Consider the following 72,089-nt stretch of genomic DNA (forward strand, 5'->3'; position numbering starts at 1 on the left):
AATGAAATTTGCTGAATTTTATTGTGAAATATATAATAAACACAAATATATACATATTTATACACAATCTATGTGTGTGTGTGTGTGTGTGTGTACAAATCAAAAATTTTAAAATATTTTTAGAAGGATGAGATAGATAAAGAGTGTTAACTTAGCAGAGGCATATGTAACAAAACCAAAATAGCTTTTGCTGAATCTTTATCATTATTATCAAGAATGTCTAGGTGCTTAGAATTGCGCTATACAAAACAACTAAAATGATTTCACATCATCTGAAAATTAAAAAAACATATTTTTAAGAATTAAGTGCATTTGAGAAAATGTGAGAATGAAGAAACTAAAAAATGAAAGAAGTAAGGCACAATTCTAGAAACAGTGATGCTTACCAAATCCAGAAGTAAATTTATTATAATATTTTAAAGTATGCAAGTACAAGGAGAACTCATAGAACTCCAAGTCCAATCTAAGTAATATTCGTCAAACAACAATTTTATGGTGTGGTCTAGAGGGCAGTCAGGTATGCACGCCTACATCAATGTTTTAGAAAATAAGAGTTAAGGCCCTTACTGAGTCATGAAATCAATAACATATTAGAAACATTTTAAGTGGAATAGAACAAAACAAAACAGGAAAGAATAGAAACATGAAATAGAAAAGATAACGTCTGTATTTTCCAAGGCAAGGGTGCTATTTCAAGAAACTTTGTTTCAGATATATATATACCTACAGGAAGACAGATATAAGATTTTGTTTTGTTTTGTTTTTTTACTGTGGCTACCTACCATATGTTTTGACAGCTCCTACCTTTTACAGTATGAGTGAAAAATAATTTGCATGACACCAATAAGGCGATGTTCTACTTTGAAAGTATTGCAAATGGTGACCTTTCTGCTAGTACAAATGGCAAAGCACTTCACAAATAAAACCCTGTAGTCGAAATAATCAACATGAAGTGATGATGTAGGAAAAGAAAAGGAGGGGAGGCCAGAGCAGTGGGGAGTGGTTGGCAGTGATAAAGAGCCACTTCAATCTATCAAAGAAAAAAATGCAGCTATTAGATTAGCTACTGTCCACAACTAGTGGTTTCTTCTCCACTTCCACATCCCCTACACTGTTTTTCTTTTCAAACATGTGAGCTCTCGAACAATACAGATTTTGACATTTCCCATAATATAGAATGGCTCAAAAATCATTACAATCAACAATCATTATAATCAACTGGGTGAAATGGCTGGAAGATGCTTAAATGCCTTTAGTGCCAGCTTCTCACTCACTGAAGCAGACCTCAGACCATCTCTCACCGCTGATTAGGCCACGGCTTAATGCATTGTAGCTGGGACTCTGATTTACTAGGAAAAAGGGAGAAAGGGAAAAAAGGGAAAAGTTGAATGTTTTAATATGGACTGAAAGGCTTTCCTCCTTCTTTCTATATTCTGTAACTTCCCACCACCCATATTTTCCTTCTGATTATGCCGACAAGATATTTTTTGGATTCTACCTTAGGGCAAGGTTCTGTATGAATCCCGTGTGATTTCTCAATCTCGAGAGAACTAAGTTTGAGAAGGTTTTCCGCACATGCGTGTGATTTAAGCATTTATTATGAAAATGAGATGTATACTCATCTCAAAGATCTGGAGAGACCACATCTCATAATGGAGGGAATCTTAGGCTGTGAGTCAGTTCACCCGGGATTCTCACCCAATCATGAGATAGCTGTTTATATAAAATGGACACATTCCTGCGTCTCTCTGGGTTTAGTTTCTGTAACACATCTGCTCCTCATCTGTAAAACAAGTGAGGAACTTGGCTAAATGTTATTAGAGTTTCCTTTCATTCTAAAACTCCTGGAATTTCTCCCTAAAACTATGGGATAAATACAAAAATTCTCACCATGTGTTTGTTTGTTTAAGCACTGAGCCATGATAATACCAACTAAATAAAGTATACCTATAGACTGCTAGTTAGTTGCAACCTCCTGTTAGTTACTAGTTGTTCAAAACTAGAACAATTCTAAGGAAACGATGTGACCCGAAAGAGGAAAAAAGTAAAAAATAAAACCCATTTAAGATACTACCAAGAAAAGGATCCATACAGATGTGCCTTTATGGAGAAGGAATAATAGTAGAGCACTCTATTCTGTTTATCCTCTGACTGGAGATAACCAACAATGCCTTAGTTGAACAGAGTCTACCCACCATAATTCTACTTGAAAGAATGATTGAGGAAGCTTGGGAAGAAAAAGTGATCCTCATGGAAGAAAAAAATTACTCAGGCTTGACCTATAACATCTCCATATAAGCCCAACAGGAGGGAGGGTGGGTGAACTGACTCACAGCCTAAGATCTGAGTTCTGGAAGAGCTCTTATTTTAACTTGTTTTCCAACTGAGGCTGTGGTGTGGGGTGAGGGACTAGGGAGGAGGAGGAAGCTGGCAATTATTTTGTTGGCAGCTTTAGCCCACACACTCCCCAGTGAGTACATTAAAACTGCAATGCAAGGACATGGAAGCAACCTAAGTGTCCATCATCGGATGAATGGATAAAGAAGATGTGGCACATATATACAATGGAATATTACTCAGCCATAAAAAGAAATGAAATGGAGGTATTTGTAATGAGGTGGATGGAGTTAGAGTCTGTCATACAGAGTGAAGTAAGTCAGAAAGAGAAAAAGAAATACAGTATGCTAACACATATATATGGAATCTAAGGGGAAAAAAAAAAAAAAAGCCATGAAGAACCTAGTGGGAAGACGGGAATAAAGACACAGACCTACTAGAGAATGGACTTGAGGATATGGGGATGGGGAAGTGTGAGATGTGACAGGGTGAGAGAGTGTCATGGACATATATACACTACCAAATGTACAATAGATAGCTAGTGGGAAGCAGCCGCATAGCACAGGGAGATCAGCTCGGTGCTTTGTGAGCACCTAGAGGGGTGGAATGGGGAGGGTGGGAGGGAGGGAGATGCAAGAGGGAAGAGATATGGGAACATATGTATATGTATAACTGATTCACTTTGTTATAAAGCAGAAACTAACACACCATTGTAAAGCAATTATACTTCAATAAAGATGTTTTAAAAAAAAAAAACTGCAATGCAAATGACATTAAGTGGTACAATGTTGAATACTGTTTTACTTTAATAGAAATATATTTAACATCTATAACTTGTATATAAAAACCTATGAATTTTAAAGATATTGTTGTCTAGGATGTTGAGAGAAACTAGGTAATTGATTTGAAGAAAATAGGCAGTCAACAGCAATCCTTGTGGTGTGCAGATATAGGAAACATCTTAAAGGTGACCCATGAATGGCCAAAGTGCAGCCATTGACTTTCTAACTTGTCAACTTCCTTGACTTTCTAACTTCCTGTCTCTGCGCATATGTTTGGATTTCACGTATGCTTTCATTTCTGCTTCTTTTGAGGGCATTTGAGAAGACACATTTTAAAAGTTAAAGAATCAATTTAAAATGCAAACTGCAGCTTCCTAGTTGTTTAAAGGGGGATTACCCCGCTTAGAACGAGGAAAAGTAAGGCTACGCACAGTTCTTTAAGACCAGGGATTTTGGCAGAAATGGTTTGCTGCAGGCACTGTTGAGACAGATTGGTTATAGCACCATGTCTAATAATACCAAGGAAAGCAAAGCTATGACAGGTGTCCAACTTGGCAGTCCTTCCCCCAGTAAGACCATTTAGTTTTTGGCAACCAAAAAATAAAGCTTCATCAGATATACATAAGAGATGATTCACAGCATCTAATCTCTAGACCTTACTTTCCTTCCTCCCATGGAGACAGGAAAGCCACAGCTCTTACCTGTAGAGACAGCATCACAGGACGATGTTTTCAAAGTACTCTTCCTGGTCACTAACTCCTATAGATTGGAGAATTGTCCTGTTTCTTCAGTGGTAAGGAATAACAATGTTAATACAGATATTCTACATCAGGTGGAGATCAAGCCTTTTGACCCTTAGGTGATTTTAGGTGGAAAAATGTAAATTCTTAAGTACATCACTGTTACAGAGATTTATCAGTTTGAGCTATGGAAATTACGACAGATACTAAAATGTCTTTTTTTTTCACTGAAAAATGGTCAGTCTTGAAAGGACATTCTGTTGCTTCAGAGCTGTAGTACAGAGCACTGGTTTTGGGGTCATACTTAACCTCCAGCTAGTTAGCTGTTTGGCCCTAGGAATGATATTAAACTTCTCTAGGCTTCAGGTTGCCTCTGTAAAATAAAATAATAAGAGACTAAAATTTAACAGGTATGTGTAAATATTAAATGATATGATATATTAAGTGCTTAAAAAAGCAACCCACACATTTAAGATTAAAGGCATTATTTTTGCATTGATCTCATACATACAAGTTTCAAGGTCAATTTGGTACTGTAGCTAAAATCCGGAAATGGCAGATTTTCTCACCTAGCCATACTTTTATTAATGTCGTTCATTAAATTTCTACCTTATTTTTCTGTTTTGCTCTGTTTCATTCTGTATTATCTTCTCTTAAGACCCTGTAGTCGCTTGCATCATTTCCCTGCCCAGTGGAGGATGTTGGCAGCCCAGGTTTTTGTTGTATTTCACTTTCAGAGATGTGTCCTCAGACCCTTAAATGTGGCACTGCACCTCTTTTTTGTATTGTCACCTTTTTAAAAAGGTTGATTCATTTAGCTGTGCACCGGCATGTTGTTAGAAAGAGGCTCTCATAATCCACTTGGGAGAACAAATAAAATCTTCCAGCCTCTGCTGATGCATAATCAATAAGGACCTGGGTGTTTCAGATTTTACTTATCTTATAGCTACCTCTGCAGCATAAAGGGAGATTAGAACACTCAAGGATTCTGGGGATATTCATAAACTTGGCTGAGGGATTTTGGTTTCTGACTTAATAGGCCCACGGTGAATATTTTTATTGTTTTTCATCTACTGGTGATAAATGATCAATTTCCCTCAAGACATCCAATGTTAGCACCTGATTTACTCCTCAATTAGCAGGTTCACATCCTTATCTCACTCCTGTTTCTAGCAGTGCTTCTGAGAGGATACAGAAACAGACGTTTCCTGATTTGACAGTTGTTGAAAGGTACTGCAAACTTTTCACTATATTATTTTGTCTTTATCATTTAACAAAATAGGTAACTCAAATACTAACTGTATGAGTTTCCTAGGGCTGCCATAACAAAGTACCACAAAGTAAATGGCTTAAAGAACAACAATGTATTGTAATCCTGGAGATGGAAGTCCAAGATCACTGTGTTCACAGGGCCATGCTCCCTCAGAAAGCTCTAGGCAGGATTTGCTCCAGGCTTCTCTTCTAACTTCTGACGGTTCCCTATCTTGTGGCAGCATGACTCCAGTCTTCATTTGGCTTTCTCTCCATTTGAGGGTCTGTCCCTGTGTCCAAATTTCCCCTTTGAATAAGAATACCAGTCCTATTGGATTAAAGGCCACCCGTACACCAGTATGACCTCATGTTCACTAATTACATCTACAAAGGCTCTATTTCCAAATAAAGTCACAATTCAACCCATAACACAATTGAACACGTAAATTCATTTATGAATTAATTACTTTATTCTAAGACCTAGTGTATAATAAGAGCTTATTTTTTCAGATTGGTCTCTGGTAGATGAGTTTATAGCATAGGACTCCCAGGGATTTCATTCAGGATGCCGAGTGATAGAAACACCTGGAAGAACACAGGGACGATATTTCTTGACCGTGAGCTGACTGTACAAGGAGAAATAGCATCTATCTTTTCAATGCTGTGGCTGAGGCTCACAGTGTACAACGTCCAAGCATTCCCAGCAAACGAGCAAAGCATGTAAGGTTTTCATATGCAACACTGAGTCACAACACAATAGCACATCTGCACTGTATAGAAAGTCTAGATAGACCACTTCATGAATTACACCTAAACTGAGGTGTAAAATTGTGAATATGTTAACTGCAATTCAGATAAATTAATCATCAATTCTTAAATCCTCTGATTCCTATTTCATAAAAGAGTGAACTTGATATAGATGTCCATCTCTTCATCCAGCCACTCTAAATTCTTTAAACTTACAGAGGTGGGTCCTCACCATTTACATCGGCATACGGAATTTAGTGAAAAGTGTGGGCGATGGATTTTTGGTGTGCCTTTTACCCACAGTAGCAGAGCTTCATCTGGGAGACAGTTGCTTAAATAGTTCCTTTAAAGGACTATGGTTTACTGAAAATTATGTTTATGCCTAACAATGCTTAGCACACAGCTGGGGCTGAACAAAGTATTTGTTGAAGAAATAAAAATGATTTACCAAGAAATCAGTACTTATCCTACTTTAAATTTTTTCCATAAGCATTTATTCACCATGAACAAAGTTTGAACTGGAGACTAAAAGACAATAAAGGAGAGAAAAGGCAGAAGACAGAAGGGTGGGGAAAAATGACAAAGAAAAAGAGGGAGAAAGAGAAAGGACATCATAGAGATTAAAGACTGCAGTTCCTCTGTTCTGTGCGCTACACCACTGGGCTCTTTCAGAACTCATTCTTATTAAAGTACACTGGTGGGGCTTCCCTGGTGGCGCAGTGGTTGAGAATCCGCCTGCCGATGCAGGGGACACGGGTTCGAGCCCTGGTCTGGGAAGATCCCATATGCCGCGGAGCAGCTAGCCCCGTGTGCCACAGTTGCTGAGCCTGCGCGTCTGGAGCCTGTGCTCCGCAACAAGAGAGGCCGCGATAGTGAGAGGCCCGCGCACCGCAATGAAGAGTGGCCCCCGCTCGCCGCAACTAGAGAAAGCCCTCGCACAGAAACGAAGACCCAGCACAGCCTAAATTAATTAATTAATTAATTAATTTTAAAAAAAAATAATAAAGTACACTGGTACTTCCAAACAGAACTTGGAATTTGAAATGGCTTTTAAAAATGCAACATATTCATTCAGTATAAAATAAATGGTTTGTTAAAAGATTTTTTAAACAAAGTTTAAGAGGCTGAGTCATAGCAAGAAGTCTTAAATCCTATTGGCTTATTTTGATTGCATTTGCAAGTACCTCATGAAGATGTGCAAATCAGCCCATCTCAGCATTTCAGGCTTCCTGTTGATTGTGTGACAGAGTTGCCAGGCACATAACACATTTATTTTACAGCACTGCATGATGAACTCACAGTGTTTTACCTCCAGGACTGAAAGTCCTTAATTTGTTCTTTGAGGAACAGTCTGTTTTCATCAGGAGACACGCTTTGGTTGATCAAGCAATTCTACAGAGAGTGACATTAAAGAAAAAGGATCTGGGGATAAGGGTTAGCAAGGAAGTATCTGCCCAGCGCCTGTGAAAACATAACAGTTCTTATTTTCCAATTAAACACATTTATTCATTTTTAAATGAAGTTTCCAGAATATGCCTACATCCAGCACAATAGCAATCTCCAGGGCAAAGAAAAAAATGAAACAAAGCACAGAAAACATTGATCATTGAATCTGTACTGAATGCTCTGTTTAAGGGAAGTCATGTAAATGTCAAGAAGTATATAACACATTTAAAATATGGTTTGGGTAAAACATTACTCTCTGCTTAAGTATCTATTATCATTTTTCTAAATCCACTTTAAATATGTTGTGGGGTAAGAAAAAGATATGTACAATAGATATTGTTTTTCTGGTTGGTATTAGAATTAGGGACTATCTTGATGTATTCATTTGATATATACATATATATTTATTATTTATCTCCTCCATGTCAGCCACTCACCCCCCAACTACCTCTTCAGACATTGAAGATTCAGGGGTGAAACGACAGACACTCTCCCTCCCCATGTGGCGCCTACGCTCTAGTCTGAGCTCATCTTAACAAGCCACTGGGGGCAAAGGTGAGGTTTGGGGGGCTGGGGTGAGGAAAAGACAAAAGAGCCTCATAGTGTGCTCAGGATAGGAGAGGAGCATTAATTTATGGACGGGGCAAGCACAAAATCAAGTAAAGGGTTTAGCGGAAAGAGAGGAACAAGAATAAGGTAAAAAGCTGAAACCTGAGGTAGTGAAAATGCCTGAGAAACACTGAAAAAGCAGACTGGTTAATATCCAATTTTAAAATATCTGTTGAACAAGTATTTTGTCATTACCTGTGAATAACCAGAATAATCCACTACACACCTGGAACTACCACCAGACATAGAGAACTGGCATTCAGAAGAAGCTAGAAACTGGAGCAGAGATGTCTAGTAAACATTGCACACAGGGTAGCTCAAGGGACTCGGGTGGGTCTGAGTGTGAGATGAAATCTGATCTTAAAGGGCACAGTGGGGCCCCCAATGAAAGCCATTATAGAAATCTCTCTCACTCTGTGTATGTGTGTGTGTGTGTGTACATACCTGTGTGTAGTTATTTATCATATATAAATAATTACCTTTAAATGAGAATTTAAACTTGAATCCCAAATTCAGCAGCCAACCATTCCTGTTCGGTTTCTTAAGTTGTAAAATTGAGCATGCCTGGTGCTTCCTGACTTCACAGAGCCTCGGTATTCACATCTGTGCAATAGAGGGTATCTCTTTCTGTTCCACAGGACATTTCTGAAAGCCAAATTCAACAATACACATTAAAACAATTTGTAGATTGCCACCTGCTGAACAAGTAATGATAGTAATAACTTTTATTGGTACACCTCTGAACTCTTTTAAAGCTCTTTACCATATGTTATCTTCTTTTCTGTTCACAACCACTCTGCAAGACAGACCTTACCGATCCTATAGAAAGGCAGCAAGACAAAGCTCCAAGAGGCTAATTGAGTATCTCAAAGTCACACAGCAAACGTGAGAGGTCACTTCATATTTCAAGAGCTGCACTTTTCCACAACATGCATTTTTTTTAGCCATTTAATGAGATGTTAGATAATCTGCCTCAGCTTCACGTAGCCCATTTTGCCTCTGACAGTGAACCAGCTCTGTACAAATGACCCACTGTCAGAGACCTTGAACTATACAATCTTTCTATTTAGTTAAAAACAAATATTCAGAGATATGGAGAAGGTAGACTAAAACGTAGGAAAGTGGAGAAGATGTTGAAGTTTAAAACAGAGCTCTTATCATGCTGGGTAATTGCTTTCCATAGGGTTTTTTTTTTTAAGCAGAAATTATAGATCCATAATATGCTAATGAACATTCACACTCACAGCGTGCGCTGTAATGACTCTGGTGGAGAAGTACGCAGCTTCCATTCACTTCTGAACGGGCTGCCAGATGAAATCATACCTAGTTTCAAGCAACCATAGATTCAATGATATCGGTACCTTACTTTAAAATACGCACACACACCCACCACCACCATAAAATAATATCCTAAATTACAATAAACTAGAAATCTAATCAGAAAGGAAAAGGAATCTTTAGAGCAAATTGTGAAATGACCCCCAAATTAAGCATCTTATAAGGTTAAAGAAAGCAGAATAAGTTGGGGATCTGAGGGCAACCTCATTCTCATTCAAGTTTGCTGTCAATCGCAATTCTTAAAATGCCAGAACCTGAGAGACATAACATCAATAATAAAAAGTTGTAGTGATATTAAGCACAGGACAATCCTCTTAACACTTTCTCTAGACCAGTACAACTTCTCACCTCTCAATATGGATCAGTTGGAATGTGGGTGTGTTTTACGTATATGTGAATAGACTACCCAGTCTAGCCCCTGCCACCCGTTCCCTCACAATAACATAGTTGCCAGCATCTCAGATCTGAGCACACTGGACTTAAATAATTTACTAATTGTCTCGCCACATCGTTTTGCCAACTGATAGGAAAAAACCCCGTCAGTAAGCAGCTGATTATTTTTGTTATTCCTCTGTCTGTGCTGTGTGACTGCAGTATGGTACAGCCATGAATTCATGAGATGCTGTCACCTCTTTCTTCCTCCGTTTTCTCTACTTAGGACTAAAATGGATTTGGCTATTTGTCCTAATTTGAGTCTATATTGCTAGTGCCCTTCCTGAAGATAAAGTTCATTCTGCTTTCTTTTCCCTCCTTCTGAAGAATTCCATGCAAGGCTGAGACAATACTTTCTCAGTCCCAGAAATATACATCTCATCTAGTTCCCCAATTTAAGGCAGTTTTATAATTACGTATGCATGGATGTACAAGTGAATGTACAGATATATGTCTCAGTTTGGGTTCCTCCAGAACCTTGAAATAAGAATTGAGCACAAATAGTTGGTTTGGAACATTATCCCAGGAAATATTAGTGAAGGAGGGCAGTCATAGGTTGTGTTAATTCTCCTTTCGCTTTGCAAGAGGGCAGACCTGGCTCCAACTATCAAAAAAGCTGCTGGGCAAAGACAAGCAGAGTGTGTTATGTAGAAGCCAGAACTCTATGCATTACATGGTAAGGCCCTGAGGAATATAACCGGGCACCAGCAGCATTTGCTTCAGGATAGATATAACCCCCAAATGGGATAATAATATAGAGCACACATGTCAGGGTGCTGTTAGGATAAAATCAACACATATGTATAGACCACTAGGGTCTGTGTGTGATAAGTATTCAATAGGCATGTTATGCCTATGATTATTATGATTATGATATTATTTTATCCATTTGTCATGTCTTCATTTTTATTCCATTAGTTATATTTCATCTCTGTGCTTTTTTATATATTTCTTGCCTATTTCAGAAGTTATTTTAATGACTTACAATTATAAATAAATTGTAAAAAATTTTAAATGTGACAAATAGATACAGTTGGAAATATAGACTGGAGCAATGAATGGGACTAAAAACACATATCACAGTGACCTACACATTTGTCATGACAGATATATTACGTATATAGGTATATAGATATTTCTTTATAAGCCGTTTAAAAGACAAAATCAGCAAGATTGCAAGCCAGACATCATCAAAAAATCTAGAAACAATAAATGCTGGAGAGGGTGTGGAGAAAAGGGAACACTCTTGCACTGTTGGTGGGAATGTAAATTGATACAGCCACTATGGAGAACAGTATGGAGGTTCCTTAAAAAACTAAAAATAGAACTACCATATGACCCAGCAATCCCACTACTGGGCATATACCCTGAGAAAACCATAATTCAGAAAGAGTCATGTACCAAAATGTTCATTGCAGCTCTGTTTACAATAGCCAGGACATGGAAGCAACCTAGGTGTCCATCATCAGATGAATGGATAAAGAAGATGTGGCACATATATACAATGGAATATTACTCAGCCATAAAAAGAAATGAAATGGAGGTATTTGTAATGAGGTGGATGGAGTTAGAGTCTGTCATACAGAGTGAAGTAAGTCAGAAAGAGAAAAACAAATACCATATGCTAACACATATACATGGAATCTAAGGGGAAAAAAAATGGTCATGAAGAACCTAGTGGCAAGATGGGAATAAAGACACAGACCTACTAGAGAATGGACTTGAGGATATGGGGAGGGGGAGGGGTGAGATGTGACAGGGTGAGAGAGTGTCATTGACATACATACACTACCAAATGTAAAATAGATAGCTAGTGGGAAGCAGCCGCATAGCACAGGGAGATCAGCTCGGTGCTTTGTGACCACCTAGAGGGGTGGGATAGGGAGGGTGGGAGGGAGGGAGATGCAAGAGGGAAGAGATATGGGAACATATGTATATGTATAACTGATTCACTTTGTTATAAAGTAGAAACTAACACACCATTGTAAAGCAATTATACTTCAATAAAGATGTTTAAAAAAAAAAAAAGATTGCAAGCCAGAGCTAGTTTCTTATTAAATCTGAGCAAAGAGGCCAAGAAAGGATTGAGAATCTCTTCTGAAGTCAAGGGGCCTGGGTGTTTCAAAGTCCAAAGATAACATAAGGAAAATATTGGCCCCATATTCCATAAAAATTGTATTCTTTTACCAGAGACATAGAACACATCAACATTTGATATGTTTGCCACTTATACAGAAATGCAGTGTGAGATGTGTCCTGCTTCTGAAATTCCAAATAACTTTAGCCTGCCGAAGGTAGGTCTGTTCTAATAGACTCATACAGCCCATAGATGTTACCCATGGAAAAACTGCTCTCATCAGGTCACACACAAATATTAAAAGAAGAGGTAGATTAGTGGTTCTCAAACTTTCTTGGTTCATGACACTGTTAATGTTTCGTAATACTTCTTTGGCACCGAGACCAGAATTAATACTGCACAGTTCCATGTATTAAGTAGTTAGCTCCAAGCAATTGAAAAAGTATTTATGGTTCTAACAATGTAGCAATCATTAAAAAATACACATAAATTTAAATAAAAAATAATATTTTTATTCATCTCTTACCTAATACTTATAATGGAATCTGCTTTCTGTTGGACACTGCATGCTAACCCTATTTGCAAATTCCAACTCTTGCATTCCTTCAACTAAGAATAATCTCTGGCTTCAGAGCCCGTGTTTCTTACCTGTGATGGCAAGTGAGAAGTCCCAGGGAATCAACGTCCCACAAGGGCATTCCCAACCACTCAGTGGTAAGAGTTGGTGTATAAATACTCCAGTTCCCTTAGCTATGAAGGGGCGTAACTCTGAGGTGTTTGTTCTAGTCTGTCTCCCTGAGTTCCCTTATGGCATTAAGCTTCAGTTACCTACAGTGGGAGTTTGCGTGATAATGTACCCTTTTAATGGCTGCCTTCCCTTCTGTTTTTCTAGTGTTTCCTGGAATCACCTCCTAATCAATACCCTTCTATACTCAAACCCTCTCTCGGGGTCTTTTCCTGGAGGAAATCAAACTAACATGAATTAATGACTCATCAGCCTTACACCATGTGCTAACAATTCTTTCCTTATAAAGTTTCTCACTTCTTTCCTTTGCTTTTTATCACAGATGCTACCCTGAAGTGTTATGTATATGACAGGCACAGTTAATCATTATATTCTCACAGTGCCTAATCACACTAATATTCACTCAACTGAAATACATCAAGCACCCATGTTTTATATACTGTGCTCAGTGCTGGAAATACCAATATAAATAAATATAAATAGGACATACAATTCCTGCCTTCAAAAGTTTATAGTCTCCGGAGAAGAAAAACTTATGAACTGATGACTACTAATATTAAGTAAATGCTTGAAAACCCTTAATAAATAGTTCCTGAATACTTGAATAGACATCCTTCATGTCCCCATAATTTTCTTTCTTTTTTTTTTTATCTTTTCATTTTTTTGTTCTTCTTGTCTTTTTTTTTATAATTTATTTATTTATTTTTGGGTGTGTTGGGTCTTCGTTTCTGTGCGAGGGCTCTCTCCAGTTCCGGCGAGCGGGGGCCACTCTTCATCGCGGTGCGCGGGCCTCTCACTATCGCGGCCTCTCTTGTTGCGGAGCACAGGCTCCAGACGCGCAGGCTCAGTAGTTGTGGCTCACGGGCCCAGTTGCTCCGCGGCATGTGGGATCTTCCCAGACCAGGGCTCGAACCCGTGTCCCCTGCGTTGGCAGGCGGATTCTCAACCACTGCACCACCAGGGAAGCCCAATTTTCTTTTTTTTAACTGTTGTTGTCTTCTTCTTTATCCCTTCATACAGCAGTATCAGAAAAGAGCAAAAGCAGTTGGTATAGGTCATAAGTCACATGTTAGGAAAATCCCCCTTTTTTGTCTCTGCAGTCAATGTAGGGTCTGTTTGGTCCATTTGTTTAGAAAAATGCACTGTGAGACCAAGATTATAAATCTCACTTTGGGCAGACATATGGAAAAGAAATCATGAAAGAATTAACACCAATCCATCACCACTGCTAAAGAAACAGCTTAAAAATCACTCATGGTGGGATAATAGCATCATGCTTATTAGTAAAGGAGATTGAGTCATGAAAAAAATCACGTGGAAATCTTCCCCCTTTCCCTAATTATCTCCACTCATTAGTAATAAAGGTCCCTTGGGAAAGTCCTCTTCAGTGATCAGAGATCAGTAAAGTGCTACCTAGGTCCATATACATTAAGTTGAGCAGTCCTTTGCCAGATTACCCATGATTCCTCATATGGAATTAAGCTAAACAGCTAGCTAGCTAGATAGACATAAAGATATATATTGAAGGATATAATGAATTCTTAATTCCTTGCTCCCCATCAACAACAAAGATAAAATAAAATGACTTTAAAATAATTAGGAGTTATTTTCAATTTAGCTATATTTTCACCAAAGGTCTAGATAGGTCTTGTTAGGGGAGTAGAAGGAAAATAAATATACTATTACATACAATATCATAAGGCAAGTTATATAGTGACCATGATCTCAACTAGTGATCACAATCTGAAGCCATTGAATATCAGGAGTTGGTAAAAGAGAGCAAAGAGGCTGCCACAATGAGGGCTTGAAAGGAAGGCCATACTTCCCTTGAACAATTTAATACTCTGTTGGTCTGATACAGCCTGCAATTTATGCCCTGGAATTAAACGTTGAAGGAAGGGAGACTTGAAACTCAATTCAGAGGTTTCTCGAATGAATCATTGATAAGGAGATACTGTGTTTATATGGTTATGCTTGCCATGTTGCTATGGCTGCCCTGTCTAAACAAGGGACAAGGTAAACAGGAAGCTTTTCATCGCCCTCCCATCTCCTTCAGCTTCAGACAGCAAGAAAATTGAGTTATCTACACCCATGAATGCTTTCACATACACAACACATACACAACACACACACACAGAGGCAAGAACATTTTAAACCCCTATAGTACCTATGTCCCTGACAATTTTCAAAGGCTGTCACTGGTTAAATACCAGGAATTAACAAGTGGAGATGAAATTTGTATTACATCATATCCGATAACTATGCATCATTGCCAAGGACAAAAGGACAGCAATCATTTTAGAAAAATACACTTTAATTTTTTTCTTAATTATTTGTAATGACCTTTTAGAAAATAGTAGTAAATTAACTGTCCCTTTCACCTCTTTGTTAGAATCAATATCCCAAACTCAGAAACACTGCACATCTTACATTTTGTAGTATCTTCTGGTAGTACTTCTAAAAGGAAAGAGGTTTCGGGTTTTATGTGTTTGTATAATTTGGGGGATTTTAAATGGGTGCATTGAAGCAGGGAGAATAAATAACAGGTTTAGCAAAACCCCCCTATTTTGAACTAACTAAAAGGGAACGTTCTGAATTAATGACTATGTTGAAGTCAATGCTCTTTTTCCCTCCTGAGTATGTTCAGTACCTCACACTAGGCTAATAAAATGTTGCCTAGAAGCAGTCATTAGAGAAACTACTTTACTAAATAAGAATGTAAATAAGAATAAGCCACAATCTGTAGTGTATCGATTGTTTTAAGGGAATATTCCGAAGTACAATTTACATAAACCAATTAAAGGCAACCCTAACAAACTAGTTTACATGATAAAATCAAGCCATGGGCTCTTATAACTAGAGAACTAATAGTCCAAGTGTTGTTAGACATTTACATAGCAAGCCTAATACAAATGTTTCATTTCAATAAACACTATGCATCTACAATCTTGATATTACACCCATTTTACTTATATTGGACAAAGAAAAGGAGCATTGAGAATTCTCCATATACAGATATATACATACACCCATCCTTTGTTGCTATTTAGCACAGAAGAAATAAAAACCTCATGCATATTTTGCTCTTGTTATCTAGGGCCTATAAGAATACCATAAAGGGTGAAAAGTAGAACATCTAGGAAAAAAAAACTAACATACTGATCACAAATAAATGGCCCCTCTGGAAAGAAAACAAAGATAAATAACAAAAATAGTCTTTTTATCTCCCAGGGAATAATAATTTAAAATACATTTTTAAGATGTAAAATTCATGATATCAAAGACCAAACCAAAAAAATAAATAAATAAAAACTGTTGCAATTGATAGTTATGGTCAAATGCTGATGAATCAATTCGAGGTAAAGTAGCAATGAGAAGACAATTAAGACAGCATCTTTAAAAACACGATTCTACTAATCATACTAGGAGACCAGACAACAGGCAAATGCCAAGAAATATGGGTCTGATGTCTGCTCTTTCCCGGACATTTGCGTTCAAGGGTAATGTAATTTTTTAAATGTGAGAGATAACAGTGCCTAGTCAAAGAAAACAATACATTTTAGGTGTGTAAGGAAGACTTTTCCTTGACAGACAAGGATAGCAAACACTGTTACTGGACTGATTCAGGATAACTTACCACCAATTCTATAAAAAAGATAATTTTTAAAATCATACAAAAATATATAGTTCTTTATTTTAGTTTCAGCCAATCTCTATTCATCAGTTATCAATAAGGAAAACACATGAATTATTTTTGTCATTAACAAAACACTTAAATTTCCTCCACTGCTCCTTTTACTGTTTTAATTGGAATTTCAGAGGATCGTATGCAGCCTCCAAGCCAACATCAAAGATGCAAGAGGTGAAATGATTTGCTCGTCCCATAAATATTTGGAAACTGGGCTTCAACTAGAATGAGCTATCTTGATTGTATCTCTAAGAGAACTTAGTGGAGTGAATGTTTCTTCGGTGCAGAGGTAGAACAATAGCTGACAGAGACAATAGCAGCTCATGTTTCCTTTTTTTTCCTCATCAATGTCACAGAATCATCAAGAGTTAAGTACCCTGGCACAAACCACATTACAATAATCAGCTGCCCAACAGGATGGGTCTTTTACTAAAATGGAGAGAGTCTGAAGAGAGTACATCTTGAGCCTTTCAGAGTAGTTAGTCCTTGGCTTCTCTGCTAGGATGGTAAAGGAGAGTCAGGCTTCATTAATGTCAACTCTGATAAAATTGCTGGGGACATGGGGACTTCAATTGTAGAGAAGTGGAGTAAGTCTACCAATTCTTTTAAAACCAACATCTAACAAAACTTTCTGAAAATATCACATATGGCATGTATCAACCTATGACATGTGGCCAATAACAACAGATATAAATTTAACTTGGGAAATTAGATATGAAAGGCATACTAACTCATTAATAATGTGCATTATTCAACTCTAGAGACAATACATGAGTAATTAGGCATGACACAATCAGTGGACAGTTTCGACCACCAGTGCTGTCATGATCAGGGGTGCAATGCAGGAATTTACCGTGGGGGAGATGGAGGTGTACCTTTTGAGTTGTTGGGGATGTGTTTGGCAAAGGTCTTCCAAGAGACTTGATAGTGAAAAGAGCCGCCTTGCCCACATGTCAAGATTACACAGGAATGAGGAGGCTGGTAGCAGGGAAGAAATAGAGCTTTATTACTGTTGAGAGATATATTTTCATTGGAAGGGAAGTCAACGGTGGATAAATAATATTGTTTAAGGAGTAATAATGTTGTCATCTACTAGAACTGGTTATCATCCGTGGGCAATGCGCAGCACTGGGTAACATAGAAAGAATGATAGAAATGACAATTACAGTCCTTCCATCAGGAAACTTACATTAGACTCTATTATATTAGAGATATCCGCAAACTAAAAGAGACTATAAGAATGCATAGCAGTATGCATAAGATATAGTCACCAAAAAATGTGCTGAAGATAATTATCATTATTGTTTACAAAGGAAGTTTAGCATTAATAAGAGACAAGTCAAGAAAAGCTATAAGGAATTAAAATAAGAGCGGGCCAATTGAATTTCAAAGTGAAAAAAGGAAAGACATGCATGCAAGGAGTGAGGTAAAAGTAGGTGTAGGTAGTAATGATCACACTCTTTCAGGAGAATGTTGAATAAATAGATTGGACTGAAGCATTGGTTTCTAGATTGTGGACTTCTTGATTGTCATGCTGAAAATGATATTATGTTCTAGAACAGTGGTATCCAATAGAACTTTCTGTGATGAGAGACATGCTTTATATTGGTGCCGTCTGATGTTGTAGGAGTATGTGGCTATGGAGCACTTGAAATGTGGCTAGTGTAACTGAGAGATGGAATCTTAATTTTATTTAATTTTAATTAATTAAAATTTAAATTTAAGTGGCCACATGAGGCTAGTGGTGTCAGTGTTAAACAGCACAGCTCTAGAGAGTAGGGAATCACTGCAGGTTTTAATGTAGGTTTTAAGCAGGGAATGACAAGATAAATATATTTTAGGCAGATTAATTTGGCAGCAGTGTTTAGGAAAGTCAGGGGAAGAATGAGTAGTTCTTCTGAGATTGCACTAAATTCATAAATCGATCTGGGAGAATTGACATCTTTAAAATATGTCTTCCAATCATGAACATGATGTATTCTTCCATTTATTTAGGTTTTTCAATTTCTAAATGTCTCTTAACAGGTTTTATAAACTTATGGGAACACAGTGCAACAGTGCATAATAACAGAAGTGTGGAAACGACCCAAATGTTCATCAAAATATAATGTGCGAGTAAAATATAAGGTAATAGTCTATTGCAATAAAAATTAAAGAGCTATAGCTATATGCCACATTATGAATAATATTAGATAAATGAAGAGACAAAACGATATATATAGTATTACTCCATTCAAAAAGGGCACAATAACAGGCAAAACAAAATATTATTATTTATATGCATAATAAAATCATAGAGAAAAACAAAGAAATGATCTACTATAAAAGTCAGAATAATGATTTCTTTGACATGGAAGGGATGCAGTTGCAACATAGGGAATTTCTAGGGTTATTATTAAACCGGTTATTTCTCAATCAAGGTGGTTTGTGTAATAGGGCAGTTGCATTGTATACATTTAGAGATAAGTAAAGACATAGTAGCCATATAGATAAAGTTATTATTTACAACAAAAACAAACGTTGCTCAAATGCTTTGCTCTTACTGTCCACAAAATTTCTAGTTTTTTTTAATTCTATTACTTATACTGACATCAAAGCTATAAATACCTTGTTTATGCATTAAAAATCAGAGTTTAAAAAATTTTGCTACATATTGATTATAATTTGTCCCACTTGACAGTCTTTCATTGTCCTATTTCACACTTGTATAATTTCATATTGATGATGAATCTACTCTTATTGACTGGTATTAAAACTTCCAATATCGATAAGATTCTGAAATCTGGTGAGCTGGCTAAGGCAAAAATAATGACAATCACAGAATACTTGACTATTAATTTTTTAAAAAATTCACTTCTCCCCTTCAAAACAAAACAAAAAAAAATTAAGACTTCAAAATAAGTATACATATTAAAAAAATAAAAAGAATGTTGATTTGAGTCAGTGTCCAGAGTTCCCTGTATTTTATAAATTTCTAAAGGATATAATCCACGTGAAACTAACATTGGCATATGTCACCTGGATGGTTTAGGAAATAGTATAGCAGATGAAAAGAGAGATTAAGATTTTTAAGGGTTATAGAATTTGAATACAATAATCTCAGGGGCAGATAGAGGATTTAGAAGAGAAATCTTGCTTGCACACGCTGAAATTTTCCTCTATTTGTTATTTAGTCACTCGCTGATTCCTTTAATAGCTTTTCAGTGGAAGAATTAAAAGAGAAGACTAGAGGATTGTTAGGGGAGTGACCAGAATGAGGGGGTGGGGTAGCTGCAGCCTCTTGGGAGAGAGGAGAGGATTCTGAAAAGGTGGGAAGAGAGTTATTAGACCCAACTATGGAAAGAAAATAAAAACATTCTGAATCCCGGAGGCCCGAGCAAAGGAAACCTTGGGGAGATTTTCTGGACCTGAAAAGGAATAGCGGCTGAGAAGCAAAGGCCGGGTGCAATTTCCTGACGTGGAGGAAAACTGCAATAAGAGCCCACAAAACAATTAATCCTGAATGCTGAGAAATAGGTACACCAGAGGACTTGTCTTTACTTTATTCTAGATTCTGGATGTGAGTTCATGGTCAGCAAAAGCATCTTTCTCCCCAGCCAGTAACAGCTCACAGCTAACGTATTAACTCCTTTCTGTTTATATAGCTATAAATAGTTACACATATCTTTATATAGTTTCAAAAAAAACAAAAAAACCTTACCTTTATTTCAAATGAAGTTTTCACAAGAATCCACATTGTCTCCTGATTAAATCCTCTGCCACCATTAAGAAAGAAAAGTTATACCTATAAAGACTTCATGGTGTAAAATTTAAGTGGTGTGAAAAGAAAGTGGTGTAGATCGGCCCTTTTTGAAAGCTTCTCTTTTTTTTTTTTTTTTTTTTTGCCTTCATTAATGGATTTAACATCATTAAATTGCAAAAGGCAGGACAGAAAGGTGATGTTTTGACAAAATGAGCTCGGTTGTTTGGAAGCAGCCCCTGAAGCAGTAGCTCTGAACTGGGGGCCTTGTGGATTTCTTCATAATGCAGATGAAACTTCATGATATATTTAAATCCTTTTCCGCAAACATTTCCCTGATTTGTTGCCAAGCTGTCACTGAATTTAGTAATCCAGACAGATTACCATAGAGGTTCTATTTTTAGGGTCCTTCTGTTAACTGCGGCAGTTGCAGCTGATCGGATTACAGCTACATCCTACCCATGTAAAATGCATTGATGCTTCAAGAGAAACCTGCGCTCCACTCGCGTAATTACAATGTCAGGCTCATTGCTGGATATTTCTCTCTGAGTTTATTTTGTAGCTGCATTGTGGCCAATCCATTATCAACTCATGAGATGGTGTGTTTTCTTTTAGTTTTGTTCTGTGCCTTTCAATACTAGCTTACTATTGTGTGTATGTGTGTTTTGGGGGGGGGAGGGTGGGTGATGGAAAATGCATGCTGTGGGTCACAGAGGACATGTGTAATTTCTCTGATTCTGAGGACCGGAAAATGTGTAACGCAGACATTACTCACTCCTATAGATGACAATATCTCCATCTAGTGGTGAAAATGAGCTTAACCATCATATTATCTTCATTGTCAGAGGAGGAAAGAGGCAAATTTGCCTCAGAACGTAATTTGTATTTTACCTTTACCTAGAATATAAAATTTTTCTTAAGAAGAATAGATGTTCACTAAGCCAAATTGGACCCATTCCTGCAGTCTTTGCAAGGGAAAAATAATTCCATTTACTTCAGGGAAAGTTTGACCTCCAGAAACGACTCTCGATATCCAAGTATACAAAGTTGTCAATAATCTCTTTCATAATTTTTTACAAGGCTTTGGAAGGGAGACGGTTACAAAGTGTAATGAAATAACAAGTTGAATTAATGTCACATGGATTCTTGTATTTGGTCTAATAAGTAAGTTATCCAACAAATTTCTCATCTCCCCATAAAACTATCTTTTATTAATTTCATAGTATTTACACTCTAGTGAATTAGTATATATTATAAACATATAAGCAAGTAAATTACATTATTTTCTTGGAGGCATAAATGCTAAAGAAGAATGTTAAGATTTTCCCATTCTGTAAGTTATTGCAACCTCAATTAAAAAGCTCTTGTAATATAAAGTCAATAATTTAAGGCTGTCTTTTACAAATGTTCTTGATTATGTTATTGTTATTTACTTTTGCAATCTCAGGATTGCTTTTAATTAATCTTCCAACTCCTATCAAGTTACACAGCTTTTAGTAACAAATTCATTTACTTAAGTATAGATAGCCCTCAGAGAACCAAGATGGGGAAGACGGCCGCTGAGCTTGCAGCAGAGCTCCACCAGGTGGCAGCACTCGTGTGGGCATGTTTCAAATCCTGGTCTTTGTACTCAGATTCCCCTTTTTTCGTGTGCCACAGGAATTTGATCTCTCTAGAAGGACTGAGTAGGGTAACTCAATGCAAAACAGTCAGATCTTTCAAGTCAGAATGCCAATTGATTTGTGTAAAATTGAGGATATTCCTTTCCTGAGTCTGTAATGTCAGAATACACAGAGATCAGAGACAGTTATGAAAATAAATACAAATACATGGGCATGTACACATGTCTATTTTCTAGTTCTATGTGCTGAGCAGCCATAAAAACAATCACACTCCAGTAGCTATGCACATCTAGTGACCAGATCTTGGTTCCTAAAATCATTCTCCTTAAAAAGAAATGAGAAATGGAGAAATGAGTGATTCCAGAGCTCTTTTAGGAAAGTGCAAGATGAGCCGAGAGCATATTTTTTAACCAGAAAATATGGAAGTTCTCAGATAATGATGAGGACATGTCAAAATGACAGAGTCCAGACTGAAGGGGCTCCCATGGTCCAACATCAGACAATATGTACATCAAAATAAATTATAATATTAATAGATTATAAGAAATCAAAGTTATGATTGTCAAAGATAAACTGAGGAACTCTTCCAGAGCAAAGAAAACTAAAGAGACAGGACAACTAAACACAACGTGTGATTCTGGATTGCACCTTGGACCAGATATTGGGTGTTGGGGGGAGGATGGCTATAAAAGACATTACTGGGACAATTGCAAAATATAAAATAGGTCTGAAGATTAGATAGGAATATTGAATAATGTTAATTTCCTGATTTTGATACTTATGGTTTTGTGAGAAAATATTCTTGTTTTCAGGAAACATACGCTGAGATATTTAGTGGTAAAGCCTAAAAGTTGCTTTCAAATGAATCAGAAAAAAGTGTGTGTGTGTGTGTGTGTGTGTAAAGAGAGGGAGAGGACAGAAATGAGGTAAAATGTTACAACTATGGGGTCTGAGTAAAGTGTATATGAAAATTATTTGTACTATCCTTACAGCTTTTCTATAAGTTTGACATTTTTCAAAATAAAGCAATTTAGAAATTTAGTGTCTAGAAAAATAATATTAACACAGTTCTTGGCACATACAATCTTCATAAGTGTCAAGCTTAGAATTCATGATTTCCATAGAACATTGTGAATTAATCATGTAGTATGATGAAATAAAGTAATATGTCTCTGCCATTCAACATTTAATAATTCACAAGGTGAAAAATAAAGTATCCGTATGTTATGGTTAAGTTAGAGGAGACACTTTAAAATGATGCTTACAAACTGTTAATTTAAAAAACTGAAATGAGGACAGTATTTTTCCTTCCTTCCTTCTTATAATCTCCCTGAAATAATAGTAAATATACACAAGAAGCATAAATCACAGTGGTAAAAGAAAGAAAAGATGTCATCAACCAGCCACATAAATGTTGCATTTCTGTATTATAGAAAACTGGTAAAATCCTATTGATGGATATATTAGAATAGAGAAAATGACTCAAAACATGTGCAGGGGAAGCCTGAAAAAAGAAAGGAACAATTTCTTTCTAATGAATCCCAAAGTGGTCAAGCTCAAGATTATCAAAAATGGGGAATGTAGGGGTGCAGAAGTTGTCAGAGGAATTAGTAAAAGGCTGAGTATAGAATGGCTGAGCCTCCGTATGGTCATGCTATAAACCCACAAACAATGGCACAAAAGGAGAAGGTAATCTTGTGGATACACCCTTCACTAGCTCCCTCTTGGGTGCAAATGAGTGAGAATGTCAACCATAGGGGAGAAGACCAAGAGATTGCAGAGTTGTTGCCAGTTAACCTCTTGGCCAACCCTGGGGCCATATACCTCTAGGCTTTTTGTTATGAGCAGAAAATAAATTCTTAATTGTTTAAGCCATAATTCATCAGGCTTTCTTTTATCTGGAGCCAAAAACATTCCAAAATTTATCCAACATTTAAATGTGCCAATGCAATCATTAGAAAAACTCACAATAATAATATATGTAATTGACAAGCATTTGTAGGAGTAGGTGGGGCTGGGGAGACGGAGTAAGAAAGATATCTTCATGTTTCGCAGGAGAGATGTTAACAGATACTTTCTAAAGTTTATAAATTAAGAAATAGTTGTATAGGTTTGTAATACAAATTATTGAGTTAAAACATATTAAAATATAAATATTCAAATGGATTTACCCATAGAAAGTGGTGCATTCTCAAACAATAGAAGAACAAATTAGGAGAAAAGACTTGACTCAAATGCCATCGTTTCAAATAAAAGCAAACAAAATTTTATATGTTAAGAATATGAGATGAGAGAAGATACCATATAAGGTGATACATCATTTTCTTGATTTAATAACATGTGAATATTTATTTGTATAAGTTAAAAAATATGTAAGTATGTACAGTGATTATTTCCCATGTGTCTGTTTTGCAATTTTTTCCTCAAGAATGGACAAAAGAAAGCCAAAATATTTTTCTTTTTTTTTTTTCCCTCTGCACAGTTGAGAAAGAATAAAATGTTCACAGTGTAAGGAAAATAATTTACTCAGTCTTTGAGAATAGATTTTAAAGATCCCTGGAAAGAAGTAATTGAATGATTATCTGATTTCATATGCTGTCAATGGGTGCTTTTTTTCCTCCCTCACATTTTCATTTTCAGTACTCTCTTTTCATTACTTCTCATTGTGTCAGGTACATACCCTCCATTTGGTGCTGATGGTCTTAAACATCTTAAAATCTTCCTTTAGAGTTGACCTGACTTTAGGCAATCTACAGTAAATCCAAGAGTCCATTGGCACAGCACCGAGGACAAGAAGTAAAGAGTATTTAAAAGCAAGATCATTTATGCAAGGAACAGGAATACTTTCTGCCAGCCTTCCGTTTTCAGATTACGAAATTCTAAATGGAGTTATTCATTCTTATGTGACAGTTTATGATGTTAATAGCCAGCAAAGTGCTTCTGTGAGTAAACATTACTGTTTTCTCTTGTGTGTTTGTTTCCTCCCCAGTGATAAGCATTGGCAGCAATCAGTGCCTTCACTATGTTTCTATTTGTTACCAGCACTGATGATTCTGGCAAAAGGTTGCTGTACCTTATCCCTTCTCTTGCAGACCCATTCACTTCTTTATCAGGACTAAACTTCACTTTCAGGTTGAAAGTGTGGAGCTTTAGTTCCCCAGGGAACATCCAAGTGTTCAACAGGTCACTAGATGTGCAAGACTAGAGCTCTGGAGAATCAATCCCTAACACGTTAGATTTAAAGTTCATCAAAATACGGGTGAAGGATAAAAACATACATGTAGATGACATCATGTGACCATTAGTGAGCCAAGTATACCACCTTGGGTAATACCAATGCTGCAGACTGAATGTTTGTGTCCCCCTCCCCCCGCCAAATTCCTACATCGAAACGTAATCCCCACGGTGATGATATTAAGAGGTGGGGCCTTTGGGATGTGCTTAGGTTGTAAGGGCAGAGCCTTCATGAATGTGATTTAGTGTTCTTATAAAAGAGGCCCCAGAGAGACCCTTTGCGCCTTCTGCCATGTGAGGTTACAGCAAAAAAGAGGACCTTATATGAACTAAGAAGAAGGTTCTCACCAGACACTAAATCTAGACTTCCCACTTCCAGAACTGTGAAAGATAAATTACTGTTGTGTATATAACCCTCTTAGTCTATGGTGTTTTGTTATAGTGGCCCAAGGGACTAGGTCAACCAATAGCACTTAAAGAGTAGGCAGAGGAGGAGGAACCCATGGAAGAGGAGGGATGGACAGAGGACCAGAAGGGACCAGAGAATTGAAGTCGTGGGAGAAGGGGAAAGCAGACAAGAGCATGTCAAATGCAGCAAAGGAACCCAGGAAAATAAGGACTAAAAATGGTTATTGTATTTATTGACAAAGTCACTGCTGATGGGCCAGGGTCATTTCAGCAGAGTACTGAAGAATAAATGAGCAGGAAACAGCAGTACCAGCCGCCGAGGTGAACTCTTGTATGTAGTCTGGAAAAGAAGGATTTATGTGATTTTTTAAAATTTCCACTCCATTAATCAAGTGCCATGTACAACTGACTTCGGGAAAATGGATACGTTAGCTTTCTAACACTTCACTTCAAATAAAAATATCAAACGTAATATATACCATCACTACTGCTTCCCTAGTACACATATAGCTTTTTCCCACTGTTGATAATTCTTTTACATTCTTTGAAAAGTGATTTTCCATATTTTCCATGCCTGCAGCTTATGCCTCCTGGGCTAGACTGTAAATCCTGTGAAGAAATAGAACATGCTTTTTAGTTCTTTTACTTTTTTTTTTTAACAGCTCTTTGTATATACAATCGGACGGAAGTTTATAAAGTTGATCACTAGATGGCGGTAAAGATCAAAAGTTGAATGAAACCGGGGCAGAAAACTTCCAAGAGTAATAATTTTGAAATAAATTACGAATTTGCACATTTGAAATCAATTTAAAAGTCATATTGCCAAATACAATAGCTAATACATATCTGAAAAAGTATGCTGACGTACTCTCTGTGCTTAAAAAGAGGGTTATCTTGGGGAAAACAATAGAAATAGTGAAGCCAAATGATTAAAAAACAGAACCTAGTAATGACATGCCTGTTTGTATGACAACTACACTTTCTACAACTCCCCAGAGACAAACTTACAAGCTTCTTACATTATATGAGAATCATGTCTAAAATATTAAAGCACAATTCTGTGCCCTCTGTCAGAAAACATGCATTCCCCAATGAGTAGAGAAATTTCTTCATTTAGTATTTTAGCATTCTTCATTCCAGTATTTTCTTCATTTTTCAGGAAAAAATGGAAAATACAAAAAATATAAAATAATATTAGGATGAAGCATAATAATTCTCACTATATTTAATGGCACTTTTGAAAAAAATTTAAAATAATTTCACAGTTCCTAATTTTTATGCCAGCGTTTTATTTTAGAAAAGGTATAGGGATTTCCCTGGTGGTCCAGTGCTTAAGACTCCTCGCTTCCACTGCAGGGGGCACGCGTTCAATTCCTGGTTGGGGAAACAAGATCCTGCATGTTGCGTGGCGTGGCCACAAAAAAAAATAAATAAAAAAGGTATAGTATTTGTTGCTATCTTTAAGCATAATTATCATTTTGTTTCTTTGCGTAATGTGAAGAGTTATGATAAAAACATTTTAGTTATATAGCCTTTGCACTCGAAACAGCACCATTTTTGTCCTTTGATCAGAGATCAAGGGAGCCTTGACAACTACATGGACAGATTCACCTCCAAGGAAGATCACACAAGTAGGATGGTTTAGTGAATTGCCCAGTGGATCAGAAAGGTCTCCTCTCAGCTCTGTTTTGATGTCATTTTCCACTAAACAGTCCCTGCAATGAGTCACCTATGACTTAATTAGAGTGGGTAGCTTATGCTTATGGTGGCACCAGGTGCCAGGGACATATACTGGACCAGACACTATTTTTGTTTTTATTTTGTTTTAAGATAAAAGAGTCTTGACTCTTTTAAGTGAAGATAGGAAAGAATCAATAAAGGGAAAGATTTAAAATACAAATAAACAAAAATCAGCTTCATGAAGTATAAATGCTTACCCATTGGATACATTTATATGTTTTCTATACAATCCATCCAAACGCAGAGAAGCAAGAGGAAACAATGGGTTAACTGTATCTATTGAAAAAAAAAAAAAAAAACTTTAACAAATGATTTTACTGCAGGGTTCTTTTAAATAGGAAGTCGAATTTGTGATTTTATATAAAAGTGGGGGTTTTTTGGTTCGATTTTTTTATTTTTTTAGAAAGAGATACGAAACTCACTCCAAACATAAATTAATATTTACTTGTACATTTTAAAAGAAAATCTTAGAAAAACTATCATACATGACTAGGTCATAAATTTCATGTGTCCTAGCTTACATGTAGAGCAAATGTACAAACCTCTTATTTTGTCTTCGGTTAATCCGGTCTTTCTCCCATGCTCCCAAACAGTGGAAGAAAAAATTAATTTTGAGCCCTATCGTGTTTAAAATCCAATAATGACAGTTCCTCTAGGAACATATGGCTAGTATCTCACATCCTAAGTTAACCTCCAATGTCAAGTTCCCCCCAGGTAGGCAAGAGATATGAACCAGCAAACAGAAGGGCCAGGAGACACTGAGCCAGAGACCTCAATCCTTCCCCGGACAATGACACCCTTCCCCATGGTACACTCCAAAAATTCTTAGAGAGTAGCCAAGGGAAGAAGAAGTGGAGGAGGAACTAAGAAACTGTGCTCTTTTTTCTAGACAGAGGAAGATCTAAAAATAGATTATTAAATCAGAACAAAATTCACACCAGATGGCACTAAAAGTTCATTTTTTTTCTTCCTTGAACTGAGTATGAAGGTTTCTGAAGAAGAAGAGATTATTTTTAGACAACATAAAGGAGTTACATTCAGGGTTGGCTTCACGGATACACAACCTGTGCAGTCACATAGGGCCCTGCTCAGAAGACCCTACATTTGGTTCAATGGTCTGCTCTCACTGTCTTGAAACTCTTAATAATTTTTGACAAGGACTCTTACATTTTCATTTTGCCATGTAGCCATGCTTGGTTATATTTTCTCTGCTCCTTCATGTTATGATGCAACTTTAATTTTTTTATCCCACTAGAGACAAACCAATAAGGATTTTTTCTTTCTTTTCATTTTGAAAATTAATAGAAAACTTGGTTTTTCTAGGACTATATAGAGAAGTCTTACGTGTGCTTTTCTGATGTTTTTCTTCTATGGTGATACATTTAGAAAGACTAACGTAGAGATCCGAATATGGAGAATTTAAAAGAAAAGGTATACATGAGAGATAAACCAGGATAAACATATTTAAAGTATAAGAGTTGAGGCATTTGAAATTAATAGTTGGTTTGCATGCTGACAACACAAAATTTCCAGTGGTCACTATCTTCATGAAAATGGAACAGCAATAATTGCTTCCAGTCAGAAGCAAGAGACTTGAAGTTTATTTCCATTAGATTAGCCAAAACGAAACAGACTTCTTTCCAGATGGGTTGTTTGGTAGATGACTCAACTTGGGACTAAGCCTGAATTTCTACGGACTCCTGTGGTGGACCCAAAAAAAAGAAGAAAAGAAAAACTCCACCCACACAGTGAAATTCTTGATGTACAGATATGTTCAAGCCGTTTTCCCTTCTTTTCCTTTCCTTTCTCTCATACTAAGTCTTTACCTTCTACTCCTGCTCCTTTTTCACAGGTATTTTTCCTACTTTTACCTTGGACCCATTTGTAGTTCCATATTCACAGAAAAAGAGAAGCAATAAATAAGCTTTCCATTGCTTGAAAGGCTGACACTATTGAACTTAATAATCTACAGTGAGGCGAGAATATAACGAAAATAATCCATAACTTAGTTTACTACATGCAAGAAATCTCATTTCATTTTGCAATAGCTAGCTAGAAATGATCTGATATTTCTGATATGATAGAGCATTTTATAATGCATTCTCATATTAAAGGAAGCTTTCTTTGGCAGAAATGCATGGTAAGCTCCTCATAGTAACAGCAGCTACTGTGTATTAATATTTATTGGGTTCTTTATGTGGGCGTGATGCTGATTATCTCATTTAGTTTTTATCGCAACCATCAATATTTTCATTTTACAGATGAGCAAACTGAGACACGGGGAAGGTAGGAAACTTAGCCAGGCCTCACAGTCAGTGAGTGGTAGGGCTAGATTTGAATCAAGCAGCCTGATTAATTCTGAATTATGATTGTGAAGACACTGACCTCCTGTGAATCAGTCTTCAGAGCCAAAAAAGCAAACAGTGATTATAATTGCAAGAGGATGCATTGTTTATACATCAAAGCTAAAGAAAGGATTTGGAAGGTGGGTCACTTTGGCTATTGAGTCAATATCCCAAGTTTCTACCACTGAAACTAAAGAACGGGTCATTTTCACATGACTGCATTTTAGGTTTCCAGACACTGAAAAGACGTTTCTTTTCGTGTATTTCTGGCTCAGCCTGAAGCAGGTACACAACCTCAGTACAAGGATATCTTTTCAGGCCGTTCAATTTTTAAAAGTCATTTCAGTTTGGAGATAAGAATTAGCTTAATCCTACTTTAATCACAACAAGATCTGTATCATCCATAGCAAAAGAAATGGATGAGAAATAAACACCAATCATACTGACTCTTTGGCCTATCATTACCGATTACCTTAGTATTTGAAAGCATTGATTTTTTTTTCACTTTCTCTTAGGTGGTTTAATGGTAGCTGTCCCTCCAATTTCTTATGTACCTATTAAGTGTCAGTCACTTTAACTCCATTACGTCTAATCCATATAGCAATTCTGTGAGGCAGGTAGTAGCAGCAGCAGTATTAGTAGTAGCAGTACTTTTTTTTTACTGATGAAAAACTAGAGCTTAGAAAAAGTAATTACTATCCTCAGGGTCACTTAATAAGTGGTAGAGAGTTGATTAGAATTCGGATCTCTCTGGCTCCAAAGTCATTACCCTCTGTACCACTCTGCTGTCATATTATAATAAACCCTTAGCAAATATCCACAAATATCTTTTCTTGTCTCTCTTCTTTGCTAGTACTATTCCATGACTTTCACAAAGAAAAAAAAATCATTATGAATCTCAACCCTCATTTACTATGATCTTTTGAACTATGAGGTAGTATGCCAATAAATCGAACATGCCTTGTAAGCACCCCACAAAAATGTTTCCCAAAGTGGTTATCTATTTCTTGTATTAAAATAATCAGAACAGGAGAATCATGACTTTCTTTTTTAAAGCAATGACAACTTGTGAATCTGCATAGCCACTCCGTGGAGGATATTGCAAATGATGTTACATAGAATGCAATGACATGCTATTGTCCTACACGTGGCATATTTTCTTTCCCCAAAATGGCTGTCACAATATCTCTATTCTTCCCCAAAATCATCTGGGACCTTGCCACTTCCCCTTTTAAGAGGTGAAGTGTAATTACTCTTCACTTGAATCTGAGTAGGCTTGTGACTGCTTGTAACCAAAATAATGTGGCAGGAGTAACGTGTGACTTCTGAGGCTAGGTTGTAGAAGATGTTGTAGCTTCTGCCTTGGTAGCTGGAACACTTTTGTTGGAGCCCTGAGCTGTCGTGTCAGTCAGCTTACTTTTCTAAGGATACCATGCTGTAAGGAAACTCAATCTAGTCTACTTGGAGAAGCCCTGAGATAAAGAGAGAGATGCCTGGCTAGCCCTCAGTTTTCCAGTTCCAGCTGACTACAACTGCAAGAGTTTCCTCTAGCCAGAACTGCCTAGCTAGGAAGAGAGAGGTTTGAAGGTAATTCCCTGCAGAGGTCTTGGTGAGAGCAGAGTGGTGGTCTCCTGATTAGGGTGTGGGAATATTAAGAAGGTTGCTGTACATTTTCCCTCCTGCTTTTCATCCCATCGTGGCTCCCAATTTTCTTGCCTATTTCTAAACCTGGACTCCCAGCTTGCTACCCATTCTCAGTCCCTTACTCTAACACACTCATCCTTTTATAAATTCCTCTTTCATAGGTTAGCCAATTAGTTTATCTTGCTTTCAGCCAAAGACCTAACTGATACTCCTATCATTCAAGCTCATTGGAGGCCTATTGCTTTATATTATCACATATACACATAATCATCCAGTTTTGTTTCTAAGCAAAAGAATTAGTTTAGGGAACCTATGTGGTTCCCAAACATGATGAGCCTAGACATGATGTCTGGATCTCTAGCAGCCATTTCGAGACCATGAGATAACCAGCATAAGGAACATGCCAAATGATCACAGGATTTCCTGGTATCATTCAGTCTCTGGCCCAATGCCAGCAGCAGTCATCTCCTGGATTTCTTGTGAAAAAAATTTCTATTTATTTAGCCATTATTAGTCATCTTCTCTGTTAATTACAGAGGACCACAAAATTAATTGATACATACGTAGAAACTATCCCTGTACATTCCATATGAGGCATATAGGAACAAAAAGAAGAGAGAAAGAAAAAACTCAAAAAGAGTTCAAGGACTTAACCTAGACACTCTGGTGACAGGTGTTACTGAGGTGTGATACAGGAAATAAAGAGCAGAGGTGGGTCACTGTGATGGGTATTTTCTTTATTATTTAATGATAAGAAGAAAAACAAACAAATGAGGATAGATAAAACTAATAGAGAAGCAAGACTCAAGAAGCTTATGAGACATTTTAGCCATAGATGAAGTATGTAGAGCATATGTGTGCTGAGCTTAGATAGAAAGGGCTGAAAGACCAATTATTAATACATGGGAGATGGATAATTTTGCAGTGTTAAATATTTTCTCTTTTGTACTGTTCCTAGATTTATACAGATTGTTGAAAATATTATTACTATTTTGTTTGAGAAAATTTTCATTGACAGTATGTAGTTTCTACTCCACCACACAGAATTTACAAGTATTCTGTGTGTGTGTGTGTTTTAACAAAATCACTGTAAGTTTACAAAAACTCATGTATCAAGCAAGGAAGGGTGACTGAAAAGTTTTTTCTGCAAATGCAAAATACTAGCTACCTTCTATGTGTGTTTGTTCATTTATTTGTATTTACAAATTTAAGTATGTATTATCTAATAGGGTCTGGGTTAGGCATTAGAGAAACAGAAGTGAATAAAACTGTCTCTACCCTTCTGAAACCTAGGGAAGACTAAGGGCAAGTGAACAGGCAATTATAATGCAGTATTATGGGAGTACAGGGCAGATTTTAGGTGTCAAAAGAAGACTTTTCAGAACTAATGTCTTATCATGTAGCTGAAACTATGTTAGAAAGGTAAATATAGGGAATGGGGAGTTTTCCTAGAGTTTAACCCTTTTAAGCACAATATTGTCAGAGGTTTAACTTACACCACAATTTATCTGTTTATCTACAGGGAAGAACTTTCTTATTAGCATTATGCTTAATTTCAATATCTTGTCATGGAACCTGAGACGATAGTTTTTTTCCTTCTTCTTTTTCTCCTGGATTTGGACAATGAACACATTTATCTTTAATATATGATATTTACATCTCTTATTTTTCCTTTAAACCTGGCCATTAAAGGGAAATATGCCATCAAAAAAGAAAATAAAATTACCTTTCATGTCGTTGTTTATTAGAATCACAAAAAAAAAAATCACTGTACTTATTTATACGCAACAGAGGACATTTTGATTTTTACTCATTAATTAAAATAACATCTTTGTCAAAAGACCTGGTGTCTGAAGCAGGTTCTCATTCAGTCTCATTTCTTTCTTGGTCTTTCTTCCTATAGGTAGCTTTGGGGGTCGGAAGACCTGTGTTCAAATTTATGTTCATTCATTCACCTTGGGCAAGTCATGTGACCTTGGGAACTTCAGATTCCTCCTACGTAAAAAGCACATGACACTTTCCTCACAGGCTTGTTTGAAGACTAAATTTTTAAAAAAATTCTTAAACATCTAAGAATAGTTCGTAAGAATGAGAAATTCTCAATAAATTTATTCATTCAATAATTCAACAGGATGAAGTACCACTAATCCTTCAAGTATTTTCCATTTTGTAGCTTTTCCCGATTTTGTTACTCTCTTATTTTACTAAAGTATTTCATATATGTTTGTATGTAACCATTATTACTTTATACTATCATCTTTTGCATGATTCTTTCTTTCTGGATATATTATAAGCTTCAAAAGTTGAGAACTGTTTTTTTAATAGACTTTATTTTTTAGGAGAGTTTTAGGTTTACAGCAAAATTTTGCTGAGTTCCCATATACCGTTTCTCTCCCTATCTCACAGTTTTCCCTGTTGTTAACAGATTAGCGGGTACATTTGTTAAAATTGATGAACCAATATTGACACCTTATTATTATCTAAAATCTATACTTAGGGTTCACTCTTTGTATGATAGAGCTCTATAGGTTTGACAAATGCATAACGCATGTGTCCACCATTACAGTATTATACTCAATAGTTTAATTAACCTGAAAACGTCCTGTGCTTCACCTATTCATCTCGCCCTCCTTCTCCCTAAACTTTGACAACCACTCATCTTTTTACTATCTTCACAGTTTTGCCTTTTCCAGAACATCATGTAGTTGGAATCATACAGCCAATTTTCAGATTGTCTTCTTTCATTCAGCAATATATGCTTAAGATTAATACATACTTTTTCCTCCATGTCTTGATAGCTCATTTCTTTTTATGGCTGAATAATATTCCACTGTGTATATGCTAGTTATCCATTAATCTTTTGAAAGACATCTTAGTTGCATCCAAATTTTGGAAAGTATGAATAAAGCTGCTATAAGCATTTGTGTGCAAGTTTTTGTGCAGATATAACTTTTCAACTCATTTGGGTAAATACCTAGCAGTGTGATTGCTAAATTGTATGACTATCTTTAACTTGTAAGAAACTGCCAAACTGTCTTCCAAAATGGCTGTACTATTTTGCATTCTTATGAGCAATGAATGAGATTTTTCTGTTACTCCACTTGGAATGGATTTTGGCCATTCAAATAAGTGTGTAGTGGTATTTCATTATTTTAATTTTCCATTCACTAATGACGTATGATGTTGAGTGTCTTTTCATATGCTTATTTACCATCTGTGTATCTTCTCCGGTGAAGTGCCTGTTGAGATCTTTTGCTCATTTTTAAATTAGGCTGTTTTCTTATGTTGAGTTTTAAGAATTCTTTTGTATGTTTTGGATACCAGTCTTTTATCAGATATTGTTTTTCAAAGATTTTCTCCCAGTCTGTGGCTTGTTTTCTCATTTTAACAGTATCTTTTACAGAGCAGAAGTTTTTAATTCTAATGAAGTCTAATCAATTTTTTCTTTCATGGATCATAGAGAGCTATATATTTTTATCTTCTAAAATGTTTTTTTATATCTCTACTTACTACATACTCTCCTATTCAAGTGTGTATCCACTTACCTATTCTAGAGTCTAGAATTTAGTCAGGAGCCTCTCAAGTAGTTTTTGATAAAATAATTAGGCTAGCACCTTTGGAAAGTATCATCATACAGAGTCCTAGCTGGAAATGGCTGGCACACCAAGCTGGGAGTTTTGTGATAGTTTTAAATAAGGGACTATTTACAGAGGTGGGAGCAGGTTAAAGGAACCAGCATGGAATGTTGCAGCACCCAAGGACCAGCACCAGCAGGAATTCCAGGACCCAAGTGACAAGAAAGCAAAGTGTTGAGAGCTTGGCCAACCAAAAGATGTTATAATTGTAGAAGAACACACGTAATAAATCTGTGTAGAATCAGGGAGGAGAGCAGGGGGCTATCTCCTCCTGATCTCCCATCTTCTACCAGCTCCCCCAAAGGGCTGAATTCAGCCAGAAGTCAGAAGGTAAGAGAGCCTGCAGGGTAAAGTGTTTAGAAGTCATCTCCCAGAGGAGAGCAGAAAAGAGCAGATAATGGACAGGGATGGTTAAGACAGGCAAAGAAGAATAACTAGGTTAGGCAGTTTCTTTAAAATTAATTTGGAAGAGGAAGAGTGTGGATGCAATCTTAACTGGCAGAAATATTTGTACCACCTTGACCTTGTTTAGAACGGTGATAACAAACATATCTGGATAAATCCATCCGGTCTCAACGAACCAGCCCCAGGTTCCCTCTGATTTCCCACTCAGGTACTTCTTCTCAATCCAGCACACAAGGAAGGTGTCATGTATAATAACAAAAGAACTAAAAAAATCAGTGCTATAATAAGCAGCATATCTGCCAGCCTCAGTTTGGCTAATACGTTATGGGCCAAGTCATCATGGTTGTTCCGTAAGATGCGTGGGACAGGTGTCCATGGAGGAAAGTGAAGGACAGTAATTAAGGAAAATAAAGCTACAGTCAGGTGAACGAAGGCGAGAATAGTCAGAAATTCAAATACCCAACTCAATTCTTTTGGGAATGGATAAATTAAATTACTACCTATGTGGTAAGAATACTCTGAGAGGAAAATAACTGATTTTTTTTTTTTTTTAACGAATGTGCAAAAGCAATTCAATGGAAGAAAAACTACCTTTTCAGCAAATGGTATGAGAGCAACTGAATAGTCATAAGCAAAAAAAAAAAAAAAGAATTTTGACAAAGGTATGATCTCACACTTTACACAAAAATTAATTCAAAATGGATCACAAACTGAAATGTAAAATGGAAAACTATAAAACCTTTAGGAAAAACAGGAGAAAATCTTCAGGACCAAAGGTTAGGTAAAGAGTCTGTAGATGAGACACCAAAAGCAAAATCAATGAAAGGAAAAATTGAAAAATTGAATCTCATTAAAACTTGAAATGTTTCCTCTGAGAAAGTCTTTCTCTATTAAGAAGATAAGAATACAAGCTATAGACTGAGAAAATATTTGCAAACCACATATTTGACAAAGGACTAATATGTAGAATATATAAGGAATTCTCAAAAGTCAACAATAAAAAATAAACGATGCCAAAATACAAAATAGTGACAATATCAAATGCTAGTGAGGTTGTGGAGAAACTAGATTACTCATACATTTATGATGGGAAAGTAAAATGGTACAGCCACTCTGGAAAGCAGTTTGATAAGTCTCAGAAAATATGCAACTACCATTTTTTTTAAAGTGGGGAATTTTTATTGCTGTTGCTATTTCATCTTTATACTGGTTCATGAAATATAGCAGAATATCCAATTGTTACAATGCTGATGCAATAAATCCATTATTATACAAAGATACTCTCTCAATAATCTGTACCCAGATGGTAAAATGTATGAAGTTCATTTTCTAACTCTGTGAATATTTTATTTTGTTTAATATGTAAAATCTATTTCATTAGAGGATTATAATTTAGAATTCAGGCTTCTGTCTCTTGATATCAAATTAAACAACTGCATTACACACAAAAGAAAATCAGAATAGAAGAACCAATGACACACCAATTGTCCTGTAAAATCATTTTATTTTCTGTGACATAAACATCTTTCTCAAGCAATGTTACTAGAACAACCTCTTTATGGGGTTTTATAATTTGGAGTAAATATATTTTTAAAAAACTTATCTCTATTATATAGAGTTGAATAAAAAATGATTTATAGGCTATACTTTTCAGGAAGGAGTTACTAGACTATACTCCTGTTGAAGAAACTTTCCTATTTAAATCTATGATATGGAATGGAAAGATATGGTTAATAAGTCTTCTGATCAAAAAGCTTGAGATCATCAAAGGAATGTTTAGTCTCCTGCACAGAGAGACACCAGGATTTTTTCATAATCTCCCTTGGTTTCATCCTGTTGATAAAAAAAAAAGTATTCTTAATGCTACCTGAAACCATAATCAATAGAGGTATTTTTAAATTGTAGAATAATTACTGTATTAGACTTAACAGTTGTAGAACATACATCACAGTACATCTATTTTCTAGGATCTTGGATAAGAATATCACTTATTTAATTAAATAATATAATTAATATAGCAGATAACTGATATTTTAATTATTATATGAAAAGCAATAGCTTTCAAAATTCAGATTGCAAACTTCTCTGAATTGATCATGTTATACATTAGAGCCATTATTTTCCAAGAATGAAATACCACAGAGAATTAAGTATAACACAATATAATTTCGTATCACCTCTGACTTGCTCAACCAGAGTGAAAGTTACAAGCCCATGATATTCTCACTTTTTCTTGGTAGATTTTAGTTATCCAATATAAATGCCAAATTGAGTTTAAACAGTCACTTATCTTTCATTAAGTTCAAAACCCCTTGACTTGTCTTTTTTTACTTCTTAACTTGAGCATGTATTTTATATATTTCACATATGACAAAATTAAGGAAAAAGTTAGAATAAAAAGTTTCAAATCCTCTGATCAATATTCATTGATCATAAATCATTATATAAATCATTCTATCTCTCTACTAAAATATTTTGATTGCTAAATGTATGTATGGGAAACTGTTTCCATGACCACTGAAAAATTTGCAGAGTCTTTCATTATAGAACTCACTAGTAGATTTTACCAGTGAAAGTTCAGTTTACTTTAAATTATGTATCTTTTTTTAAAATTTTTATATTTTGGCTGTACCACATCGTATGCAGGATCTTAGTTCCCTGACCAGGGATCGAACCCACACCCCCTGCAGTAGAAGTGCGGAGTCTTAACCACTGGACCGCCAGGGAAGTCCCTGTATCTTAATATAAGAAATTAATCTTACATATGAAATTTAAGTCAGCCTTTCTCTTTGAAGAAGTTGCAAAAGTATTGTCATTTGTGGGGTTAGCATTATGAAAATCACAACATACCAGGATGGCTTGGCAGAGAGAGATGCCATACAACTTCTGATAGCATGCTTTGATGTCATTCATGTCGATTTCAGAACGGGAAACCATAATCCTGATCAGTGTCTTGTGACGAGTTCCAATACCCTGTCCAAAACAAATGATGCTAAGTGTCCCTCATGTTCAGAGCATATACTCTTAATAAGGCAGGATATGGGTTTGAATGTGAAACTCTTTTGCTCACCTATATAGTTTCTATGGAGAAACTATCACCACATTAAAATACACACACACACTTTACACAAGTGGTAATAAAATGACACAAACCAAACTGTGATATCAGCAGCATATATAAGAGCTTTCATAACCTCCTAATTGGTCTTCTACCACCCAGTCTTTCCTCTGTCTAAACTATTCAATAATTACAAATGAAGTAAACTTTCTAAATTATAAATCTGATCTTCCCATTCATCTATTTAAAACCCTTCAATGGCCTTCTGCTGCTTTTAGGATGAAAACCAATCATTTTATCTGGGCTTACAATGCCCTGCCTAATTCTACAACTTCTTCCACCATGCACCATCACTCTAATTATGTTTACTATCCTGAAAGAGACATGATATCTCCTCCTCCTGGACCAGTCTTGCTTTATCCCTTCATCTCATCCACTTCTGCTCTCCTCTGGCTAATTCCTTTTCAAATATCAGGTCTTAGTTTAGCTGACAGCAAGGCTGCATTGATTTCCAAAGTCTGGGGCACAGGCCCCTCTTCTGCTCTTTTACAATACTAGGTATTCATTGTTACCCATCTAATTACCTCACTAGATAACAGCAGGCATGGGGTCAGGGCCTGTACTGCCTACTATTGATACCTAGTAGCACAATGCCTATCACTTCATAGGGACTCTTTCCTATTAATTGAATAGTTAGATTGCTCTCTGAAGACTTCCTTATTTTGGAGTGACAAAGGAAAAAAAAGACAATTTCATAACTTGTCACAATACAAGCATGGAGGTGACATCTATATAATAAGATGCATGCTAAACGATAAAGTTAAAGTGAAGTGGTTAAGGTATCTCAAATACATCTTAATAACACCTTCCACTTCAGTGATCTTAGAACAAAATTTAAAAACCTTAGAATGACATATAAAGCAATGGCATGGAAGACAGAATAATAAAAAAGATAAATGAAGCTTAGAAAGGGGGAGATTGTGCAACTTACAACCTTAGCAGAAGTAGGTTACTAAAATCATACATTAAAAGAGGAAGTATATCACCCTTCCTCTGCTGACTGAAGTTTTATTTAAATCATGAGTAATCTACAAATTACATTCAAGCTCACCTTACTATCTTACCTATAAAAGAACATAACAAATCTAACAGAATTTTATTCTAATAAGGAAGTATATTACCTCTTGCATTGGATGGAAAAGTAATTCTTTTTAATGGAAAGATATTAAAATAAGTGTAATTTTCAAACAATATGAGGTTTTCTGTTCTTCTTTCCATACACCATAATTTTTTTTTCCCTAAGCAAATCACATATGTTGAAAGTTACCTTCATGGCCTGATGAAGCTTCTCAGCAAAGAACATTGATTTGCTTGTGACACACTTCACTGCAAGAGAGGTATATTTTAGTTGACATATTTACCACCAAAAAAAGAAAGATGCATGTGACAGAAACAAGAATACAGAGTTTTGCAAGTAAGATTCTATTCTCCATCCCTGTTCCTTACACCTCCTACCAATATGGGATATTTGGCTTATAAGAAGCTATTCTCTAGATGGTGACTTTGAATATTCTGTCCTCTGACAGCATCACTCTTTTCCTATTATCTTAAATCTACCCAATAGCAACTTCAGTATTTCATGCTATCCTGAGTATACTCTTCATAGAAACAGGGAAGCTAGTAGGTGTTAAAGGTCATGCTGGCAATGGAAGAAATAGTTTTTCATGTTGTAATAAGAAAAAAATTTTAAGTGGAACAGGACAGTCTTAAAATATAAGGCAGCTGCCAAATATTATAAAATACTAACAGATGTGTCAATTAGTATGATTCTCAACCTTGATACTCAAAGTGTGGTCTATGGACCAAAAGAATTGGCATCAACTAAGAGCTTGTTAGAAATGCAGAATCCAGGCCCCACCCCAGACCCACTGAATTAGAATCTGCATTTTAACAAGATTCCCAAGGGATTCATGCACACATTAATGTTTGAGAAGCACCGCTTTAAAATGCAGGTTTCCAAACCTTGACTGGTCATCTGAATAAAATGGGAAACCTTTAAAATCCTTTTCTTCTGAAGACCTTTTCAGAAGCCACCAGAGACCTACTGAATCAAATCCTTTGGACTTGCCCAAGATTACTCAATTAGCAAGTGACAGACCAGAATGTGGATCTGCATTTATTTAATTCCAAATCCTATGCTCTTAATGACCATTTTGACTTTCCTTTGTGCCATGCCCAGCCTGGTGTATTGCATGGTAGTATAAGTAGGTGCTCAGTAAGTATTGTCCACCTGCCCATCTTCTTAAAAAAGGAAATAATATCTGTTATTACTAACAAGGCCATTGTATAACTTTAGCTAAACATTTATTGCCGTTATCTTACATGTTGCCTCTATTTGAAATATAAATTACATCTGCGTTTTTGTTTTGTTTTGTTATATTTTGTTTTGTAAATTATGGGACAGCATTGACAATGCAATTTCAAGTTAGAAAACTCTTCCCCCTCCAGGACTACGTACCAATAACTGTGAGGCATTTCTCGATGTCACCTTTCAACTCCAGGTCCAGAACTTTGTTCATGTCATGCTTGCTGTACTTGGAGTACTTCTGAAACACTGAATATTAAATTTAAACTAAGAGATGTACAAAACATCCTATTCTTTAGCAAACTTGAGCAAAATCAGGGCAACTGAGTCAAAGTATTCCTTAGGAGGACTGAACTTCAAAAAACACATTTTAAAGCTAATTATTCAACTGCGCATACTTTGGATACATCATCTTCTCTGAGGAATGTAACTTACATGGCTATTTTGGTGCTTCTGTATATTTTGGGGAAATTTTTGCAAATGTTGACATTTATTAGAAGTGGCATGTGATTGACAGCCATAACACTACATCAGAGATAAGTGCCATAACAAATGGATCTTTCCTTATATAAAGATCTGTGTAGTAGATTTCTCTTAATTTTAACATTAGAAATCGGAGTGCTGTTATAAAAATAATAAACTTTAGGTAATCATCATGACCTTCCCTTTGCCTTGACTTCCAGAAGTCAAGAGCTAAATCTTGTGATCAAAGGCAAGAACTCTTTTTTTGGTTTTTGTTTCTGCCGCATCTAGATACTCTTTTCTTCAATTAGCCATGAGTTTTTTTTTTTGTTTTTCTTCATTGCAATTTCATTTGTTCTGTTGTATGTGTATATGTTGTCAGACCTATTCCAAATATTTTAGGGAAAGGAAATAGTAAAAATAACAAACTAATGTTCTACATGCCAAAGTCATAAAATGTGTTTCAAATACTATAAAATGGTGGTGGTACAAAGCTGGACAAATGCACAAATAGCAAGAAGGGGTCAGGAACACTGCATCCATTTGGCATCAGAGTGACAATGATTAAGATTTCTCTCTTTCCTTTCTCTTATTTGTCCTAAAAAAACCCCTGCATCTTCTATAAACAATCCCAGGAAACATTTGTTTTCTTCTTACCTCTGCGAAGATGGGGATAGCTTCTGGTGGTAAGAATGGTGGTGAACACATTAACATCTGTCCCTTTTCTTCTTTCTCCTGCTTCATATAAGTCCTGTCAAGAAACACAAAAATAAACACTTGACTATCTGCTGACTTGCTATCTGCACAAGAATGTTAGATCTCTTCAAAGATTTTGGAGGCAGCAGCTGCTTTGTGTCCAATACAATCAGAGTAGGCAATGCTAAGATTATAAGTTCCTTAAAGATGGGAACCCTATTTTGTCAAGTATTTTCCACAGTATCTCTCAAGGTGCCTTGCGAACCCTAGAGACTGAATATATGTTTGCAGAATAAATGTTTGTTAAATTAAATTGCTTTAAGATTGCACTCTGTATCAAGGCAACTCCAAGGGACTGTCTAATTTTTAATTTTATTTTTAATTGTTCAAAGTAGTTTTCAGCAAATGGTACTGGTAAGTCAATAATTCAACCATTACCTAGATCTTGAATTTTGATGTTAGAATTTCTGGATTCAAATTCTGACTGTGCCACTTAATAGCTCTGTAATCTTAGATATATAGTTTGACCTTATTAAACTACAGATTTTCCTCTTTTGCAAATGAAAAAGATAATCCCTGCCTTATTGTCCCAAACATGCTCTATTAACTTTGAAATGTTAATTACCATCCTCTTCCTGGGTCACACTAATCCATGTAGCTGCCATAAATATACACCTAAGAGCCCTGATAGCCTTAAAATGGAAAGCAAATTCAGAAATATCACAAGCAAATAAGAGTAATTTCTTACTATGGGCAACTATTCAAATGCTAACTTTGGTTCTTTAGTATGATTGCACAATTTCTATTAAAATGGTCAAATTTCCAATGGTCATAAGAAGTTATTCTGGACTTTCCAAGCAAACATCTGACATATATGCATTCATTCAACAAAAGTTAATAAATGCTTATTATGTGCAGGATAATGTACTGGTACAGTGAGTGGAGGTGATCAAATAAGTTTCCATTCTTACTAACTCACTGTGATGAATTTGTAGAGAATACTATCCCGTGAGGAAGGCATATGTAAATAATAGCTGTCTTTTTTTTTTTTAACAAAAATTCCAGGTCCTAAAATGACACAGTTTTTCTAATGTTGCCAATGGATTGATGTATAAATAACAAGCAACCTCGCTGAAACTATATATAACAATTTGCTTGAAAGTATATAAATGTTATAATTTTTATAATTTTAATGTCATTACAATAATACTTTTACAATATAAACTTACACCTCTAAACCAATGTTCACTGTTAAAAGAATATTAGATGTGCTTATTCTTTCCACTTTACTTTCTTATACCTTGTAAAATAAAAATTCTGTTTTCTCAACAAAACAATTCTTGGGAATAACAAATCAAATTCTCATTGTTCTCTCTCATTCCTCTCCAGCTTCATGAATAGTGCAATCGACTGAAAACATAAAGACCACATTTCCTCTCTTTGACCGCTTGAATGCAGGAAGGTAGGCATCTTTCAGGGAATGGACATTAGGTACCGTTGTCCTTTTGGAGGATCTCAGACTTGCTTTCACGTGGAGGTCCTCAAGTGGTACCTCACCTCAGGTAGGACCTATTTGAAGTAGGAAAGTGGATTTTAGGAGTATTTGTGAGTACTTGCTTACCCTGGCGTCCGTATCAACCAAGTCGTCATTTACGGCAAGCTCCTCACATCGGTCACCCTGAAAAATATCCCATTCTTTTGTTAAGTGGTTTTCTAGCATGTAATCACATGATTAACTTAATTCCCTTAAAATCAGATGAGTAATATTCTTTGTGGGAAAAGGAATGAATTGCTCATTTCTAGAGAGATGAAATCTAAGATTTTACTTTTCATAAAAGAAGAGGCATTTCCTGAACTATTTGAGTTATACCTTAGCAAGAGAAAGCAAAGCCGTCTTATAATCTCCAGATGTGTCTGAGATGATGTCTTTAGCCAGATCTCTCTTCAGTTCTGAGAAATAAGAAAAGTATATTTTGTATTAAACTAGTGATAAGTAATGGTGATAATAATAATACCTGACATCTCTATATTGGCTCACAATTTGCAATGCCAAGTGTTCAATGACTTATGGGACACATTTCAAGTATTATCATTTTTTAATAAAAATAGAGGAATCAGAGCAAGCAGAATTTTTGATCATCAAATTTATTTCCTATAAGGCAATTAAAACAATTTAGATAATACTGTGAAAAGCTATAGCCCTAAAGCTTTTGCTAATAAGAATAAATTGCATAGGTGTACATTATTAAATAACTAATTCTGAAATAAAACATATCAGAATTTAAGCAATGAGACGAATAGAACAGTTATTTAAAAGAATAAACCAGAGGAACTTGCTTGAACACAGAGTATTTATTTACTTTAAAAATGATAAATAGGACTTCCCTGGTGGCGCAGTGGTTGAGAATCTGCCTGCCAATGCAGGGGACACGGGTTCGAGCCCTGGTCTGGGAAGATCCCACATGCCGCGGAACAGCTGGGCCCGTGAGCCACAATTACTGAGCTTGCGCGTCTGGAGCCTGTGCTCCGCAACAGGAGAGGCCGCAATAGTGAGAGGCCCGCACACCGCGATGAAGAGTGGCCCCCGCTTGCCACAACTAGAGAAAGCCCTCGCACAGAAACAAAGACCCAACACAGCCATAAATAAATAAATAAATAAATTAATTAATTAATTAATTAATTTTAAAAAAATGATAAATATCTTATATGTAATATATTTTAGTTATGCATGTATACGTGTATGTATACCCATCTACCTTAGATATAGATGTAAAACTTTTCTTTGTTAAACACCCATACTTAACTTGCAAAATAATGCCGTATTAGCAAAAAATTAACTGAATTTATAATTCACTAGAAGACAGAACAATTTAATAAGCTGTCATTGAACTATACGTTGGGAATAATTTATGGATATTTACCTTTGTAAACTATGTTTTATCAAAGAAAAAAACGAATAATAATGCCCCTCTTGATGGCTATCACTGATAAATGGATTTAAGATAAATATTGATAATGAGATACGAATTGCAGAAAATGAGGTTAAAAGCTTCCTTATTCTGGTTCCTTTATTAGATTGCTGTGAAAATAATACACAAGGGCTATTGTATTCTCTATGTTTGGTATTAAAATCAAGCAGAAATATCCTCTGTGGTGCTACATGTTAAGCTGGGAAAACAAAAAAGCTGGGGACTTAGGAAACTAGAAAAGGAAAATAGTAAAGACCCAGCTCTGCCCAGGACCCACTTGCAGATACTCTTTATAGTGTTGAGCATACCACTGAAATGAGATGTTTCACTGAATAGATAACATGAGCCACTGCTGGTCTTTCATCCCCATGGATCTATCTGGACGTTGAGAGTAAGTGAGTCATTTATGCTCATAATGGTAAAGTTAGTTTCCATCAGAGAATTATAAGCACCAAGCTCTGTACTTTTTCAAGGACAAATGTTTGGGGTGTTTTGTTGTTGTTGCTATTATCTTTTCAAAATGGAAGACAACGGGACATTTTTATGAAATAAACCTCAGAAAGATACGAAATGTTTTTAGGAAATTCTTTAAATTCAGTGCTTTGACTTGAGTTTTCCACTGCAATAATATGTGGCCATTTGTCCCAAAGGGACATTTTTTATTAAAGTGCAAACTTGATGAGGGCTGAGACAATTGTGTCCCTTATCTGCACCCCAGCAGCTCTAATGTGTCTGGTAACAGTATGTGCGTGCGGTAGACATGTGATAAACAATGAAGAAATATGTTAATATGTAGTTTCCAAAGTCCCCATAATTAACATCCACACTCAATTTTTTTTTGAAGTATATCAGATTTCCTTTCCGACTAAGGCACTTGGGTTGTTGGACATTAAAACTTACCTTCTCTATAGACTCTGTTAATTTCTCTGATTTCTGTGTTAGTTCTTGATGCCAAAATTTCATTCAGAGTGTCTTCATCAGTTCCAAGGCCCTGAATTGAAAAAGAAGAATAAAAGAAACGTAGAAAAATCTTCACTCAAGAATATCAACTAGTTTTTGTGTCCCAAAATTTGTTCGAATCTGACATTTAGTAAATTTCTCACAGTATTTAGTAAATATCCACAATATTTAATAATTACAATAAGGTCTATCTATTATAGTGCTCTAAAAACAAAATGGGTTTAAAGCCAATATTTTGGGCAAATACGTAAAAAGAGAGATCTATGATATATAATAACATCATGAAGATAGTGGAAATAACACAGTTGTTAACACCAACATTTATTTATTCATTTATTTATTCATTCACTTATTCATTTTATAACCACTGATTGACGGCCCTGTACTAGTTGTTGAGAATACAGTAAGAGGCGTAAGTGGATTAGACATTCTCTTGAGGAAAGGAGTTTTGCTTAAATTAGATGATTTACCTTCATGGCAGCATGGAGCTCATCAGCATCAAACCGGGCTGGAGTTTTCAACAGAGCCAAAGCAACTTCCTCAAGGTGACCTGTGAGGGCTTTCTTCAGAGCTTCCTCCAGGGGCTATAACAAGGAGATGTTAGAACCTTCTAGTAAATAACATGCAGGGTGATACAGTAATGTGGTGTTACCTGATCTTTAGATAGTCTTACTGAGTCCTAAACCCAACCATTTTTTAGAGCTCCTTCCCTTTACATAGAAAAGGGTACCTGATATTTAATATCTTAATCTTTTAGATCTAGAGTGATTAGAATGAAATTTACTGAATTCATTGATAATTTCTTAAAGGACAGGGTTCTCAATCCTTTATACAGGGAAGAAATCACAAAGCTCAAAAGATAGGGGTTGTGTATTAACAGAAACAGTAGTAAAAATACTTTAAAAATAATGTATTAATAACTTTTCCAACCATTGGGATTTGCACTGTTCAAATAAGCACTATAATCAGACATCAAATAGTTTTCTAACTGTACCTCCTTAAACAAATTACCCATTTTTTGTATAAAAATATAAAGCTTACTTTTAAAATAGAATTATATGTATAAACTTTACATTCAGACATTAAACAGTTCAGTTTACGTTTTAGCAGAAGACACATTTCAATCAGAACATATTTCTTATTGCCAATAGTAATCTTGATGTCTGTTATGTTCACGTTAAAGGCTTGTCTCCAATACAGAACACCACATGACATGTGCAAAGAATCAAGATGACAAAACAATATATAAAACCAGGAAATTTGCTAGAATTGATTACATTGCAACCAAGAGGATAACTACAGTAATCTTAGTTGTAATGGAAGAACAGCGGTTAGAGACTGACAGAACTAGGCAACTGTGCTTCAAAATCTATATTTAAATATAAATATGACTGAAATTAATTATCTCAATTAACCACTCCCACCTACCTTTCCTTTTTCCTGGAGATAGGCTGCTTTGATCTGCTGACGCTGGGCATTGTTTCTCTTAGTTAGAATTTCAATGATGGTTGCTTCATCCACACCTGGAAATAAAGGGCCCCTAGACTTCTAAAATCAATTTTCTTCATCATCAATAACCGACATAAAATGGTTCATTATCAAGATGCTTCAAAGGAAGTTCTTAACAAAACTAAGAAGTACAAATTTCACCAGACTGGGATATGGATGCGATACTGCATATCAAATGGAAGCACTTGGGATGACATTCCATTCACTTGAATGAGAAAGGAGGAAGAAATTGTTCCTGGCCCTCAGTGTTGCAGTGTGTTTCCTAGTTCAAACCCTAAGTGTGAGCAGAGGTGTTGGCCTCAGCATTGAGCCTGTTAGAAATGAGCTTTGTGAGCATATCTGTTGTAGAAGCAGATATTCTACTGATTTGACCAACATTTCCCAAGTGCTGAGAAAGGAAATATATCTTCGTTGACAAGGAAATCTTTTTATCTTCAAAACAAAAGACTCTTTAAATTGCACATGTCTGTTTTTTAGTAGCCATTCTGAAATGTCTAGGAGGGGGACTGTTTTGGGGAGACAGAATTACCTTTAGCTGTGATTGCTTTATGCAAGGCCTCGACATCTGAGCATGGATTAAAGCTAGGACAGGGGCTCACTGATGACCCAGGACCACCTTTGCATCCTTTCACAGCTTTCTGTGGATGAGAGAGAAATAAATTACTGTCCATTCACTTACATTAGTTTCTATTTTAATATTTAACTAAGTTATTTTATTGTCACTTGACTTACAACGTATTCCTGCTCTTCATTGTCAATAAACCAGGCCTGCTTGAGGAATTCAGTTACCATTGCCATTTTTGAAGGATCTGAAAAGAAAACAGGTCGATGTGTTTACAAACCACAAACCCACCACACATACACACCACTCCACCCCCTTACATACACAAGACATAGAGCAGCCTTGCCTTTACTTTCCAGGATTACTCTTACGAGCATCCTAAAATGCTAGATTTGGGTTTTTTTAAAAGAGAGTCTATTGCCCTTGAACAGAAACCCATAGCCTCAGAAACGTAGCTCTTTCTCAGCATATTCAGTCCTCACCTTAGGGATCAGATGACTTCTATAAGTAAGCATATAGGCTGAAGAGAGGAGCTGGAGTTTCACTTCACTGCTCTAAATTTACAGACCACCCACCGTATGCCAAGCACTGAGGGCGCAAAAACATTGAAACATCCCTTGGCTCAAAAAACTTGAAGCGAGTGTGTGCTCTCCCTAAGAAAATTCAAAAGCTAAGAACAATTCTTAGAGGAAGTTCTTGGTGACCTGAGCCTCTCTTGCGAATAGTTGAGATTAGCAGAAAAGTTAAAGAGAACAAAACGGAGAGAAACTTGTCATATTTGGGAAGTTGAAAGAAGTTTACTAGAGCAAGAAATGTTAACAGAAGCCCAAATTTAAAAGTTTAAATATATTTCCAAAGGTTTGGATAAACATTAATGGATTTTTTAAAAAGGAAGTTATATTTCGGAAAGGTCATCCTGTATCATAGAGAATGGCTAGGAGATGAGCAAGAGGGAAGATTAGAGACCATTTAGAAAGTTGTAGGAGAATCTATGTAGGATTAATGAGGACTTGAACAAAAGTAATGGGTAGAGAAAGAGCATAATACTGACATTTATAAGGTAAAATAATCTATGACTAATCTGCGGGAGTGGATTCAGACTCAAAACTCTATAGAAAGATATTCAGGTGATATTTCTCCCCAAAATAATTCAGTTTTCTTTTCCATTCCGTGGTATAAAATTATTTCAGTACCTGGAGTAATCACTACATTCACATTTCTTCCTATTCAAGCTGTCTAAATACTAGTCCTACATGTGTTTTTTTACCCAACATAAAAAACCCAGAAAAGGATTATTTTATAGCAGGTGCCTTGCTCTAACAGGATTCATTAGAGTGAAATTGCACCATGCATGCCCTCTTTTGGAAAACTCTATCTTAAAGAAAATTGCCTGACTTGCTGTCGTGGTTCAGCAATATTTTTATTTAATAAAACTGTATATTTTTAAAACCTGAAGTATGTTAAAAATTAATGCATCCTCTGAGTTATCTACAAAAGAAGCCATCAATGATCCTTTTTGTCTAGGGATTTTTTTTTTAGGAGCACAAGCTCCAGGTCTACACTGATCTATCTCTCCATACCCTTTTGTTTATTTCTCTGGAGACAGCTATCATGAGTACATCTGAAGGAGGTTGGAAGAATAATCTTGGCAGTTTTAAATTCTTGCTATGAAGCTAAATGACTCGTGAGGAGTAAAACCCATAACCTGATTCCTTAATGGCATGTTCAGACAAAGTATTTCAGTCCACACCTGCTGAAAAATGGCTGTAGTTGCAAGTAATGAGATTAAATACATGAGAGAAATAATATCCAAAGCAGAAACTATCTCCACTTAATTATCATGGGGATTGCTCAAATTACTGTTGTGTCATCTGTGAGAAGAACCAATATATTGTTCACTCACTTAATCTCTTCCCCACAAGCAACTGATAAATTTAAAGTTATTTCCTGAAGTAAAGTCATGGTGCACAATTTTGCACAAGGTTTTAGTTCCTATTATACTATAATCTGGTGCAATTGCTGTTGGCACATGGAGTGCCATTTTCCTCTTGCTTAAGCGGCATATCCAAAACTTCTTGCAGTCTCTGGCAAGGTTTCAGGTATTTAAAATGTCCATTTTTATCATCACATCCATGCCCTTTATGAAGTAGAATCCTCAAAATGAGTGATATGATCGGTCACTTAGCAAAGTACTTTTCCCTCAATGATAGAAATATGTGTTCCAATATTTCCACTCTTTTCAATTAGAAAAGAAAAACTTCAAAAGAGATCAAAGAAGAGATTAAGGATCTTGTCAAAGGTAATTTAAAAAATGAGCCTCACAACTTCAAAATCAATTTTATGGAAACTTTACTTCACAATTTTTTCACTTAAAAATGCTTACATAATGCATCAATTTCTTAAAAAAAAAACTTGAGAAAGCCTAGAAAATGATATTGCTCTATTAATTACTTAATACAAAATAACAAAAACAAAGGGGTTGAATAATTTGTTTGACACAAGAGTATCCATAGAGGAGACAGCTTTGTGACATATCCTCTGTGTTCCTCGATTTTAGTCTGAAGCCATTTGGATGGCCTGAAGGTATGATCTGGAATATGGTCAAGCAACCTGAATAGAACCTACTCAGGAAAGCAATTAGAGGAAAATGGAATCTCAATTCAGCCAAATAAGATCCACTAGCTCTCAGCAAAGCTTAAAGACACAAGGATTGTGGCAGGATGTACAAACCCTCAAGGAAATAGTTTCGATCATGTACTGCTAGTTAAGTGCTCAAACGCAGCTACATGTTTTAACAGAACCTTGAATAGTTGCAACACACCTTACAAATACCACAGCAAAAATATTTTGCTCAGATTGTATTGCTAAACCATTCTGTGTGTTCAATACCTAACCTCTGCATGAAAACCAGCATTTTGTACTTGATTAAACCTATTCAATAATTTGAAGGAAAGATTTCTTACCTATAAATAAATCACAAACATGCAAACATGTTTTATAGATTGCCACATGCTATACAAATATTTGTCATATATTTTTACTATTCAGAGAATGATCTAGTCTATGAAGTAGAATTGTACAGTAAAAAAAAAAATTTAATAACCCTCTGAGTTCACAACAGGTTTTATTTTTTCCATCTTTCTTTTTAGTTGCAATGTTTAGAACATGTACTAGGTACTTAAGAGCTTATTTTATTAATTTTCCTTGGCTCAATATATATTTAATCTGGCTACCAATGAGCTCTGAAACCAAGTTTATCTCAGTCCTTAACATAATCTAATTTGAAGATGAAATTGACCATTTATACATAGGCTGACCTATATGGAAATTAATAATATTCCAGAGTTCTTCTAATTAATCATCTGTGAACATGCACTGCCTACCAATCTCATTCATCTATGAAAAAATGTGTAACTTTTTAGGGATTAACATTTTTTTTTATGTGTCATAAGAGAGCTCTCTTCCTCTCATTCAGCAAGAAATTAAAGAAGGTAAATATGCATAAAAAGATGCTAGACAGAGAGGGAGCCATGCTTACTAAATGTAAGAGAAAGGTATTCCAGAAATGGTACATCAGCAATTGTACCAACTGGACAGTTTGAGAAAACTAAGACTTATTGTATGAAAGTTAATTTCCTGATTTTTTTAAACTGCACTATGGTTGAAGTATCTAGAGACATAGGGACATCATATCTGCAGTGTTCTTTCAAATGATACAGAAAAAAATAACTATATAGAGAGGGTGGAAGGGGGAAAGGGAAGAATTAATGATAAAGCAAATGTGGTGAAAGGTTAACACTTGGGGAACCTGGGTAATAAGTATATGGTGATTCTGCGCAGTACTCTTGCAACTCTTCTGAAGGTTTGAAATTATTACAGAAGAACAGTTTTTAATAACTTTAAAAACCACAATTTCTATCTCTGTCAGCTTCATGAAAGGCTACTTCCAGAATTTCTGACAGGAAACTGAGTTTTGTGGTCTATCATGCCTTCCTCGAGACAAGTGAGAAAGATCAGAGTTCTGCAAAGACAGCAGCAGAAATTGGATCCTCGCAGAGGACAACATCATTATTCCCATTTTCTACCTGGGTAAACAAAGTGTAATTTCTTCTGGCAGTTTTCTAGATACTAGTGGCAAGCATCAAGGCATACATAAATCCATGCCTTCTGATTCCAAAATATTGTATACGCTTTTAAACTAGTGACCAAAAAGATGATGACAAGATCAATGTTATTTTTAATAGCTTACACTTAAGAATCAAATTCATTCACAGTTAACCCATGGAGACTGTGGCAGGTTTCACCCCGGCCCGAGGGAGTTTATTTTTCAATGCTTTGGCTTGTGCATAGTTTTTTCCCTCGAATATATATTTCACAAGTCTTTCCCACACCTACTCGTTTGAGAAAACGCAATTAGTCTGTACAACGGCATGACTTACGAAGAGCCACTTAATGAAAGGTAGTCTCATGAATGTTTTGCTTCTAGACTTTTGAGTAGGGTGTTCCCTTTGCCTGGAATTCTGTTTCAAACTCCATGACAAATTCCCTTTGCCTAAATGATGCTTCTTGGTGAGGACTCAGCCTACACCTCATGACATCCTCCAAGAGGCCTTCCTTGGTCCAGCACTGAGGTGAGTGACCCGACCTTCTGTGTGCTCCCAAAGCATCCTGCCTTTACTCCTACACTTGTCCCTATTGTTCTGCATTATCACTTTCTATTTACTTATCTATATTTATAGCAGCATTCCATGGGGGCAGTGATAACCTACCATTCATTATGAACCTCTAATCCCTGGCAGAATGCTTTGTACTTAGTATGCTAATAAGCATTATTGAATGAACAAATATTGTATCAGTGCTAATTATTCAGGAAAAATATCTATACTAATTTAACAAATATTTTCTATCCACAACTATAGGATGTAAAAATAAGAACTGAGGAGTTCTGATCCCTACTTTGACTCTCTTTAGCTGGCTGTTTGCCCTCAAAACATTTAACTTCTCGGCAGTGGGGGAGAGGGTCTCCATTTATAAAAATAAGAGTGTTGAAATACACAGTAGCTAAGATTCATTATAGCTCTGAAGTGCCAGTCTTAAATTTCACCTCAAGCAGATGGAGGTGGAGAAAATTAGCATAATGAATGAAGGTATTATATAAATTGTATCTGTTCTGATCTTTCTGATAAAAATCTCTCCCATTTTAAGGAAAGAGGAAATCATTTACTAAAAAAATGGCTTTTGGTTTATCACTGAAAAATAATAGGTCCATGGTTTTAAATATGTCATCAATTAATGGGTCTAGAGAGGATTAAGAACCAGCTCAGCAAGCTAACATCAATAGAAACCAATCTTTGCAGATCTTTTGACTGAAAAAGTATTTAATAACCATGAAACTCTAGCTGGTTTCTTAATAATATTATTATTAACAGTTTTGTCAACATCCATCAAATGTCAGATATCTGCCAGATGTGGTTGAGCCTGGGGCTATAGGGTGGTTAACATAACTTCTGGAGAAGAGGCCATTTGGAAATTATGAAACCAGCATTTTACCACATTTGAATCGTTCTGCAATGTGCCTACCAAAATACATTCCTGCAAGCAGGGGAGAATATTACTTTTTCAAGGTCCATACATAATTTTAGACACAAACAAGGCAAGAAAAAGCACACCTTTTTTGATTAACTAGCACTAAAAATCATATGTTACGTCATTTAACTTAACATTCGGAATGAGCTAAGAAAAATTCTTGAAGGAACATTTGTAATAAACAATAGCCAAGTATATGGTTAGGATTCAAAATCTCTCACTTTTGCACATATATCCAACACCAGTAAAAACTCTACTTTAGATATGCTTTTTGCTTTTCTAAGGAGTTTTATGGCCATTAGCTCATTCAGCAATCAAGATGCTACTAAGTGGAATATTTTTAGAGGGCCGTACAGGCATTCCCAAGAGATAACTTATCTGACACCACCCAGGAAATACTTCCTTTTCCCTTAGGTTTTCAAATCAGCACTTGAAAAGCCTGTCTATGACACAGAGACCACAGGAAAAAGAACGTGGCCACACCCTCTCTAAATGAAAGGATTAATAAGTGGATCCTCTTATTTATCTACACTGCATGAGTGAATATAACGTTAATTTCAAAATGTTGATTACAAAAGGCATAATTGCCACTATGAGGTCTGAATCTATTTTTTTTTGTTTTGTTTTGTTTTACAAAAGAAAAAATAAATTATTTAAGTCCTGCTATTTTGAGATAGATCCCTCAAACCTATGTCTGGGTTCTTCTGGCCTGGCTCCCCACAAACACCCACCATGCATTATGATTTCCATGTAAAGCATACACAGCTCTTGGAGACTCATAACTTGTAGGAAAAAACACATTCTTTCCTTCTTTTCCATGGTAACTCACCAACAGTACAATAAGCCAGTATTAAGCAAAGTTTCCTTGTTTTTAAAATTGTATTTCTTAACTAAGTAAAAATAAAACATTACAATTTGTGATTCCTAAAATATAAATAGCCAGTGTAATTTTACAGAAAGATTTATCAAAGGTATAAGTGCAGCTAGCCATAAATTACACAGAAGTAACATTAAACACTGTAATGGGAAAAGTTTTCAAAACAGCCAAAACTACCTAAAAGTAAAACCAAGACTTACCTTTTTTTTCCGCCTCTGTCCAAAGACCTAAAGAGAGATTCTTCTCTGAACGGCTCACGCTGGAAGTGGAACCTTGGGCTTTTGATTTTATAGAATTTGAAAGGAGGCCACACCTAGCAACCAGAAGTTAGTAACGGGCTGCCTTTTGTTTGAAATACTGGGTTCAGTCTTGCTCAAAACAAAGTGAAGCAAGCCTTGCAAAATTACTCACTAAACCAACTCAGAGCTGACAGTACAGAGGAAAAAAAACGGAAGTACAGATTTTTTTCCCTCTTTAGTTTGCACAGTTTTTTTTACAGGGGAGTAGAATGCAAGAGATTTTCAAGTATGCAGTACTATCCGCCTCAATCCTGATACCAATGATTGGCATACTTTTTTAGTCAAATGAATTGTGAAATGAAAAATCATAAACTTTAAAACAAAATAAAACCCCCTTTGGTTAAGTCCCAGCTTCATCACTAATTACTATGTGATCTTGGGGACATATTTAACTTCCCTGAATTTGTTTCAACTTTTGTGAAATAGGGATAATATTTTCTAGGCTGCCTATTTTCTAGAATTCTTACGACAATAAGAAATAATAATTAAGAAATTAAGAAATAATAGGGACTTCCCTAGTGGTACAGTGGTTAAGAATCATCCTGCCAATGCAGGGACACGGGTTCGAGCCCTGGTCCGGGAAGATCCCACATGCCGCGGAGCAACTAAGCTCCTGTGCCACAACTACTGAGCCTGCACTCTAGAGCCCGCGAGCCACAACTACTGAAGCCCACACGCCCTAGAGCCCGTGCTCCGCAACAAGAGAAGCCACCGCAATGAGAAGCCCGCGCACCGCAACAAAGAGTAGCCCCGCTCACCGCAACTAGAGAAAAGCCTGCACGCAGCAAAGAAGACCCAACACAGCCAAAGATAAATAAATTTATTTTTTAAAAAATAGTATATATTTTTAAATTTTAATGTTATGCAGTACTGGATAATCTTCTATTTCACCAGCATTTTTCCTGCCTTCAAAATAAAAGATGTTTTGTGCTTGCAGACATCTTGTTGATATAAATAAGAAATATAAAAGAAATAAAGCTCCAGGTTGTCTCAAAATTTCGAACAAAGTTAACGATAGAAATATGATCATTATGACATTCAAAGAAAATATTGGCATTAGGGGAAGGTTTATGTAGATTAATTTTTTTATAGAATAAGTTATATATAAATTTTAATACAAATAGATCCTTGATATCTTAGAGAATTTGCACAATAAACCAGAACTATAAAATGAAAGGATTAGTGGAGTAGCAGCTATCATGAAACAGGTATCATAAGAAATTTCCCACTTGACACAAAGAAAGGAAATTTGTTCTGGTAGCCTCGAGAGTGATTCATTTTTATTCTTCATGAAACCTTACAAAGTTATGTATGATGTTTCCATTAAACTATGCACAAGTATGAACTCTCTCATAGCATTCTAGTTCAGTTTATGCTACATTTTAGTGATTTGTTCTTTCTCCTCTTTTCCTCCTAGATATCTCAAGTGGTATATATCTATGTGTGAGGTTTGGAAAAATCAGGGAAAAGACTTTCTTAAGATTGTCAGTTTTTATAACACATTCTAAATTCTCAATGTTAATGTTAATGAAGTCAACATATCCTGAAGTAGGATGATCATCTAATCTGAATATCTGAGAAAATGCCAGTCTATATTTTATCACCTACCATAAGTATGAATTGAACTAATTAATTAGGTACTAACTAATTAATTGATTGATATTATTGCAAACTGATCTTGGACAGATGTAGACCAGCTTTCTTTTTTTTTTTTTTTTCTTAAACATCTTTATTGAAGTATAATTGCTTTACAATGGTGTGTTAGTTTCTGCTTTATAACAAAGTGAATCAGTTATACATATACATATGTTCCCATATCTCTTCCCTCTTGCATCTCCCTCCCTCCCACCCTCCCCATCCCACCCCTCTAGGTGGTCACAAAGCACCGAGCTGATCTCCCTGTGCTATGCGGCTGCTTCCCACTAGCTATCTATTGTACATTTGGTAGTGTATATATGTCCATTACACTCTCTCACCCTGTCACATCTCACCCTTCCCCCTCCCCCTATCCTCAAGTCCATTCTCTAGTAGGTCTGTTAGACCGGCTTTCTAATACCACATTTATTTTGTCAGGTGAAAAGGGAAAAAGTGATTACACAAAATTTGTTTTCAGTTTGTATTTGCATTCCTAACTTTGATAATGGAAACGTTGGAACATTTCTGCATAGTGACAATCCTGTGAAATGAAGAAAAAAGTCCATGTACCTTTTATAAAACTACCTAAAAGAAAAATATAGACTCATTTTGTTCTGTTTTTGTGGTTACCAGTAGCATAAACCTGGAAGAATTGCGTTATATATTTGGATTTGTAATGCATTGGCAAACCTATAATGGCAACAATAGATGTGGTACTTGTGGCAGAATTAAGGACAAAAAGTTAGAAAAACATTTTTCCAAAATTAACTTCCAGCTATAACTCTAAAGGCAATGAAACTCCCAAATATAAAAAGAAAGTCTCTAATCATATAGGAATATTGCCTTGAATAATCTACTGGAAACCACCCCGCCCAATAATAATGGCAAATGGATTTGTGGAAATAAAAGAAAACATATCGTATGTTACCATTAGCAGCTAAGGGATAATCACTGGTTAAATCCTTCATGTATGGAAATGCCACATACTACAACTCCGGAGAAATGAGTCACCACTCTTGCTGTTTCTAGAAGATGACTCGAGCTCCATTTATTTTACAGACAGAGAGAGAGAGAACAGAAAGTAAGGGAAGAAAAGGAAAGAAAAAAAAAAGAGAGAGTTAAAAGCAGCCACTATATTTTATATTTTCACAGTATATTTATCTCTACTCCTGTGGTACAGACCTGATAGTGAAAAGGAAATAAAACAAGGAGACAACATATGCAGTCTCTCACACATGTTATACTTTAACAGAGCAAAAGTATTTGCATAAGACTCTAGCAAAACATCTGATTTAAGTAAGGGGTTTCCGCCACCCCTTTATGTTAGCATTACTTTTCATGTGGAGAAAGAGGTATATTCAGAATCATCAAGAACAGCATTTCACTGAAATCCCAAAATTTCCCCACAGCTTCTCACACCCATTATCCACAGCCAATGAAAATACTGTTTTAGTTTGTATTTCTAATGTGTTCACAGGTTAAAGAATTTTGAGAAATAGTGTTCTAAATGGTTTTCCCTTTATCTCTGGAAATGTCAAATACTCAAATAATTATCACACACGTACACTAAATTACTGATTGTTATTATTATCATTATTATTATTAGTTATTCCCAACATCACATGAAATAGAGAAATAATTTTTTTTTCAAAGTTTACCTCCTCAAGTTAATGAAATGGTCAAATGAAGATACTGAAGGCCAAAGGAGTGCATCTTCATTGGACCTCACTTAAATAAAAATAGACAAAATCATCTGTGTGTAACAAGTTAAAAGAAGGAACTTCATCTTCGTAACACATCAGTGTAGGAAGGTGACTAATTGAGAATGTGAAGGAATACCATTTTGATACATTATCTTGCTTTCTTGATGTGGATTTAACAGGAAAGAATGAAAGTTATCACCCTGTCTTCCAAAGAATTAACCATGACCAGACTTCCCAGAGATTGGATTTCCTTATCCTCATGGACTTTGTTTTGTTTGTTTGTTTTTTTTTCCTATGTGCTGCCACCGTTTTCCTTTATTCCCATCCTCATGTCTCTGTGCCCAGAAGGACCTCTGCTCCCCTGACTCCCATTCTCATACTTTTTTATTGAAGTAGAGTTGATTTACAATGTTGTATTAGTTTCAGGTGTACAGCAAAGTGATTCAGCATATATATATATAACTATATATATAGTTATAGTTATCTTTTTCATATTCTTTTCTCTTATAGGTTATTACAAAATATTGAGTAGAGTTCCCTGTGCTATACAGTAAGTCCTTGTTGGTTATCTATTTTATATATAGTAGTGTGTATATGTTAATCCCAAACTCCTAATTTTAACCTCGTTCTTCACCTTTTTCCATCTTCAACTTTTTCAGGATCTGTTCCCCCCTCCCCCTCCCAAAACACAAACCTGAGCTTGGGTTCCTTCCCCTTATTCCTGCCCCCGCTTCTGTCCGTGCTTACCCCTGTGGGAGCACTTACCAAAGCAATTGAAAACTCTCCGTTTACTTGTATGCGCCCCCTCTAGACAGGTAGCTCCTTAAATGTGGGAGCAGAGTCCCTCTGTCTGCATCCTCAGAGCCAAGCCAGAGAAGTGTCCCGCCCACAGCAGCTTCTCGATAAATATTTATCAAATGAAAGCAGTAATTAATTAGCCGCATCCAACTATAGTGGAAAGAGGTGGACCCCTCAAAGCATCAAACACAGAAAAGCACCTATCACCGTAATCAGGCACAGAGTGGGTGTTTAACACAAATGTGTTCAACGGATCAGTTAGATATTTCATTAGCATCTATACAACCCGTCATCTTGTATTTCTGATACACACAGACTAAATGGGCCTTTGTGGTCTGGACGTCAGCCCCAACTCTTAATAGGAAAAAAGCCTTTCATGTTCCAAATAGCTTAGGAAGAAACCCTTGGAAGAGAACCTGTTGGTAAGCAGGGGCTGAGTGTACAACAGTGAAACACTGTTTATCAAATTTAGCTTCTATTAATCTACTTTAATTTCTTTTTGCTAAACCCGTAAGTGGATATCTACTTGTCTCTTTAATAAAATTACAAATATTTTCCCTCATTATTTTCTTCCTGTATTCTATCCTTCTTTTCTTTATCTTCATTTTTTTCTCTCAACTAAATGGATTCAATGTTTTAAGAGCTATTATTATACAATAAAGAGATGAACAGAATCATTGACCAAGTAATTAGGACAAGGTAAAAATCAAAGCAGTATATAGCATAAATAGAAACAATTCATATTTTTAAAATAAGATCCTAAACAATTGGGCTCTGTGCCCTTGGAACTACTTCATGCTGAGTTCTAGAACATACACTAAAGGTGATCAGGATGCAAATTGTATTTATGGGGGCTACCATTTCCAGCAACACGTTAAATAACCTGCATGTGAGAATCTGACCCTTACAGCACCCTAGGGGCAGCATTTGACTCTCCGTACTCAAAAATTACCCACCTAATGCACCAGGAATACAGACAGGCATATGCAAACACTTAAGGTCACTTCAGAGACACTGCATCTGTCATAGCCAAAAAAGCCAAAAGACAAACTAAGAAAACTGTGGTCTGCAGGTATGATGTTCAGTCAAGTCCATCCTCAACAGTAAAGCTTTTGTCACTTTCTGGAAGATGACTATGTAGGACAGTTTTTATTTCGGGGGGGGAGGGTTTTGAGGGTTTTCTTAAACAGCTTTGTAGAGATATAATTCACATGACATATAATTCACCGATTTTAAGTGTGCAATTCAATGGTTTACAGAGCTATGCAGCCATCACCACAATTTTAGAACATCTTCCCCCAATTTCTCCACATCCTCACTAACGCTTGTTATTACCTGTCTTTTTTTTTTTTATTCAAACAGAAAGTCACAAAAATTATAATCATCCTCATCAGTTCACTCAGTCCCATGTAATTAATTTTTTTTATCTTGATCTTTTGTTAGCACTTTTACGAATTCATCAGTTTTCCATTAGAGTTCTGAAAATGCTTATTCATTCAGTTCAGCAGTATAGTCAGTTACCACAAATCTATACTTGTCAGTCTTTTCCATGAATTCCTTGAAGATGAAACCCTTTTATAGGAACATTTTTGCAAAAGCATCAGAGTATACCCAGAACTGTCTGTAAATGACAAAAGACTTAAAAATGACCACAGTTAAAGATTTGGTGAAAGTTCATAATAATGCAATTGACAAGGAAATTTAGTTATTTCTGAGATTACATTTTAAAGTAATAACTAGAATTATGACTTATAACATTATGCCAGAACATATAAGATTTTTAGAAATTTCATGTAATGTCTGAAACATTTATATTAACATAATTTCCATACAAATAACCCACAGAAAGTTTAGTATTAGTTTTTTGTTTGTTTGTTTGTTTTTTTACACTGCAGGTTCTTATTAGTCATCAATTTTATACACATCAGTCTATACATGTCAATACCAATCACCCAATTCAACACACCACCATCCCCACCCCACTGCGGTTTTCCCCCCTTGGTGTCCATACGTTTGTTCTCTAAATCTGTGTCTCAACTTCTGCCCTGCAAACCGGTTCATCTGTACCATTTTTCTAGGTTCCACATACATGTGTTAATATACGATATTTGTTTTTCTCTTTCTGACTTACTTCACTCTGTATGACAGTCGCTAGATCCATCCACGTCTCAACAATTGACTCAATTTCGTTCCTTTTTATGGCTGAGTAATATTCCATTGTATATATGTACCACTTCTTCTTTATCCATTCATCTCTGGATGGGCATTTAGGTTGCTTCCATGACCTGGCTATTATAAATAGTGCTGCAGTGAACATTGGGGTGCATGTGTCTTTTTGAATTGTGGTTTTCTCTGGGTATATGCCCAGTAGTGGGATTGCTGGATCATATGGTAATTCTATTTTTAGGTTTTTAAGGAACCTCCATATTGTTCTCCATAGTGGCTGTATCAGTTTACATTCCCACCAACAGTGCAAGAGGGTTCCCTTTTCTCCACACCTCTCCAGCATTTGTTGTTTGTAGATTTTGTGATGAAGCCCATTCTAACTGGTGTGAGGTGATATCTCATTGTAGTTTTGATTTGCATTTCTCTAATAATTAGTGATGTTGAGCAGCTTTTCATGTGCTTCTTGGCCATCTGAATGTCTTCTTTGGAGAAATGTCTATTTAAGTCTTCTGCCCATTTTTGAATTGGGTTGTTTGTTTTTTTAATATTGAGCTGCATGAGCTGTTTATATATTTTGGAGATTAATCCTTTGTCCGTTGATTCGTTTGCAAATATTTTCTCCCATTCTGAGGGTTGTCTTTTCGTCTTGTTTATGGTTTCCTTTGCTGTGCAAAAGCTTTGAAGTTTCATTAGGTCCCATTTGTTTATTTTTGTTTTTATTTCCATTACTCTAGAAAGTGGATCAAAAAAGATCATGCTGTGATTTATGTCAAGGAGTGTTCTTCCTATGTTTTCCTCTAAGAGTTTTATAGTGTCCAGTCTTACATTTAGGTCTTTAATCCATTTTTTTCTCCATTGTATATCCTTGCCTCCTTTGTCATAGATTAGTTGACCATAGGTGCGTGGGTTTATCTCTGGGCTTTCTATCTTGTTCCATTGATCTATGTGTCTGTTTTTGTGCCAGTACCATATTGTCTTGATTACTGTAGCTTTGTAGTATAGTCTGAAGTCAGGGAGTCTGATTCCTCCAGCTCCGTTTTTTTCCCTCAAGACTGCTTTGGCTATTCGGGGTCTTTTGTGTCTCCATACAAATTTTAAGATGATTTGTCCTATTTCCATAAAAAATGCCATTGGTAATTTGATAGGGATTGCATTGAATCTGTAGATTGCTTTGGGTAGCAAAGGTAGAGTCATTTTCACAGTATTGATTCTTCTAATCCAAAAACATGGTATATCTCTCCATCTGTTGGTATCATCTTTAATTTCTTTCATCAGTGTCTTATAGTTTTCTGCATACAGGTCTTTTCTCTCCCTAGGTAGGTGTATTCCTAGGTATTTTATTCTTTTTCTTGCAATGGTAAATGGGAGTGTTTCCATAATTTCTCTTTCAGATTTTTCATCATTAGTGTATAGGAATGCAAGAGATTTCTGTGCATTAATTTTGTATCCTGCAACTTTACCAAATTCATTGATTAGCTCTAGTAGTTTTCTGGTGGCATTTTTGGGATTCTCTATGTATAGTATCATGTCATCTGCAAACAGTGACAGTTTTACTTCTTCTTTTCCAATTTGTCTTCCTTTTATTTCTTTTTCTTCTCTGATTGCCATGGCTAGGACTTCCAAAACTATGTTGAATAATAGTGGTGAGAGTGGACATCCTTGTCTTGTTCCTGATCTTAGAGGAAATGCTTTCAGTTTTTCACCATTGAGAATGATGTTTGCTGTGGGTTTGTCGTATATGGCCTTTATTATGTTGAGGTAGGTTCCCTCTATGCCCACTATCTGGAGAGTTTTTATCATAAATCGGTGTTGAATTTTGTGAAAAGCTTTTTCTGCATCTATTGAGATGATCATATGGTTTTTATTCTTCAATTTGTTAATATGGTGTATCACATTGATTGATTTGCGTATATTGAAGAATCCTTGCATCCCTGGGATAAATTGCACTTGATCATGGTGTATGATCCTTTTAATGTGTTGTTGGATTCTGTTTGCTAGTATTTTGTTGAGGATTTTTGCATCTATATTCATCAGTGATATTGGTCTGTAATTTTCTTTTTTTGTAGTATCTTAGTGTGGTTTTGGTAACAGGGTGATAGTAGCCTCATAGAATGAGTTTGGGAGTGTTCCTTTCACTGCAATTTTTTGGAAGAGTTTGAGAAGGATGGGTGTTAGCTCTTATCTAATTGTTTGATAGAATTCACCTGTGAAGCCATCTGGTCCTGGACTTTTGTTTGTTGGAAGACTTTTAATCACAGTCTCAATTTCATTGCCTGTGATTGGTCTGTTCATAATTTCTGTTTCTTCCTGGTTCAGTCTTGGAAGGTTAGACCTTTCTAAGAATTTGTCCATTTCTTCCAGGTTGTCCATTTTATTGGCATAGAGTTGCTTGTAGTAGTCTCTTAGGATGCTTTGTATTTCTGCGGTGCCTGTTGTAACTTCTCCTTTTTCATTTCTAGTTTTATTGATTTGAGTCCTCTCCCTCTTTTGCTTGATGAGTCTGGCTAATGGTTTATCAATTTTGTTTATCTTCTCAAAGAACCTGCTTTTACTTTTACTGATCTTTGCTATTGTTTTCTTTGTTTCTATTTCATTTATTTCTGCTCTGATCTTTATGGTTTCTTTTCTTCTGCTAACTTTGGGTTTTGTTTGTTCTTCTTTCTCTAATTGCTTTAGGTGTAAGGTTAGATTGTTTACTTGAGATTTTTCTTGTTTCTTGAGGTAGGCTTGTATAGCTATAAACTTCCCTCTTAGAACTGCTTTTGCTGTATCCCATAGGTTTTGGATCGTCGTGTTTTCATTGTCATTTGTCTGTAGGTGTTTTCTGATTTCCTCTTTGATTTCTTCAGTGATCTCTTGGTTATTTAGTAACGTATTGTTTAGCCTCCATGTGTTTGTGTTTTTTACGTTTTTTTCCCTGTAATTCATTTCTAATCTCATACTGTTGTGGTCAGAAAAGATGCTTGATATGATTTCAATTTTCTTAAATTTACTGAGGCTTGATTTGTGACCCAAGATGTGATCTATCCTGGAGAATATTCCATGCACACCTGAGAAGAAAGTGTAATCTGTTGTTTTTGGATGGAATGTCCTATAAATATCAATTAAATCTATCTGGTCTATTGTGGCATTTAAAGCTTCTGTTTCCTTATTTATTCTCATTTTGGGTGATCTGTCCATTGGTGTAAGTGAGGTGTTAAAGTCCCCCACTATTATTGTGTTACTGTTGATTTCCTCTTTTATAGCTGTTAGCAGTTGCCTTATGTACTGAGGTGCTCCTATGTTGGGTGCATATATGTTTATAATTGTTATATTTTCCTCTTGGATTGATCCCTTGATCACTATGTAGTGTCCTTCCTTGTCTCTTGTAACATTCTTTATTTTAAAGTCTATTTTATCTGATATGAGTATAGCTACTCCAGCTTTCTTTTGTTTTCCATTTGCGTGGAATATCTTTTTCCATCCCCTCACTTTCAGTCTGAATGTGTCCCTAGGTCTGAAGTGTGTCTCTTGTAGACAGCATATATATGGGTCTTGTTTTTGTAACCATTCAGCAATCCTGTGTCTTTTGGTTGGAGCATTTAATCCATTCACGTTTAAGGTAATTATTTATATGTATGTTCTTGTTACCATTTTCTTAATTGTTTTGGGTTTGTTTTTGTAGGTCCTTTTCTTCTCTTGTGTTTCCCACTTAGAGAAGTTCCTTTAGCATTTGTTGTAGAGCTGGTTTGGTGTGCTGAATTCTCTTAGCTGTTGCTTGTCTGTAAAGCTTTTGATTTCTCCATGGAATCTGAATGGATCCTTGCTGGGTAGAGTAATCTTGATTGTAGGTTTTTCCCTTTCATCACTTTAAGTATATCATGCCACTCCCTTCTGGCTTGTAGAGTTTCTGCTGAGAAATCAGCTGTTAACCTTATGGGAGTTCCCTTGTATGTAATTTTTCGTTTTTCCCTTGCTGCTTTTAATAATTTTTCTTTGTCTTTAATTTGTGCCAATTTGATTACTATGTGTCTCCGCGTGTTTCTCCTTGGGTTTATACTGTATGGGACTCTCTGTGCTTCCTGGACTTGGGTGGCTATTTCCTTTCCCATGTTAGGGAAGTTTTCGACTACGATCTCTTCAAATATTTTCTCGGGTCCTTTCTCTCTCTCTTCTCCTTCTGGGACCCCTATAATTCGAATGTTGTTGCGTTTAATGTTGTCCCAGAGGTCTCTTAGGCTTTCTTCTTTTCTTTTCATTCTTTTTTCTTTATTCTGTTCCGCAGCAGTGAATTCCATCATTCTGTCTTCCAGGTCACTTATCCGTTCTTCTGCCTCAGTTATTCTGCTATTGATTCCTTCTACTGTAGTTTTCATTTCAGTTATTGTATTGTTCATCTTTGTTTGCTTGTTCTTTAATTCTTCTAGGTCTTTGTTAAACATTTCTTGCATCTTCTCGATCTTTGCCTCCATTGTTTTTCCGAGGTCCTGGATCATCTTCACTATCATTATTCTGAATTCTTTTTCCGGAAGGCTGCCTATCTCCACTTCATTTAGTTGTTTTTCTGTCATTTTATCTTGTTCCTTCATCTGGTACATAGACCTCTGCCTTTTCATCTTGTCTATCTTTCTGTGAATGTGGTTTTCGTTCCACAGGCTGCAGGACTGTAGTTCTTCTTGAGTCTGCTGTCTGACCTCTAGTGGATGAGGCTATCTAAGAGGCTTGTGCAAGCTTCCTGATGGGAGAGACTGGTGGTGGGTAGAGCTGGGTGTTGCTCTGGTGGGCAGAGCTCAGTAAAACTTTAATCCGCTTGACTGTTGATGGGTGGGGCTGGGTTCCCTCCCTGTTGGTTGTTTGGCCTGAGGCAACACAACACTGGAGCCTACTTGGGCTCTTTGGTGGGGCTAATGACAGACTCTGGGAGAACTCATGCCAAGGATTACTTCCCCAAACTTCTGCTGCCAGTGTCCTTGTCCCCAAGGTGAGCCACGGCCACACCCCTCCTCTGCAGGAGACCCTCCAACACTAGCAGGTAGGTCTGGTTCAGTCTCCCCTGGGGTCACTGCTCCTTCCCCTGGGTCCCATTGCGCACACTACTTTGTGTGTGCCCTCCAAGAGTGGAGTCTCTGTTTCCCCCAGTCCTGTTGAAGTCCTGCAATCAATTCCCACTAGGCTTCAAAGTCTGATTCTCTAGGGATTCCTCCTCCCGTTGCCAGACCCCCAGGTTGGGAAGCCTGACGTGGGGCTCAGAACCTTCACTCCAGTGGATGGACTTCTATGGTATAAGTGTTCTCCATTCTGTGAGTCACCCACCCAGCAGTTATGGGATTTGATTTTACTGTGATTGCGCCCCTCCTACCATCTCATTGTGGCTCTCCTTTGTCTTTGGATGTGGGGTATCTTTTTTGGTGAGTTCCAGTGTCTTCCTGTCGATGATTGTCCAGAAGCTAGTTGTGATTCTGGAGTTCTCGCAAGAGGGAGTGAGAGCACATCCTTCTACTCTGCCATCTTGGTTCCTCCTCCCCATGGACTTTCAAAGGAAAATAATTCCCTTAGTTTCTCGTAAGGGTCAGGCCAAAATAAGACAATTTTTTTTGTTTGTTTTGAAGGTCCAGACACATCTGGAGCAATATGTTTCAACTGTTAAATCAAAATCATTAGTGAATTAGGAAGTTTATTTACTATGTACTGACCAACAGTAAAAAAATAAAATAAAACAAAATAAAATAGAAAGGAGTAGAATAGAATGAAATGAACAATGAGGAAACTATCAGTATGTTTCACATATTATAAGGTAACTATTATTTTGTGAAACCTTGGCTTAGAGTGTTATGTGTGTGCATGTGTGTAGAGTGAATGGTGTAAAGATATAAATGTATTCCAACTGAATGTTGTATTTAAGGTCTCACAAAGACTGAAGGTGACTACTAAAGTGAATATACCCAAGCAAGGTAGCAGATATTGTGTGTACCTAATTATATAATGTAGAGAATGCAATTATATCATGAGTCATGTATACATATGAAAATCAAAGTATTGCTTGTATTATCAAAAAATTGAAAACTCAATTATCCATAATCAAGAAATGGATATGAAAGAGATATAATATGAATGAATTATATATATAAATATATATATATAAATATATATATATATATAGAGAGAGAGAGAGAGAGAGAGAGATGAAGACATGAATACATCCTAAAAACCTAATGTTGTCCAAAAAGAGCAGTGGCAAAGGATAAGTATGATATCACTTAAGAAAAAATTTTAAACATCAAAACAAAAGTATATGTTTTAGAAATGTTTACATATGAAATAAAATTATAACAGCATGATTGAGAAGGATACTTACTAATCCAGATAAAGGTTAACCCTGAGGAGAAAGAAACGTAAGTGACATAGGGTATGCGTTTTTCACCATACTTATATCTTTTTATTTCTTTTTAAAAAAGCATTCTGAAGAAAGTAACATTTGTTAAACTCGAGTGTTAGATACAAAGGTGTTTTTATAGCCTTCTCTGTAACTTTCCATATGTTTAAAAATTTCAAAATTGTATGTGATAATGGAATCCGACATTGCGTCTGACTTTTTTAGTCAAACTTATATTTATGAGATTCATCAATATTATTGTGTACATTATTATTGTATGTATTATTGTCTTTTCACTATTCTCCTTGCTGTATGGTATTCCTTTGTAAAAATATATCACGATTTATTTATCCATTTTTCTCTAGTCAAATATTGGAATGTTTCTAATTTCTGGCTACTACAAACTGTGCTACTACAAACATTCTTATACATATCTTCTGGTGCTTTTACTAGGTCATGGGGTTTGCATACATTCTACTTTAGTCAATACTGCCACACAGTTCTCCAAAGCTGTGGAAGTTACACTCCCAAACAGCAGTAAATGAAAAATCCAGTCTTTCCTTATCCTTGTCAATATTTGCTATTGCTTTTTTCATTGTAACAATTCTGGTGTTATGAGTGGTATTACCTTGGAGTTTTAATTCGCCTTTCTTCAGTGACTAATGAGGTTGAACACCCTGTAACATATATGTTGAACATTGGATATGTTCTTTCTTAGACTCCAGTTCAAGCTTTTGGTCCATTTTTCTAATGGGTCATCTGCCTATTTCTCACTGATTTGTAGGAATTATTTATATATTCAAGTTCTTTACACAATGTTCACAAACAGGCAAAACTTATCTATTTTAGTTTTTTAAAAAATATTTTAAATTGAAATAAATTTACTTATACACACACACACACACACCACCACCACCACCACCACCACATGCACAAAGTAATTGGTCTGACCTAAAGAGGTGGTTGCAATTCTCAGTCCTGGGAGGAACACGAGAGCTTTGGGTCTTCTAGACCATATAGTGTGCTTGAATCTGCTCAGATGCCTCCATGGTCACCGAAGGGCATGACTTTCAGGGGCTGACTGCATAGGACATGAAAGAAGTCAGCACCAATTGCCATGGTCTCGTGGCCTTACTGCAGGTCCCCACTATTGACCTGGTCATCAGCAATTGAGATCATTGGAATGAAGAACAATGTGGTGCCCATTCTCATTTCACTAGATTTCCCAAAACCTTGCATTCTGGTGTGACCCAAGGATAAGAGAGAAAGTGCTAAACATGCACTGATATTAAATTTACTGCTAGTCTCAGGGTGTAAATTTTGAGGTAAAAGTTAATCTAATTTATAACTTAAAGAAATATTACTTTTCTCCTATCCTCATGTTATAATTCCAATAGCTACCAAACAAAAAGAGCTAACATACTTGTACTAAGATCTTATATCTCTGCCTCTCTACATTTTCTTTTCTGGGTGAGAAATCGTAGATAAAACAGAAACTCAAATTCAATGGTGGCTTAGTATCTATTACTGTGTGACTTAGGAAAATGAGTGAATAATTTGGTGGGTCAATTCTTACACTCCTACCAGCAGGATCATGCTAGGATTAGTAACTTAATGTTTCACAAGTCTTTTTTAATCCTTGAATATGGTATACCCATTCCTCTCAATATTAGCCTAACAAAAGAGAATAAGATGGTCACATTGGCTATTGTAACTAATTTTACCCCAATAAATTTTCAAGAAATCTGGGGGGAGAAAAATTAAGATTTGTGTTAAGGTCAAGTGGTCAGAGTCTCCCTTCTAGGTTCAAGGAGAGCAAAGGAGCTATTTAAATCCGAAGTTGTGAAATTTCGGGTTTCCTAATGCCAGCTTAATTACAAAACATTTTGTACACAAATTCTTCTATAACCTTTAGTAATTTGTGCTATCATAATGATTTTTCTTTTATTCAATATGTCAACCCACTTGCAGCAAAACTTTCTGATGGAAAAGAAAAAATATATAAACTCATTGCATGACGATATTAGTTTGAGTAATATTTATTCAAAAATCCAATTGGCAGGAACACTTATTCACTGCTGGTAGGAATACAAAATGGCACTGCCCTTTGGAAGATAGCCTGACAGTTTCTTACAAAATTAAACATAGTCTTAGGATACAATTCAGCGATCACACTCCTAGATACTTACTCTAATGAGTTGGGAAAATTATTTTACCACAAAAATATGCACACAAATGATTGTAGCAGCTTTATTCATAATTGCCAAAAATTGATAGCAACCAAGATATCCTTTAAGAGCTGAATGGATAAACTGACCATTATACAAACATACAATAGAATTTTACTCAACAATAAAAAGAAATGTGTTCTCAAACCAAGAAATGACATGGAGGAGTCTAAAATGTGTATTGCTAAATTAAATAAGGCAGTATGAAAAGGCAGTATACCGTATGATTTCAACTATATGACATTCTGTAAAGGCAAACTCTAGAGAGTGCAAAAACATCAGTGGTTGCCAGGAGTTTGGGGGAAGGGTAAGAGAATGAGTAGGTGGAGTGCAGGGGATTTTTAGGGCAGGGAAATTTTTCTGTACTATCATAATGTTATATACAAGGTATTTTGCATTTGGCAAAATCCATAGAACTGTACAGCATGAAGAGTGAGCCCTAATGTAAACTCTGGCATTAGTTAATAATAATGTATCAATAGTGGTTCACCAGTTATAATAAATGTACCACACCAATGCAAGATATTAATAATAGAGGAAACTGAGGCCAGGGGAAGAGGGATTTTATGCGAACTCTCTATACTTTCTGCTCAATTTTTCAGTAAACCTTAAACTGCACTAAAAACTAAATTCTATTAACTAAAAAAAAAAGCTCAGTTGACTATATAACAATAGAGTCACATCCTTAAATTGAGTAATAATGTTATTTTCAACTTCTATTTGAACTCAATAGATTAAACAAGTAATTTAAAACAATTCTTCAAATGGGAACAATTAGAAAAACTGGATCCCCATTTCATACCATATTAAAAAATAATGTCCGGAGGGGTCTAAGATTTAAATGGAAGTAAATATATAAATAACATACATAATCTTTGGGTTGGCAAACTGTTATCTATGCATGGAAATCTAATACGATTAACAGAGAGAGATTTTTAATACACACACATAAAAATGCACATGTGGAAAAATATAAACAAAATCAGTAGGTTCTCACTAAAAGTTCAAATTTTGTTTTCATGTATTAACAAAAGACTGATATCTATATTATACCAGGAGCTCTTATAAGTTGTTGAGGAAAAAAGACAAGCAACCTGAAAAACAACAAAAATAAAGGGAAAATATGAATATTCAGAGAAGCAAATCCAAATGGCCAAACAGGAAAAGTTGTTCAAATGCACAGTAGTGAAGGAAATTCTGTTTAAAAAAACGATGAATATCTATCTATCTATACATATCCATTAGACTGAAGATGGTTTAAAACTTTCTATAACATCTTAACTGGAGAGACTATTCGAAAAGGGATACCCTCATACATTGCTGGTGCTTATTTGTTTGGAGAGCAATTTGCCAATAACTATCAAAATAAAATAAATACAGAAGAGGATATGTCAGAGTAGCAGGAAACAAATGAAGAGAAAGTAATCCAGAAGAAACAACAGCAAGAGGAGAAATTATCAGGAAGGAAGACGTGAGTAATATTGCCAAGGCTACAGAATGGTCATTTCGAAGGAGGATTAAAAATGGGCCTTAAATTTGGTAATTAAGAGAGATGATGGCCTTAAGGATACGAGTTTCAGAAGCAGAGTAGAGAGAAAGTGGTCTGAAAAGAGCATAGAAGCTGAGAATGTGAAGTATAGGCAACTCTTAGACCTCACACTTTCATAAAATGGTGGGAAAACATGGAGCAACCATGTACTCATTGTGAGGTAGGAGTGGAAAATAATCTGAATGTATTTTTAAGTGGAATAGTAAATTATTAAATTAAAGAAATTAAAGAGAGTTGAAGATTAATTATTAAAGAAAGAGAGTTGAAGATTAAAAACAAAACCAAAACCAAAAACAGGGTAGCTATTGTAATAAGCTTCCACAAGATTTGGGAGGACAGAAGAACTGGTACAGCAAAAGAATTACTACCCTTAGGGATGGGGGATAACCCTTCCACTGAGGATCTTTTCATATCCTCCTTTCTAGTTGAAGATTTCATGGGAGGAAAGAGAACACGTAGTCCTCGGGTGGGACAAATGTAGTAATTAGGAGGGGCAGAGATGGAAAATCAGTGGCAAGAAACCTCACCGATGTTCAAAGGGAAGAAAATATGAATACAAAAAAAAGAATGCAGCCATCTACAAGCCAAGGAAAGCAGCCCGGAACAGGTTCTTCCCTGATGGCCCTTAGAAGGAACCATCCCTGCCAACACCTTGTTCTCGGGCTTCTAGTCTCCAGGAATGTGAGAAATTAAATAGCTGTTGTTTAAACCACCCACTCTATTTAGTACTTTGTCACAGCAGTCCTAGCAAACTATTGCAGATTTATTATTTATCTAAGGACACCCTTGGTTAGATGGCCCACTAACAGTCCCCATATAATTAATAGTTTTTCCTCGTAGAGAATTAAATGAATTAGCCAATTTTGAGTGTTGATTATTGTTTGTTTGTTTGTTTTTTTTATAGCGCCCACTAAATCTGTAGGCCCGGCTTCCAGAGATAATTTACGCGTATATTATAATGGAGAGAAGACGTAATGTACGATGGATTTGTGTGCAAAATCTCTGTTCAAAAGGTATTCCTTCTTTCCTCCTCTTTATTCCTCTCCATTGACCTGGTCTCGATGATGTAGCAGAACTGGGACTAGATGTTCCCGTGGTTGTAGGAGAGGCAGTGGCTGGGTCCCAATGCCTCCCCCCACGGGTTGCCCTGTCATCCCTGCAGAACTGTGGCTAAAGAGTACCAACAAATCCCTTGGTGTGCACCCCGCAGAAAGTGCAGGTCCTGCACTGCTTGCACTTGAAAAGGAAATTTATCTCACCAGTGGAGAGTAAAAAACAAATTTTCTTTGCACTGTTTTGGATAAGGAAGTGGTGGACATTAGAATAGCCTTTGACTGTTGTCTCTTAGTGT

The 72,089-nt window shown here is 36.1% G+C and overlaps 1 protein-coding gene across 1 annotated transcript; it reads right to left on the minus strand.

Annotated features, from left to right (window-relative positions):
- Positions 1-36,449: 36,449 nt before the first annotated feature.
- Positions 36,450-54,394, minus strand: ANXA1 (annexin A1). Its single transcript, XM_061201185.1, has 13 exons — positions 54,209-54,394; positions 47,716-47,792; positions 47,513-47,621; positions 46,903-46,997; positions 45,945-46,058; positions 45,415-45,505; positions 43,416-43,495; positions 43,167-43,223; positions 41,507-41,600; positions 40,541-40,636; positions 39,350-39,408; positions 37,815-37,937; positions 36,450-36,797 (listed from the first exon to the last, which is right to left on the minus strand). The coding sequence occupies exons 2-13, from the start codon at positions 47,779-47,781 to the stop codon at positions 36,741-36,743; spliced, it is 1,041 nt and encodes a 346-aa protein (XP_061057168.1). The 5' UTR covers positions 47,782-47,792; positions 54,209-54,394; the 3' UTR covers positions 36,450-36,740.
- Positions 54,395-72,089: the final 17,695 nt, after the last annotated feature.

The sequence above is a fragment of the Eubalaena glacialis genome, chromosome 9, assembly GCF_028564815.1.
Source record: "Eubalaena glacialis isolate mEubGla1 chromosome 9, mEubGla1.1.hap2.+ XY, whole genome shotgun sequence".
Taxonomy (NCBI): domain Eukaryota; kingdom Metazoa; phylum Chordata; class Mammalia; order Artiodactyla; family Balaenidae; genus Eubalaena; species Eubalaena glacialis.

Coding starts and splice junctions, on each gene's coding strand:
- ANXA1 (XM_061201185.1), bottom strand. CDS start 47,781: ATGGCAATGGTAACTGAATTCCTCAAGCAGGCCTGGTTTATTGACAAT. Junction 43,496..45,414: donor TAACAGAGTCTATAGAGAAG/GTAAGTTTTAAT, acceptor CTTATTTCTCAG/AACTGAAGAGAGATCTGGCT. Junction 39,409..40,540: donor GAAATGCCTCACAGTTATTG/GTACGTAGTCCT, acceptor CCTCTCTTGCAG/TGAAGTGTGTCACAAGCAAA.